Below are 72,089 nucleotides of genomic sequence, written 5' to 3'. Positions count from 1 at the left end.
AAAAATACCATACCCCTTTTTTTGGTGAAAAAATACTACCGTAGTATTAAAAATACTACGTCTGGCAACCCTGAAGTTACTATGAATTTCTTGTTTTTCAGTGTTACCAACAAATATCGAAAGAAGAATTTAATTTTAATTTCAAAGCTTATGTAAAAAAATATTGATAAAAGGTGGACTTATTCACAATGGCTTCTGAAATTATTATACAATATATTCAGAAGCTATTAAAAAAAAGGGCTGTCTGACCTAGAAAAAAGTAACCAAAGAATAAATCCTTTAATAACTAAGAAGATTATTATTTATTTCATCAAAATTTCCGAAAATCAGAAAATATCAAAAAATGGACTTAACCGCATTTGCTTCTGAGCGGCTCAATTAAGAACTGTCATTTCACGGCAAGTTTGCGATGCGTTAAAATTTGTAATTAAAGTTAATTTTTTTATATTCGAATTTGAATATTGAAGAGAAATTTTTATGACGATCACTGAAAATAAACTGTAGCAGGAAGACAAATTTCATGATAAAAATTTTAAACTTTCCAAAACAGAATACATAATCCGATGAATGGTAGACAATATTAAAATAATATTTATATAGTATATAATATTTATATAGAGATAATTACCATACTTTGTTTGCAATTAATAAACTTCAACTCACCAAGGGCCTACGATTAGCTCAACAATAAGAGCAATCATTACATTTCTGACTGCATATTAGGTACAACAAATAAGTTTTTCAAAGTATTCATGTTTATTGCAAACATTCATTGAAAACTTGTTTAGTGAATATCAGATAATTACCGTACTTTTTGTTTGCAATTTTTAAACTTGCACTCACCAAGGGCCTACGATTAGCTCAACAATAAAAGCAATCATTACATTTCAGACTGCATATTAGGTACAACAAATAAGTTTTTCAAAGTATTCATGTTTATTGCAAACATTCATTGAAAACTTGTTTAGTGAATATCAGATAATTACCATACTTTGTTTGCAATTTATAAACTTGCACTCACCAAGGGCCTACGATTAGCTCAACAATAAAAGCAATCATTACATTTCTGACTGCATATTAGGTACAACAAATAAGTTTTTCAAAGGATTCATGTTTATTGCAAACATTCATTGAAAACTTGTTTAGTGAATATCAGATAATTACCGTACTTTTTGTTTGCAATTTATAAACTTGCACTCACCAAGGGCCTACGATGAGCTCAACAATAAAAGCAATCATTACATTTCAGACTGCATATTAGGTACAACAAATAAGTTTTTCAAAGTATTCATGTTTATTGCAAACATTCATTGAAAACTTGTTTAGTGAATATCAGATAATTACCATACTTTGTTTGCAATTTATAAACTTGCACTCACCAAGGGCCTACGATTAGCTCAACAATAAAAGCAATCATTACATTTCAGACTGCATATTAGGTACAACAAATAAGTTTTTCAAAGTATTCATGTTTATTGCAAACATTCATTGAAAACTTGTTTAGTGAATATCAGATAATTACCGTACTTTTTGTTTGCAATTTATAAACTTGCACTCACCAAGGGCCTACGATTAGCTCAACAATAAAAGCAATCATTACATTTCAGACTGCATATTAGGTACAACAAATAAGTTTTTCAAAGGATTCATGTTTATTGCAAACATTCATTGAAAACTTGTTTAGTGAATATCAGATAATTACCGTACTTTTTGTTTGCAATTTATAAACTTGCACTCACCAAGGGCCTACGATTAGCTCAACAATAAAAGCAATCATTACATTTCAGACTGCATATTAGGTACAACAAATAAGTTTTTCAAAGTATTCATGTTTATTGCAAACATTCATTGAAAACTTGTTTAGTGAATATCAGATAATTACCATACTTTGTTTGCAATTTATAAACTTGCACTCACCAAGGGCCTACGATTAGCTCAACAATAAAAGCAATCATTACATTTCTGACTGCATATTAGGTACAACAAATAAGTTTTTCAAAGGATTCATGTTTATTGCAAACATTCATTGAAAACTTGTTTAGTGAATATCAGATAATTACCGTACTTTTTGTTTGCAATTTATAAACTTGCACTCACCAAGGGCCTACGATTAGCTCAACAATAAAAGCAATCATTACATTTCAGACTGCATATTAGGTACAACAAATAAGTTTTTCAAAGTATTCATGTTTATTGCAAACATTCATTGAAAACTTGTTTAGTGAATATCAGATAATTACCATACTTTGTTTGCAATTTATAAACTTGCACTCACCAAGGGCCTACGATTAGCTCAACAATAAAAGCAATCATTACATTTCAGACTGCATATTAGGTACAACAAATAAGTTTTTCAAAGGATTCATGTTTATTGCAAACATTCATTGAAAACTTGTTTAGTGAATATCAGATAATTACCATACTTTGTTTGCAATTTATAAACTTGCACTCACCAAGAGCCTACGATTAGCTCAACAGTAAAAGCAATCATTACATTTCAGACTGCATATTAGGTACAACAAATAAGTTTTTCAAAGGATTCATGTTTATTGCAAACATTCATCGAAAACTTGTTTAGTGAATATCAGATAATTACCATACTTTTTGTTTGCAATTTATAAACTTGCACTCACCAAGGGCCTACGATTAGCTCAACAGTAAAAGCAATCATTACATTTCAGACTGCATATTAGGTACAACAAATAAGTTTTTCAAAGGATTCATGTTTATTGCAAACATTCATCGAAAACTTGTTTAGTGAATATCAGATAATTACCATACTTTTTGTTTGCAATTTATAAACTTGCGCTCACCAAGAGCCTACGATTAGCTCAACAATAAAAGCAATCATTACATTTCAGACTGCATATTAGGTACAACAAATAAGTTTTTCAAAGGATTCATGTTTATTGCAAACATTCATCGAAAACTTGTTTAGTGAATATCAGATAATTACCATACTTTTTGTTTGCAATTTATAAACTTGCACTCACCAAGGGCCTACGATTAGCTCCACAATAAAAGCAATCATTACATTTCAGACTGCATATTAGGTACAACAAATAAGTTTTTCAAAGGATTCATGTTTATTGCAAACATTCATTGAAAACTTGTTTAGTGAATATCAGATAATTACCATACTTTTTGTTTGCAATTTATAAACTTGCGCTCACCAAGAGCCTACGATTAGCTCAACAATAAAAGCAATCATTACATTTCAGACTGCATATTAGGTACAACAAATAAGTTTTTCAAAGGATTCATGTTTATTGCAAACATTCATTGAAAACTTGTTTAGTGAATATCAGATAATTACCATACTTTGTTTGCAATTAATAAACTTCAACTCACCAAGGGCCTACGATTAGCTCAACAATAAGAGCAATCATTACATTTCAGACTGCATATTAGGTACAACAAATAAGTTTTTCAAAGGATTCATGTTTATTGCAAACATTCATTGAAAACTTGTTTAGTAAATATCAGGGTAAGCCAAAGTTAGCCCTACCGAAAAGAAAAAAAACCTCTGTTTTTTAAGATATGCTTTTTCAGACTTTCCTTTACTAGATAAATAGATTTTTCTTCAAAAGCAAAGTAATTGTAAATTATTGTAATTTAAACGGGAGTTTCCAAACAATAGGAGATCAATTAACTTGTTGATTTAGCTTTACTTATTACACAATTAAGCTAAATCAATTCGGGTTCAATTCGGTAAATAAAACGAAATGCTAATAACTTATTTTAAATGGTTGTGTGCCTTTAATTAAAATAAAAAAACTGAGGTCTGTTTACATGAAGAACAAGCTAGAACACCTTTTAAAACATTCAGTTTACATATAATTATTAGTCTAGAAAGCGAAATTTCATAACAATTTCTTCATTTTTTGTCATGATATAAATTTTACATCTGAACAGTTTGATAGATTTGCTTCATTTATTGGAGAAAAATTACAGAAAGACAAAAATTATGTAATTTTAAAATGTCAGTTGATTTTCGTAAGCGAACTGTAAGATATATCAATAAATGAAATATCAATCTCAATGAAAATAATTGATATTAATTTTTTATTATTCCATCAGAATTTTATCAGGTTTCAGAAATTGTTTTCCCAGTTCTATTGTGAAAGGTGGAAATTAAAATTCAAACATATTTTTCCTCATTAAGTAAAAAAAGTTTCAAGTAGGAAGCTTTTAGGCTAAAATACATTATAAATTATTAATTTATTCAATTTTTAAAGTTATGCACTTGCAATAATTATTTATCGTCATTTATTATATGCTCAACTATAACAAAAATATTTGATTTTCACTTTTTCAAATTAAAGATTATAACTAAAAAAGGGATTTTTTTTCTCATAGTTATTTTGTAACACTACATTATTTATTTTTATGAAAAACTCATTGAAAATGGTATGTCACTAAATCATTATGCAATTATGAAATAGCAAATCGATATATATATATATATATTTCTCTTATACGGTGACAAAAAAAGCCTCATTACAACTCCTCGAATGGCAACGCTAGAAAATCGACCCATGATTTCCGCTAAAAATGTCACAAGCCAAATCTAGCTGAGATGGCTCAGCATATAGCGCTTTTAAAAACGGAAACTGAAATAACCAGAGAGAGCATAAGCTAGGCAGAAGTGAGTAGTCTTTGTCGATATATCTCTATTTTAGTATTTTGTCGAAAGCGCTTTTTTTTACGAATTTATATATTACGAATTTATTTTACGATTTTTGATTTATATCACGAATTTATTTGTTTTACTAGAATTTATTTGTTTATGCAGGTTTTTCCATTGCAATTCACTTATTTCAATTTTTAATAGACTTAATTATAGCCAAAATTTTAACCTTTTTAAAGAGATATCAGTTTAAGAAATTCCATCTTAAGATTTTATACTATAGCACATTTCTAATAGGTTTAACGAATTACATGTCATTTATTTGAATTCAAATTTATTTTAATGACTTAGTATTTGCCAAAAAGATGCAATTCTTTTTTTAAAAAAAATTGTTATATGGATTTGAATGATTGTTTTGAATTCTTAGAGTTTTGTGCATTTGCAATGTACCCAAGTTAGTAGCGAGCGAAGCGATCTTGGTTTGCGAAGCAAACTATATAAGATTGCGTAGCAATTTTCGGGGGTTGGCGAGCGTAAGCGAGCAGGCGGCGCGGCCCATTAGTAAGTTATATTTATATATTACGCTTAACATTAGACAGGTTCCAGTCAAAATGTGCTATTAACTTGCAATAAAATTTTCAAAACTTATTTCGAATTAACTTATTTTGATAAACAATCTGTTTCGAAAAAAATTTAAATAAATTTACAGTAAGCGAAAGTTTAATAGAATTTTTTAAAAAAAATTCCAACAGTGACAAAGAGAAGATTTGAATTGAATAATTCGGATCTTTTACTTGAATAATTTTAAATTTTTAGGAAACTATTTGTTTTTCGATAAAAAATAAAAACCTAGCAATTCAAAAATTCTCCCCAAAAATGGCTTCATTGCAAAACAATGAGTGACAAATTCTTTGATAATACTAAACATTTAGGTTTTATGCTCAAAATTCTGCAAATCTGAATTTTGAGCATTTTCGACTAACAAATTGGAATTGCGAAAAATCACGATGTTAAAATCCGAAACAAATCTGTCCTTTTCGGCATATTTTTTTCCGATCAAGTTTAACAGTTAATATTTCTTAAACTAATTATTGAATGTTATTTTTTAATTCCATTGTTCCAGAGGGATTGTATTATTATTTTAGGCAATTAATTTTCATTTTTCCCAAATCAAAAATTGGGCAAAATTCTCAGGCAAGTGTTAATAGGATTAATTGTTCATCCTTAGTCTTCCCCGGTTAATTGTGTAATAAATAAAAATAAATTTTTTCCAAACTTTCTTTAAATTATTTTGATTTTAGTTTTATATAATCAAATACCAATATTTCAAATGCATTTAGAAAAAAATGCTTTAATTGAAGCTGAACATTTAAGATCTTCGACAATTAGTTTTTCTTTTAATGCTGTAGGTCAGTGTTTCCCAAACTTATGACTTGTGTACCCTTTCTTAATTTTTCGTACCGTTGTGTACCTCCAATTAAAAAATGAATGCATTTTTTACAATAAGAAAATTGCACAAAAGAAAAAAAAAATCACAACTGACTGTTGATACCACTAATTATTAACTGTTAACTCTGCAAAAAATAGCCAATAGTAAAATATGTAATCGTTAATTTTCATGGCTAGCTTTATTTTTAAATAAAATTTTTTGAAATTTCCGTTTGCTGCTAGATATTTCGCATGAGAACGCGTACCCCCACTAAACTGTTCCCGTACCCCTTGGGGTACGCGTACCACACTTTGGGAAACACTGCTGTAGGTTATCACACTTTACTACCACATTAGTATGGGTTTTTTTTCAAACAGTCATTTTTACCAATTCTACTTAAAATTACAATTTATTTAACTTCAGCATGATTTAACTTTAAGCAAAGATGATTGTAATTGCTTAAAGTAACTTTACGAATGATTCGTAATACGTTCGCGTATTAATTGGTTACCATTGTAATGCAATACATTAAAAATAAATACAAATAGGAAGTATATAAAAAACAGCCTTTCATCCCTTCAGTGGGTCGATAAATGAGTACCAAGCATGCTTGGGAACTAAACACTGGGGGTTCCGCGTTCGGCTGACCACCTGACCGGAACATCTGCTCCTGCACCCCAGAACCCAAGGTCAAGAAAACTGAGATGGGCACAGTAGGCCTTGGCCCTCTATGGGCTGTTGCGCCGCTGAGTTCAGTATATAAAAAATCTCTGGTATAATAAGGCATTACAAGTATGTTTAAATATAAAACTATTGCCTATAAATTCGTGCAAATCATGTCATTAAAAAACTGCAGTGCTTCTAATAATTTAGTCATATTATTAAATAATATATTAATATAATACCTGTTGTAATAAATATTCTATATTTATGTAATATTTCGTCTAAGTGATCCAATCGTCAAATATTATATATTAAATATTATATATTGTCTCATTTAACTTATTAATACACGAACGTAAACAAGTGAAAACCGGTTTCAGTCACGTAAAAACAATAAACCTATCACCTGATAAAGATTTTAAATAGAATCTTAGAGTGAATCTAAGAATTTGGCCAGAGTCTGTAGTTGAGAAATAAAGTAAAAAAGCCTGATAAATAGGAATTAATAAATTTCTTAATTACATTCTCTTGCAAGATCAGAATTGCATCGTCATAACAAATGATTTTTAATCTTGAAAGATTGTTCAAAAGCACATTCCTGAAAAACTCTGTTTAATATCGACGATTTTTAATTGGAGATAACATGAAAGATTCAATGTTTACATACACATTTGTATAAATGCATTTATAACCAAAATGCACTTAAAATGGAAAATATTATTCAAAATTCAAATTTTTAAAAATTCTGAAATACGCGACGAAAGTGACAGAAACCGGTTTGTACTTGTTTACGTTCGTGTATTAATTGGCTAACATTGCAATGCAATACATTAAAAATAAATATAAATAGTAAGTATATGAAAAATCTCCTGAATGAAAATCCATTATATAAATATACAAGTATTGCATATAAGCTCGTACAAAACATGTCATTATTAAACTGCAGCTCGTATAATTTGACCAGGAATTGCAGTTTTTATATACTGATTCTGAACATCAGAGAAACAAGAAATAGTTATGCGGAAGTAATACAAGAAATAGTTACAGAAATTGGGAAGCACTCTTAACTATAAAAATACAATTTAACTAATTACGTAAAAACACGTATAAATACCCTGACCTGTTTGAAGTTTCAAAACGAACCAGCTCAATCAGTTTCAAACGGCAGGCCCCAAACTATTGACCTTCTAAAATGTCCAAAAATCATTGCACCAAACACTCCCTTCTACGAACTTTTAATAACAAGCAGAGAGAGAAAAATGATGCGGTTTTATAGAACGCCTACTACAAGCGGGAACGCTTCCGATCGCCGGTTTTTTTGTTTACTTCCAAATTCCACAGAAATGCTAAATTAAAGCATCCCCCGGTGGACTGATCATTAAAGACACGGTTCCCAGCAGATCACCGAAGTCAAGCATCACTGGCTACGGTCAGTGTGCCGGTGGGTGACCACTTGGATCAGTCTGCGTAGGAAACGAGGGTGTGCGCTGTGGGTCCTCGTTAAACTGTGCTACCGTAAAGTGCTCGACCTCGAGTGCAGGTCGTTGGGCTACCGAAGCGGGGGTGCCATCCCCTCTGCGGAGGATCAAAATTGTGATGGCATGTCTTCGGATCATCCTCAGGGATGTAGCTCCAGTGCGACGTAAATGAACTACAACAGCAAAATTAGAGCCTTTGCTGTCACGGAGTATCAACCTTCCGCGAATTGATCCGATGCGTAGGTGGTGGGGCTTCCCTGGTTGAGCGGAATCGTCCACTAAACGCTGTGTGAAGCTTGGAGGTGACGGGTTCGAATCCCGTCGTCACCCAGGAAGTATTTTTCGTATTGTCTTTCCCTAAATTGTTCTATTGTGTGTGGAATAGCGTCGATAATGGTTTATAAACCTAAATTGAGCTCACAAGAATACAATTGTATATCATTTTAATAAAGAAATAGAGCGTAGGAGGTAACGAGTTCGAATCTAGTCACAACCTTGGGTATATCGTTCCTATGTGTGTTATTCCAACTGTTATTCTATTTCAGGTGGGGTCTTTGTATCTAGCACTCAGACCCTTGAACATACTCGTGACTGAATAGATAAAATAAATTTATGTGGTGCAAGGTAACAAGGTCATGTGGTTCAAGACCTTCAAACCTTTTGTTATAAATTTTGAAGCTTGAAGTGATGTATAGGATTGATCATAATGTTTTTCAGACTTTCCCTATTTCCAATCTGGTAAGCACTTCAAAGTAGTGAGTACACGAGCCTTGTGTAACCCTGAATGTACTCTTTGTGATGTCCCTCTCTAAATTGTTCTATCTGTCCTTCCACTTACAAGCCTAAATTAAGCAAACAAGCCTTCAATGTATGTAATCTCAATAAAGCAATAAATAAGCAATCACGAATAAAAACTGAGTAAAATGTTTGATACGGTTTTGTCTCGGTGGCAAAGAAATCAGAGCCTCGTAGTGTAAGAGAGTTACTAGTTTTGTTACTCGAGTTTCATTAGAGCTGCACGAATGAATCATTGGCGATGGTCTGTGATTCGTCCAAGAGATCATTGCCTCGCAGTGTAAGGGAGTTACTAGGTTTGTTACTCGTGTTAAAGTTTCATTAGAGCTACACGAATGAATCATGGTCTGTAGTTGGTCTTTAATGATGTTCCGAAAACAATGTTGGCGTATGTTACATTCTGCACTGACACAATTTATAGCAGAGGACAGGTGGTGGTCATCTACCGATCACTTTAGCACTCTACCCTACTGTACAACTGTGCATGGACTTTTTTGGATCTGAAACTGCAATCCTAGATAGCAAAATAAGGCTTATTTTCACTCAACAAAAACCTTTTAATGTAAACCTAAAAAGGTTTATCATGCCGTTTACGTGTAAACCTTCTAACCTTAAAACGAGATCTGTTCTACGCACATTACCCTCATCCAAAACCTTGAAAAACAACCTTCTAAAAAGAAACTTTAAATGGATGTTGGATTGAGAATTTTCAGGCGTGAAAAAATCATTTCATAAAGCTCGTCTTAAGGAGAAAATAATCTTAAATCTAGGTAATTATAAGGTTTCTTTTCGCAAGCGTCTTGTATGCTCAGCTGAGATACACCTTGTCATGAAATTTTAATGGACGATGCAATTTGATCCTATCGCTAGTGGGCTAAAACGTCATTTTAAACCTAAGCGACAATACTTTTTAAAAAAAGCTTTAAAAAAATAATTTTAAATCCTTTTAGAAGGAATGGTTTGAAACTGCAATATTTTTGCTTCATTGAATTGTTGTTGTTAATTTACGTCGCACTAGAGCTGCACAATGGGCTATTGGCGACGGTCTGGGAAACATCCCGGAGGATGATCCGAAGACATGCCATCACAATTTCGATCCTCTGCGGAGGGGATGGCACCCCCGCTTCGGTAGTCCTACGACCTGCGCGCGAAGTCGAGCACTTTACGGTAGCAAAGTTTAGAGAGGACCCATACCGCACACCCTCGGTCCCTACGCAGACTGATCCAAGTGGTCACCCACCCGCACACTGACCGTAGCCAGTGATGCTTGACTTCGGTGATCTGCTGGGAACCGTGTCTTAACGATCAGTCCACTGCGGGGTTTGCTTCATTGAACACAAGGTTGCTGTAAGGTTACATGCTTTCTGGGAATGGGGGGTTCATCGAACTGGAGTGATTTCCGAACCATTAAGACACAATCAGTCATCTAGTTTTCAGCTCGGGGAATCAAACTTCCACTCAAGACTTCATATTTTATTTTACAACCGTCGTTGAACAGCCGACGCAGTTTTATGGGTTTACGACAAGTAATGTTCAACTCCCTAGCCTTGTCATTTTGAACCCAATCCAGAATACAAGGAAACTCCTAGATCGAGTATTGGGAGACATTTGCCTTCATGGAGGACGTTTTGATGGAGCTATTCCGCATTTGCGTTACACAAAGAGTAAGACCACGATAACCACCCACGGTTAACCTGACGGCAAAGGGTCTCTAACCCGAGATCCGTCTACCACTGAGGATATTTCACGTTACCACAGTGGTCGATGCAAGGTGGATATGGAATTCGTATCGATTGGGGTCCGAACCCGGTTCGCTTCATTGCCCGACGCCAACGGTAGCCCGACGACCTGCGCGCGCAGTCGAGCACTTTACGGTAGCACAATTTAACGAGGACCCATACCGCACACCCTCGGTCCCAACGCAGACTGATCCACGTGTTCACCCACCAGCACACTGACCGTAGCCAGTGATGCTTGACTTCGGTGATCTGCTGGGAACTGTTTTCGTCACCTATAAAACCTTATTGAAGACTACACGAAACTCAATAAAAACTACAACTATGACATTTTTCACATTATTAAAATCAAGGCTGATTGTGCTATCTGTCCTCATCTACTTGACGGAGGTTTATAAGCCTATTTTGAGCACACAAGCCTGAAATTGTATGTAATTGTAATAACCAATAACCAAATCAAGGTTAAACAAGTTTCTTTAAGCAAGTATAGTTTTGAAAAGTGCATGGTTCAGCAGTTTTTTTTTCTTCAAGTCCTTAACATGATTTTTAGAAATTTTATCATGCATGTCAAAACCTCGTAGTATTCAGGATTCAGCTTTAAAAGAAAATTAAATTATGAAATTTCTTGAATCACAAGAGCTTTACAAGTACTGATAAACTCCTTTAAAATTAAATTTTAAGTTAAGTATTGGAAATTCTAAAAGTTACACCCTCATGTTTTCTTAATGAAATCGAAACCTAGACACTTTAAGAACATTGATAGATCGAAAACAAAACATTTTAACCTGTAATTCAGGAGTACGAAGCATCTTAAAACATGAACAATGGCGAGTGCAGTGAATGACAAGAGTCGGTATTAGATTAAAACTCTGAAATTTGCTTAAATATAAGACTGGAAAACAAATTGTGGGTACACTGCTATATTATTATAATTTCAGACTAATTACTCTGATAAAAATGTAACAGTAAGGTGAAATTCCTATGTATATTTCTGAAATAAAACTTTAAAAGTTAAACTTAAAACATTTTTTAACATATTTTTCATTACATTGTACTCTCGCCGGTCCAAAAAGTAGATTATAATGTTTGGAATGTTTATGAATACTTAATTTGAACTATATTAAAACTGCCTACACATATTTTAGTTGAAAATTTAATTTTTGACTTTTGCCCAAAGATCATGGTCTTCTGGCCCACAGTAAAATAGTTCAAAAGTTGTTTTAATGACTTGAGTTTAGTATCATTCGATTCAGCAGTGCCTAAACATAAAAACAGTGCATAATTTCCTTTATGTAGCTATATTAAATTCTCAAATACGTACCAGTACAAATTTGTACTTTTTATAAATAAAATATTTATGACTTCTAAACTATTAGTACAATTCCCTTTGTGAGTGACCTCATTTAGCTCAACGTGGAAAAATACATCGGAAACAATACCTAACTTGCCTGTCTAGAAGAAATTCAATATTCTCCTTTAAATCGACTCCATCCAGAAAGGGGAGATGTACAGATGAGTAAGTCTAAATTTACTCATGTACCGTACAGATGTACAGTAAGTCTAAATTTACTATACTAAATAGCGTTTTTTATTGATTGATTGTTAAAATACCTTTATTTTCGCTAGTTTAGATTTTAGTGATAATTTCTTATTTTTCATGACTTTGTCGTTTGACGATAGATTGTCAATTGACAACATGAAAGCTTCAAAAAATGTTAGGTCCCGCAGTGGACTGATCGTTAAGACACAGTTCCCAGCAGATCACCAAAGTCAAGTATCACTGGCTGCGGTCAGTGTGCGGGTGGGTGACCACTTGGATCAGTCTGCGTAGGGACCGAGGGTGTGCGGTGTTGGTCCTCATTAAACTGTGCTACCGTAAAGTGCTCGACTTCGCGCGCAGGTCGTTGGGCAACCGAAGTGGGGGTGCCATCCCCTCTTCAGAGGATCAAAGGAGCATGTCTTCGGATGATCCTCAGGGATGTTTCCCAGACCGTTGCCAATAGCCTATTGTGCAGCTCTAGTGCGACGTAAATTAACAACAACAACAAAAAATGTTGGAAGTATAAAGAGTCGCTAATAGAGAGAAAAATTAATTAATAATTTTTAAAATTTTTAGGACTTTTTTAAAAACATTTCTAGCAAGAAAATTTAATAAGTTTCATAAATTTTTCAACAAGTTATTTAAGCAATATTGAATTGTTATCTTCGCAGTGTAGCAATAAAAATAATCTATTGGAAATGATCAAGGCATTATATTTTATGTCTTCTTTTTTCCCCTCTTTCTTTTTTCTTCTTTACTTTTTTTTTCTTTTTTATTTCTCTTCTTTTTTTCTTTTTCCTTCTTCCCCCCCCCTTCTTTTTCTTTTCTTCTTCTTTTTTTATGAACTGAAGGCAATACAGACGCATTCGTACTCTACACTGTATTACTACTAAGTTCAGTCGCTCAAGTCGTGCAGGCGTCTAAGAGGGCACCATATCGCGGGAGAAAACTTTCGTTGCAAATTCTCCTTCATTACTAATTTAAAAGTAAGTTCACGCAAATCTAGAGTAAGTCATAAAGTTTTAAAAAAAAAGACTTCAAAATATTAAAATGCAAACAGAAGAGAACTTCTCCGTTGCGTAATCCTAAGTTGTTTTCTCATAATTTATTTTCATTTGCATATTTTAAAATTTCCTTTTCAGTATTTGAAACTTTATGACTTACTCTAGGTTTGTCTGAAATCACTCTTTCTATACTTTAAATTAGTAATGAAGTAGAAAGAGAATTCGCTAGAAAAAAATTCTTCCCCAGTATGGCGTGCTCTTAATTCCTGCTGCACCAAGGTGAAGAAGGTCGCAGAATCGAGGCCCGAAGTTTCAATAGAACTTGCAAATATGCAAGGAACCGAGTGATCTGCATAAAAACTTTATTTTGAAACATAAAAAATTATACAGAAGTGTTATATTGTGTTTCTATGTCTTATAATTAAACAATGTTGTACTACTTATAAATATTCGTTGTAATTATACGGTGAATTTCGGCATCCTGCAGTGAACTGATCGTTAAGACAGGTTTCCCAGCAGATCACCGAAGTCAAGCATGACTGGCTGCGGTCAGTGTGCGGGTGGGTGACCACTTGGATCAGACTGCGTAGGGACCGAGAGTGTGCGGTATTGGTCCTCGTTAAACTGTTCTACCGTGAAATGCTCGACTTCGCGTGCAGGTCGTCGGGCTACCGAAGCGGGTGTGCCATCCCCTCTGCAGAGGATCAAAATTGTGATGGCATGTCTTCGGATCATCCTCAGGGATGTTTCCCAGACCGTCGCCAATAGCCCATTGTGCAGCTCTAGTGCGACGTAAATTAACAACAACAACAACAATAAATAAAATTATAACAAAACTTATTTTTCCTCTTTTGGATTTGGACATAAGCCAATCAACTTTGTTTATTCAAAAAAATTAGTAATGTTTGCGATTGCGACTTCTTTTTTTAAAATCATTTAGCACTCCATTTTATTAAAGAGTATAATCGTGTTTTTTAATTTTCTTTCCATATTGTCAGTTGAATATATTATCGAATATCATAATTCTTTTGTTTTTATTTTAAAGAAATTAAATCTTACTTTGTTTTTTCGTTCAGAATTCGGTAATTATTCAATTTAACTTTATTATTTATGTGAAATAATAATGATAAAAAATAATGTTGTTTTAAAAGTGTTTTTTTTTTTTTTTTTTTTTTTTTTTTTTTGTTTAATTTATTTAGCACTTTGTTTTAAGCATACAAATAATTTTTAACGAACTTATTTTTTGAATTTTCTTTCTATATTGTTAGGTAAATATATTGATAAATTTCAATTTTATTTATTTTTTTATTAATTATTTTTAAACTAAGAAACTAATCTTTCGTTATTTGCACAATCATTTTTAGAAAATATAACATTAATATCTTTCTTAAGCAAAACATATACATCAAATTCATAAATTGATTTAAATCAATCTGAGTATGAAGTTTTGATAGAAATCCGACTTTCTGCGCCTTACAAGTAAATGAATTTCAAAAATACTATATCGATCGCTATATCGCGATGCAAAATTGACGATGCATCACGATATAAAATTTCTTGTATCTCCCAGTCCTACCTCTGAGGGTACAGAACTGGAGATGGATCGTTCTTTGCTTTAGGTCTAAATTACGATCTGTGGATGTATGAACGGGTCCGCCCCATAAACAGGTGTGACAGAAGTCCATAGTCTTGGCCATAGATGGCGCTTCTGGAAAACAATAACAATCGCACCCTTCTACCTTAACAAGCATACGAGAGAGAGAGAATTGAATGGTTCCACTTTTGTATAAACTCCTTATTGACGGGGAATTTGTAATCTAAAACATTAGGCCCATTTTTATAATAACTTTTACATTTCGGTACTGTACATGTATAAATATAATATTATTTATACAATGATATAAAGAATAGCATATCCGACGGACATACCGAAGCTGTTGTTCAATAACAAATATTTAAAATTGTCGGTTTTAATCAGTTAAGAGCTACTATTTGTGACGTCGCTAAAAGACCTTGGAGATCTCAACGGCCTTATTTCTCGGAGGCTATGGTTCAGAGCCGGAGTTTTTTCTTTTAAGGTTAAATTTTATTTTATAACCGTGGTTGAACAGCCAACCCAATTTTATGGGTTAACTGACTACTAATATTCAACTCCGCAGCCTTGTAATTTTTAGCCCAATCCAGAAGACCTGGATTGAGTATTGGGAGAAATTTGCCTTCGTGATGGACTTTTTGATGGAGCTATCCCGCATTTGCGTTACATGGAGAGGAAGACCACGAGAACCTCGCATTGATAACCTGACGGCAAAGGGACTCTAACCCATGAATCGTCTACTACTGAGGATATTTCTTGTTAGTATTGTGGTCAGTGCAAGCGGGATTCGGACCCGGTTCGCCTCATTGGAAGACGAACGCTCTATCCCCTTAGCTATCGCGGCTCTTTAAGCTTAAATTCGTGAAATCTCCAAAACATAAACGCGTGTTTTGATAATGTACTATAAAGTAGATGAGCCGTGGTGGTTCAGGGGATAAAGCACCCGCCTTCTAACGAGGTGAACCTGGTTCGAATCCCAGCTGTGACAAGTCGATACAAAATCGGCACCGACTACAGTGCTGACGTAAAATGCTCTCAGTGGTAGGCGGATCATTGGCCACCTTGTTGTCAGGCTAACCGTGGTAACTTTTCTTCTCCATATTGCGCCAATGAGGGTTAGTTGCATCAAAAAATCCTCCACGAAGGTAAATTTCTCCAAATACGTGATACAGGAGTTTCCTTGGGCTCTGGATTGGGATCAAAATTACTTGTAATAGTGTGCCCTACCAGAGGATAATTATAGGCTACACAATGTTGCCCTATAGGTTACTATGTATATATGAGTGTGCTAAATAGCGTTAAAATGAGGAAATTCGAAACCAATATTTTGTATTACAAGATGGCCCTATTTCTCCCCTTAATATTGAAATTGAACCACGTATTATATTACTGGGTACTAGTGTACCCTACATGATTTTAAAGGAGATAATTACATGTTTAATAGGGGGCCCACAATGTGGCCCTATAAGTTATTAATTTATTTTTTTTATTGTTCTTTACTGAAAATAAATCGACACGTATTTTTGCGTTTTTGTCAGGGCTCGAAAAACAACCCGTCCGCCCGTCCTCGGCGGTCAAAAATTCCCCGCGGACAACGAATTTCTCGAATCCGACGTCCGCGCGGACGGCCATTTTCCCGTTAATGTTCGTGATACATTTTCAATTTTTGTTATCTTACTAGAGTCTTACAGGTTACAGGGCAGAAAAATGATAAGCAACATACTGCGCATGTTGGAATTGATGTTTTCTCTGTCTGGGAGTACTGCAGCGGTTGAAAGGGGCTTTTCGCAATGAACTTACAAAAGAACACATTACTTACTGGTCTTAAACAAGAAGCTTTAAACGCAATTATGAACATCTACCTAAATGGAAAACCCCTTTCAGATTTCTGTGCAGAAACCTCTGTAAATGATTGGCTTGATTGTGGAACTGGCAAACGTCATATTTGATTCATTTAAAAAACGCAGTACCATCGGATAAATTGACATTCCAGCTAACTTGACCTTTAAATTATTTCATAAAAGAAAGAAATTATTTTATAAAAGAAATACTAGGTTACTATCAGTAACCTAGTATTTCTTTTATTACTGTATAATGTAATCCTTGCAACAACTAATTAATTGTGCAATTTATATAAATGTTTGTAATAAATAAGAGAAAATTATGTTTTTATTTATTTAGAAGCTACGGGTTAGTTTCAAAAGAGGACGGGTTCATTGTTGGACAAGCCGTCCTCGGGGACGGGTAAAATTTCTGAGTTTTTTCGAGCCCTGGTTTTTGTTTAAATTGCATATTTTTGACTAAACGAATTTTTTAAAATTTCGCTTTTTTGAGCGCACGACTTTGCAAGTTATTTTTTAACGTATTGTCATCCAACAACAAAAATATTTAAATACACTTTCTTGAAGTGATTTTTCTCAAATTTTAAGAAAATCAACATCAAAATATAAAATTTTTTGTTTTTGACATAAAAAAATTCATTTTTTGAAAAAAACTATTTTTTTTTTTTTTTTTTTGCAATTTGGACATCTTTGATTTTTTTTTATATTTCGACAATGTGAAGTATAATCAATAATGATAATAATTCCAAATTTTTGGAATGGTAAGACACTTTATTCGAAAGATATAAACGAAACAGCGCGCACGCCTCGCTCTAGTTTAGTAGGTAGCGGATGAGTTCGAGAATAGTCGAGCCATATTCTACATGCATACGAATCATTTCACCTCATTTTGAGCCACCACGGCTCTAAAATAATGGCGATCCCGTGGTGGGCTCGAATCACCAAACTTTCGGTTAAAATTGCTCTATATTCAATCAACATAATATACTTCTCATGTATTTTTTGACTCTAAGTTTTATTGCACTTAAGTTGAATATTACAGAGCGCCCCACCTTCAGGTGACCCCCGGTAAGATTAACGTTCAAATGAATGAAAAAAAAGTGCGTAGGAAGTTACGCCGTAGGATAGCCTGGTTGGTAGGGCACTGGGCCCATGTTCAAGAGGTTGTGGATTCGATCCCCGCCGGCCGAAGACTCTCTGTGTAGTAAATGGTGACTGGTGCACGTTAAATATGTCGAGTCACAAAGTCCTCCCTGTTCACAAAACAAAGCATACCTTTGGGGGTACTGATCCAAGAATTTCCTTGTCTTTAATATAATATCAGGTCAAGTTTGGAAATTATAGTTAAATATTGAAGGGAGATATGGGGCCATTTATATGTACAGTATATGAGCAAGAATTTCTCCATTTTACTGCTATTGTATGTGATTAAAAATAATAATTTTTAAAAAAATGTTTCACTTAAGTTACAAGATTTAAAAATAAATAAAAAGAAAGCACATTTATTTTTATTAAATATAATTTTTAAATATTGAACATGACCGAAGCTCGAGTCCCGAACCCTCGGGACTAGTAATTACTTGTTTCCTAACACTCAATCCATAGATGTAGACGGGGAAGATGAATCAGTTCACCTGAAGGGCGTCAGGGTAAACTTGAACATTGTAGTCTTTACTCTACATTCGCGCCATCTAATGATCATTTATATAACATTTTGTTCACAAATATTTTTAAAGAATTATCGAAGAGCTTGGTTTTGAACATAACAATATAATGTAAATAATTTTTAAAAATTGAATCTTCAACGATATCATTGTTCAAAATGATATTTATTTATAAGGAACGACGGTGCGAAATAATATTTTTTTTTTATTGAACATTTCATATTTTTACATTTTCCACAATTTCCAAATAAAATTATCAAATGTCATCAAGTATTTTTCGTAATTTTTTTTTTTATTTGTTTGCAGATTTCAAAGAAAATTCTTTTCGTTCAAAAATAAAAAGGTCAAAATTAAGTCAAGGCAAATCAGTTAATTCATAAATTAAGGAATACATAAAACGTTTTTAAATTAAATAATCATCTATATGAAAAATAAAATGAAACAAAAAAATAAATATGTTTACAATAGTTTTAAAAAAATTTCTTTAGAGCTGACATTTTTGTAATTATACCTTATGATTTTATTTAAAAGAAATTAAAGGCTAATAAGAATACTAAGTTTTCTTGCAAGAAATTTACACAACTGGCATATTTGGAATTGCTTTACAATATAAGTTTGGATTGCTTTATTATTTCAGTTTTAATGGTACTTTTATTCAATTGTTAATTCCTTTACTCTAACAATGTATTTTTGATGTATTTTTATTAAAACTAAAGCGTATTTAAGTTTTTTTATTTAAAAAATTAAAGAGAAAACTTTATTTTGACTTAATATCAAGAAAAATAAATTAATGCCCAATTATTATTAATCATAATTAAGTTCCTTTAAAAAGTTGTTAAAAATCGTTTCTCACAATATATCATACCTTACAATAAAAAAAACTTATATTTATTGCCATAGAGTATTAGTGTAACTAACACAATTTCAAACTCTACACATACTATAAATAATAATAATAATGTATGGATACCATTACTCATTCTTAGGAAGGATAATATTTTTCCTCACATCATAAAAACTTTTCATATAATATAAATTTTCTAAACTTTTAGTCACTTGTTACATTTAAGGCCTTTTTTAAAACTTTCAGGACAAATTTTTAAGGTCATACAAATTATGCTGTTATCTCTATCTATTTGTTTAATTGACTTAATCATATGATTTTGAAAAATAGCAAAAGGTTGCATGGTCCTGCATACAAGGTTAAAAATCAAAAATTAATAATATAAAATTTCTACTAAAAACTAACAAAAACTTAATAATTTTGTTAAATATCTTATGATTATTGTATACATATCTAGATTTAAAATCAGGAAGGATAATAATTTCTAACCTTCTATACCAACCTTTTCCATAAAACTCTACTTATAAAACTCATTCAGCTAGGATATAGTATATACTCAGATTACAATTAAACCAGGCAATAGCTCTTGCTTCACTGTCCACCATTTGGCCAAGAAGTAATCCAACTAAATATTTAAACTATATTGGATCTTTGGCAATATCACTGAAACCCTAATATAGTTCACCATTTAGTTCACGTTTGGATATGTCAAAAATCTGAAAATATAGCTTAAATCTACTGGGATTTTATAAAATAATTTTCAAGCAGAAACTAAAAAATAAATAAAAGAGTGTAGTTTTGCATAAAAAAATATACTATGCAAAAATATAATAACATATAGGACTATAAAAAAATATAATACTATGTGAAAATATAATAAAATGTAGGACAAAATCAGTTTTAAAAAAACTAATAGTTTTGAAAAAAAATTACTAAAAATCTTGCAATTTATTCAATCATCAAAGAATTCATTTTAAAAATAAACTATTGTAAGAACGCAAGACGATGGCAAAAAAACATCATAAAGAGCTCAGTATTTTTAATCATACTTTCACATCAAACATTTAACAATAAAGGGTAATAACATAACCTTAACTAACATAAAAAAAAAAAGAACTTGAAAGTTTTACTCAAATGAGTGGGAAAAAGGGAACCATGATGGTTCGCAGAGCTCGTCTTGCGTCATCTCCAATTAAGTCAGAATGAAGATTATTGTTACTGTTTTTGCGGATAGAGGAGTAGCACCATCTGGTGCTACGAATTAACTATCCGTTACACTATGAATATTGTTAAATACATACCAAAGTAAAACATCATACAGGAAAGTAATTTTCACCACATTCTAGAAATTATGGCAAACAATAATAATAACAACAATTAATAATATCAAAGTTCCAGATGCTAATAAAAGCATGCATTGAGAAAGAAAATATTATAAAATTCTTAAAAAGAAATAAATAACAAAACTGTATTTAAACCTATAACTTTCCCAGCTTCAGCCTGATGCAAAAATCAGGCGCAACATAAAATTAATTATCATTATATTTATATATAATAAAATCAATGATGAAAAATTTCAAACATTAATAAAAGCATGCACTGAAAAAGAAAATATTATAAAAGTAATTCTTAAAAGAAAAAGAAAACAGTAGGTATAAATCTCTGTACAAAGTTTCCAGGCTCCAGCCAGATGTAAAAATTATATGCAACATATAATTAATTATTATTATATTTATATATAATAAAATCTTGATGAAAAAATTTCAAACATTAATAAAAGCATGCATTGAAAAAGAAAATATTATAAAAGTAATTCTTAAAAGAAAAGAAAAAACAGTAGGTATAAATCTCTGTACAAAATTTCCAGGCTCCAGCCAGATGTAAAAATGATATGCAACATATAATTAATTATTATTATATTTATATATAATAAAATCTAGATGAAAAATTTCAAACATTAATAAAAGCATGCACTGAAAAAGAAAATATTATAAAAGTAATTCTTAAAAGAAAAGAAAAAACAGTAGGTATAAATCTCTGTACGAAGTTTCCAGGCTCCAGCCAGATGTAAAAATGATATGCAACGTATAATTAATTATTATTATATTTATACATAATAAAATCTTGATGAAAAATTTCAAACTTTAATCAAAGCATGCATTGAAAAAGAAAATATTATAAAAGTTATTCTTAAAAGAAAAGAAAAAGCAGAAGGTATAAATCTGTGTAAAAAGTTTCCAGGAAAATGTTTTGTTTATAAATCACATACACAAGCAATTCCAGACATGAACACGTATATCTTATAAATTATAATTTAACATACAGAGTTTATCCCAATATATAAAGGTTAACATAAAAGTTAATATAACATTATAGAATAATAAAGTATTATAAATATAGAATATCATATTAAATATCTACATGCAAAGGGGAAATAAATTTTTTTTTATATGTTTTCAAACATTGTAAAAAAATAAACTTGAAGAGTAATTAATTTCCCAGTTTATTTTTATTGTATTATATCACAGTTTATTTAAAAAGTAAACAAATAAAAAGCATATACTATAAAAGTAAACTTTATTTTCAAATTTCAGCATTCCTTATGACATTTTTTTTAATTTTATGTAACAATTTCTTTACAGTTCTATCCCAATGAACTGGAAACGAAAAAAAAAATTTATATGAGCCTTAAAATATTTTTGAAAAATAATGATTTTTTTTTCCTTTTCAAAAATTAATGCTTCAAATTAAGAGGCACATATATGTAAAATTAATGAAGAAATCAAAAATCAAAGTAAGTACTTCAAAATTCTACAATAGATGCCCTACACTTTAATATTAAATCAAAACATTTCTGCAGCAACCTATTATGGGTCAAGGGGTGGTGGAGGCCCCTTAATTTTGTGACCAAAAGCATAATGGTGACAATGTGGTGACACACAATTTCTGCCACAAAAAAGTAATAATAAATAAATAAATAACAGGAGAAATAAATAGAGATTAATGCAGTATTCTGGTGTTGTGATTCCTGAGTAAGAATAAAAATGGGAAAGCCTTTGAGGGGCAAAATGCAGTTGCAACAATCAGTTTACAAATGAGCTACAGTATGTGTAAAAAATCACATCATAAACCGAAAATGCTCACCAGGTTTTAAAACAGTATAGAAATCATAGAAGTCACAGTATAGAAATCAACTCAAATTTTGATTATAAATTTGATTGGTTTGAAATTAGCTCTTTAATTCAATAACAATTTTAAATGATCAAAAAATTGGCAATACCTGAATATTTTGAAAGCTTAAGGCCATATGAAAAAAAAAAAAAAAACATTTTCAATTATAAAAAACAGTGGGTGAATGAACTTATAACTAGGGTGTAAGATTATTTATATGGGGGAACAAACATCCATGAAATGAAAATAATTCATAGACATTATTTTCTAGTAAAATAAGGATATGTACTATAAACTTAAATAACTTGACTAAAATTCAATTAAACTTATTTGTTGCCATAAAATAAGTTTTTTAATGGAATATTTAAATCAAAATAAAGTTTAAAGGTCTCACTTTTTAAACTTTAAAAGTCATACGATTTGCAGGTGTAATTCACACAAAGGCAGAATGCAGTTTTTGAATTGATTCAGTATCTAATTATTGCTATTGATTGAGCATCAAACTCAAGTTAAAATCTTACATTATTGCATACATTAAATAACAAAGTTAAACAGTTCTAGAAACTATGTCAGAAAAAAAAAATAGGGGAAAAAAACTTGGATATTTAAGAAACTGCATTTATCTTAACATAATAAAACCCTTGATAGAGTTGATTTCAAAATAAAAATATCTAAATGTTTCTTAACTAACATTTAATAGATATTTAAATAATTCTAAAAATAATGCAGATTAATCCCAAATACTTCTGACAGAACTTTACCTTTAGGTTCTAAATTATTTTAAAATAATTTAGTTTCATTAATTAGTAAAGAAGGTTTGTCAGAAGATATAAGGCTAGTGTAAATATTTTTAACATAATATTTTGTTCTGCATCACATTGTGATTAAATGATGATGTTATACAATAGTAACAAATTTGTAACTGTTCGTTAGAAAATGCAATATGATACAAATAATGCAAAAAAGTAGATAAAATTCATATTTACAGTTAATAAAATTTAAAACAATTTAATTTATTATCATAGAAATCAACTTAAGTTGTGATTAATATTTTCATTCAACTCAAACTAGATTTTAAAAAAATACAATACAATAATGAAAATTTTTAACATAGCTGATCATAAAGACATATATATATATATATATAACATTAAGTAAATACCACAAATAATGACTGTAAAGAATGTTAGACATGATTAAGGTCATAACTCTATTTTAATATAGTCAGTAAATAAAATAATTTAAAAAAAAGAAGAGGTTATTCATTCACACAATATTTTATTGAAATTAAAACTTAGATATAATGACATAATTTTAAAAGTTTCGTGTATTTGCTGACAAATAAGCAAATACAATTTTGTGAGAGGAGTTACTTAAATGCCCCTTTTAGTTTAAAAATAAAAATAGATTTTAACGAAATAAAATATTAATACTTAGTAAATAAAACTAAAAATATAAGTATTACATTTTCTCTATATTTGTAACATTTTTTGAACTACAGAATTTATATTTTTAGGCTACATTATAGAGGCCTTTTAAGAGACTTTTTAAAGCTATTTTTCATTTTTTTAAGGCCAACTGAAATCAAGACATTATACAAAATTCAGTTAGAAGAGTTGCACATTGTTTAAACTTAGATTCAATAATTTTATATGTACTCAATATCTAATTAAGGATCCAGTTCTGATAAGTTAACACAAGGAATTTAAGTAATATGAAAGAAAAAGAGATTTGAGGCTTGAAATTTTATTAAATGAAAAATTTTGTTTTTATAATTATGTAATTTGTATGTAGAAAGTGTCATATATTAATGTTTTTTCACTTATAGACCATATAACAAAGAATTTATTGTAAGAATGTAAAAGCACATGAATTTCTTAATTATATTTTAATGATATGAAAAAATGGATTTTCTCATTCACACCTTTTTAAAGCGTTTCAATTGGTGTCTTTTGCTTTTATTTAATCTCTTTTCTTCATAAAAAAGTTTTCATTTTTTTTCTTTCAATTGCATATTTAAAAGGTATAACATTTCCTTCAGTAAAGTTTCACTTCCGTTTCCAACCTCCAAACTTAAAGTCAGATATTTAAAGTAAATTTCCAACTAAGCACTAAACATGTTAATTATTTTTTGTGAAAACTTTGGTTGTTAAATGATAAGTTTGCTAGAAATGTTTATTGCAGTTTTTAATGAATTTTTCACATTTGTATAAGTCATTAGAAAAGTGCTGTCCTTGTTTATTTTTTGCTATCGTCTGTTACAATCAATATTATCAGATTGAACATTAAAAACCCACTTATTAAATCACATAAAAATGAATGATTGTATGATTTCTTATTCTTCCTGTACAAGTGAAACATTGCAAAGTTTTGACTATAGATTCAAGAATTTTGAACCCAAATCAGCTTAAAAGTAAGAATACTTGTATTGCACATCACTACTGTTCCCATCTTGCTTTTATTTTATAATTTTGACATAAAAATTTTTTTTATTTTATCATTGATAAACCTTTTAATGATATTTCTTAAAGGAAAAAAAAACAACACATTATATGGTTCTAAAACATAACTATGTCAACTCAAAATATTATTTTTCCATGTCTAATAACTTAGATACTTGGCACTACTGTGCCACTAATTCTTTCTCTTAACGATAGGAATAAAACTGTGTTATTAGAGAATTACAAATTTATTATCATAAATTAATGATTTTCACTGAATTTTTCCTAAAAAGAAAATAATTTTAAAGGAAAATAAACTTTGAGAAGCAATATTTTATTTATATATAAATTTTAAAACTTACAATTGTTTATTAATTCATGCATTTACTTCTCTTTTTGCTTGCAAAGAAATTTTCTAAATTATAAAAAGATATTCACTAAGCATTAGGATGATTATGTTGTTTTTCGTCATTCTAAGGATATTTTAATTAGATTTTTTTTTTCAGTTACTTTTTTTTGGTTGGATTGCAATAGACTACAAAAAATTTATAAAAATTATGGTAATAATGTCATTGATATTACGATAAGTTTTAAATTTTTCTTTTCAAAAATTATGTGATAAATACTGTACTCACAAAACTTGTCAATTGAATAAACATTATATTCCATAACATTCTAATAAGATTGAATTGTTTACTTAATAAAATGTTTAAAACCTTTACTTAAAGAGACTAACATTTTCTAGTAACTAAATTCCCAATTTAATCATGAGTAAATTAAATGATGAAATATTATTTTTTTATGGAGCCCTGCCATTTATTTTTGGGTAAATAAGTTTTATTATGTACAATAATGTTTTAATTCATAATTTTATTTTGATGATATATGTAAAAAAAATTTTCAAGAGTAATACTATTGGGTCTTAACTTTTGAAGGATCTGGCTTTATGATATGTCTCAGATTTTGAAAATTATAGACAGTTAGATTAGCTAGTTTAAAATGATAAATCTGGAGGCTCATCAAATTAATGACATAAAACTAGACATTTTTTCAAACTGTTTGTATAGATTTTTTTTTTAAAATTTTCAAAAAAAAAATTTTTAAAAATAAAGAACAAATTTTATTAATTTTCTTTTTTCAATTAACTCAACAAATCATTTTAAACAATTAGTACCTATTATGTACATAAATTTCTCCATTACAACATCATCTGTGAAGCAAAATGCACAAACATATAGACAAACAAATTAGGCTAATTTTTCTGGAAAATCCGAAAAAGTTCATAATTAAGATTTCAAAGTTTACCCTCATCCTGCACTCAGGGGTGGAAGATCAAGTTTGTTATCTTTGACTGCTTATTTAAAATATTGCTTAAATCATGCTGAAATAAATTTTACTTATGTGGTTATTATTTAAAACAATTCCTTTTGCAGACGAAACCAATTGTGCTTTTATATGCTTTGTGAGGTTCTTTTGTGTTATTCATAATTATTATTTCTTATCAATTAGTTTTATTATTTACTAAAACATGTATAGCTACTTGTAATATTCGAAACAATGTAGCTTCGAAAATAATATTTGTAATAAATTATTTTTAATGTTTGATGAATTCTATTGCTAATTATAAAATATATTTTAATTTCAGCTGTTCTTGCTTTCTTTTAAGCTGTAATGTCACATTCTCCAAGACATGACTGCAAAACGAGATCCTGGAAGTAAATGATACAGAAATTCTCTTTATTGATCCTAAGTTTAATTGGAAGGTGTATTATCCAGCCTTTGATTCGACTATGGTTAAAGAAAATATGAAACTGCTAAAGAAAAGTTCTCATGTTTTGCTACTGCAGGATGGGAGGTTGTTGTGACCTTTTATACATTTTTACTGTTGGCCTATTCATCATATTTATACAAATTCAATTACTCATGTTTTATTTAAACATGCCTTTGTTTAAATTTCTTATTTATTTGCAATATTTAAATAGTTGAGCACTGAGGATTCATTTCAAAACTGGTGAGTTCAGTAAACTATTTCCTAGATTTTCATTTAAAATATTTGTATTTGGTTCAAACTAAGAAAATTAAAACTTATCACAATTTATTCCAATCAAAGTTATATTACTTTAGATAGAAATTATTTCTATTTTTATATATGTAAAGATTTATACTGGTGAAAAGCTTCATTTTGAAATATTTGCCAAGCAACTCGCCAAGCTTTGTTGCATTATTATAACATAAAATATAATAATCATTGTATTTTTTTATTTTTAAATTTCTATCTTTATTTCAGTTGATTGTTAAAGCATGTGTTTGATTATTTGAAAAATTTATTTTATTTCTATTATTATTGAAATAATTATTTTATTCTTCCCTAAGAATTCTTTTAATTTTTGAAAAGCTTATTTTAAGACAAGTTAGAAAACATGAATATTTATCTTGTCTATCACAAAGTTACCCCATTTTTTAGTAATTATTGAAAAGTATTAAAAAAAGGGTAGTAATATTATATATAAGAAGTAATTTTTAAAAATACAAATTCCCAAATCCCTTATCTGTTTCTACATTAATCCCTCTTTTTTTGGTATATGATGATTTGCATAATATTTTGTTTATTATTATTCAATGTTAACTATGGATACTTTACTTTTTATTTATACTTTACATTTACCTATTGACACTTTACTTTTTTACAATGGTAGTAAGTATGTAAGTTTACCTTACTAATTTTTCAACATACTTTCATTTTTAATAGTCTTCGTTTATAAATATAATTAATTTTTTTAAAACAAATTTCAGCCCAAACATTAAAGCTACAAAATCAAATATCTGCCATCTTTCATTAGAATAATCTTAGAACTATAATCAAAATATCTGACAAACTTAAAATCAGTTTATAAGGGATGCCTGAAGGCTTAACTGATTTCAAATTAATGGTATTTAATCCCCCTTATTCTAATATGTGTATTCTAATGTTAATGTGTAAAATTTTATCATGATAGTGATTTCTTTCTTTTATTTTAGATATTTTGTCGAATCTTGCAAGGTTTTTTTGGTAAAGGAAAGAGATGTAAAATTGTTATGAATGAAATAAAAAAAGTAAATGAATAATGTTCGAAACATTTCACTTGGTATTAAATGTCTAACTTCTTCAATTGATTCTTGTATTATTTAAAATGCAAAACACATTTATCAAAAAGGTTCCAGGAAATGCCTCTTTTACTAGCCAGCTGCATAGAAAGAAGGGGGTGGGAGGGGACTCAGTTGTGCTCTTTTGAAAACAACCCCCCCCCCTTCCTGCATTCCAGGGGAGGAGCGTCATGGTCTTAGTAGATCTTCTGTTGATTTATGGGTTCAATGCATAGATCTCTAAAAGCTGAGAAGGGGAAAAACCTGTCAAAAGACTTCCTTTTTTCTTTCTTTTTTTTTAAGGAGAGGGGAAGACGAAGAAATGTTTGTTTATTTTGATTGTTAAAAAGTGTCCCGGAAATCGACCCTTCCGGAAAAGGGATGTCCGGATATGGGACGTTACACTGTATATATATATATATATATATATATAGCACAAAAAAAGCACTCCTTTTGCGGATATAATCGTGTGAGCTGATGAAGAGATTATATCTTTTCTTAGTTTTGTTTTCCAAATTTTAAATTTTTTTTTTGAGGTATTAAAAATTATGTTTTTTAAATACTTTTAAAAAATTATTGTTAATAATTTTCTTCTCTTGTCTTTTTCTATATTTTCTCAACTTTTTAGCTTATATATATATATATATATATATATATATATATATATATATATATATATATATATACACACACATGCAGAGCATTAAAGAAATAACAACAAAATCTACATGCCCGTATCAGGTTTGATCGTGTGTCAGTGCCATTTTAATACAGATCAACAACATAAGTAGGGAAAACAGCATGGTGCCAATATACGAAGCTGCAGTCAGAAGCATCCTTCAACCTAAAATAAAATAAACGAAATTTAGTATAAATATTTTTAATTAGCAAAAATAAGTTTTAAAAAGCAGACAAAAAATAACTTGGAAAGCATAAGCTACAAAAAATTACTTATTACTTTATAAAAGCGAGAAGAGTTTTAAAATTTATTAATTTTTGTTAATAAAACTGATGAGCGCAAGATACATGGTAGCTAAGATCTTCAATTAAGTTCTTTATAAAATCTAACAAAATCAAGAAAAAAGTAACTAATTTTAAATATAATTTACTCTTAAAAGATAAGATTTCCAAGTAGTTTAAAAATAAAGAGATACTTTTTCTAAATGCATAAAAAAACCTGGATATACATAGCGTAATTTTGCAGAGATACACCATGGCATTTATGATTTATAAACATTAAACCTTGGTATGCACTGCGTACCCAATGAGGCAGCCTATGCAGTATTTGTTTTTGGAATAATAATACTTGAGCTAGAAAATTCTATTTTGTTCAATTGATTCTCCAAAATTTCATTATTATTCTTAATCTTTTCATGCTTTGCAGCAATCTATTTTTATAATTGATGATCAATAATGATTTAAAGAATTAATGCAGGTGAAAAACAGTTTGCAAGAATGTAACATACGTTCCACCCTTCAATCAAAGAAGCCATTAATGAATTCACCTCCCTCAATCACTCCGCTAATAGTCTCTTACAAAGATCGACAGAAGTATGATCCCCCCTTTTTTTTCTGCAGCAGGCGTGAAGAAAAAATGTGAAATATGCAAGTCATTCTCTAAATCAAATGTGTGAAATGGTAAAATGATCTATCTTAAAGGCCAAGTTTATCCCCACTTTCAGCTGAAGGTCAGCTTTATTATTTTTAATCTCAAAAATATACTATTTACAAATTCAGAATAAAATGATGCAGCATGATGAGCACGTGGATAAAAGAGGAATGCGCAAACTGCTTTTTATTTTACATCTGTTTATTTTAAATAATTTTTATTTATTTATAACTTGGACATAATAAATTAACTACAAAAGAAATAATGCATTCACGATCATTTCATGTTTTATTTTTGAGCAATCATTTGTTTATTTTTATAACTATTTTTTTTTAAAATTTTTAAAAGTTTTCAGCTGTTTATCATTTGATAGGCTAAAATTTTAGAAATTTAAAATTAGTAAAAAGAAATAGGATGCATTAATGATTGTTTTATAGTACAATTTTGAGTCAAACAAGACTTATTTTACTTTATTCAATAATTATTTATATTTTTTGAATTATTGTAATGATTTTTAGCTGGGTTTAATCATTTGATTTAATAATATTTAGGTATACAGAATATACATCACGAACCATAAAATATACAAGGGGTGAATAAATAAATAATGCATTAAATACATGTATATAAAAACATTCCAATCATGTCTAAATGAAATAAAAATTTGAAAATATTGGCCATTTCATCATCTTTAAATGAGCTTAAAATAAATGCATACAAAACAATAAGTATATTCATTTGTAGCATGATACTATGCAAATATTAATGAAATTTAAAATAAGTATCAAATAACTTATTTTACGTTACAATGTGAATTCGGATAGAAAAATATAAATAAAGATGTACCTAACAAGTTTTGGCTCTATAGTTTGACAACTAAAAGTGCAATTTAAATTTGTGTTCCACATATTATTTAAAATTTTTAGGTGAGTTTAATTTCAAGTAAAATGTTAAATTTATTATTCATTTTAGTAATCAATATTTTAATAATGAGAAAAAATTATAATACGTTAACCAATGTACCTTTTATGCTAAAATTAAATTTTTGAAAGTAAAAAATATGGTAGCATACAACTACATTTTTAAAAAATAAAATATAGTGGCACACTATTTTTCACTTTAAAACAAATAGCTTTTAAAAACAGACATTCTATTTTCCAAACCAAAATTTTAAAAAAAGTTAATAAATCTCTATAGAATAATAAAGATATAGAATAGAAAATTGAAAAAATATCAACTGCTATTTATTTTGTCTTAAATATAGATACATATTCTGTTTCAACTTTATTTAGAAATAATCTATTTCATAAATTACATTGCATAGGAACAGTAATCACTAAAATAAACTTATTTTACCATGAGAATTTTCATGAGAATATCATTCTGAATATTAGTGTACACATTCCCATTAGCACAAAATTTACATTTTAAAATATAAAAAGATTTCTTTTGTATTTCACATGTTTTGCCAATATAACTTTTGAATTTATAAAGTAGGAAGACGATTAATCAATATATTAACAATATATAACATTACTTATCAAAAGTAATGTAATTTTATTAGCCAGAAAGAGTATATATGCAATAATAAATCAAAACATACTGATGGTAATGCAACATTTGAACAATATTCAAAATACTTTTAGAGGAATGGGTGTCACAAGACATACTTTTTCTTTTTTCTTTTGTGTGTTAACATTGTGTTACATTTTCAAAAACTATTAATTTCAGAAATGCATGCTCTTTGAAACTTTTGACCCAAATAAAAAACATTTTTATTTTAAAAAAATGCAATTTACTTGACTTGAATGACTCTTAGAGCACCAACTACTAATTTTGTGAAAGATATCAGTGTTTTAATTCAAATAATATGTTAATTAAAGTCATTTGTATATTAAAATCCAGTAACTGAAAAATGCAGTTGTTATGGAATTATTCATCATTTTATGTAATTCAAATAAAATAAAATGGATTATAACATGTTTTACTTTTGACTGAAATGTGAAATAATGCTACTACAGTAGAACTCCAATTATCCGAACTCCAACTATCCGAATCGTCGATTATCCGAATCTCTTTCAGAATTCGTATGGAAATATGGTAAATATAGTAAAAAGATAAGTTTCTCTTTTTTTATATGAATAAAATAAAATTTTAGTAAAGCCAAGGAAAGATTTATGCAGAGAGTTTACAGGATAGGACAAAGATTTGTGGAAAAGCTAAGATCTTTGCTGAAAAGCTGGGTTACTTATCTTTCAAAGCAAGTAACGGCTGGCTAAGGAATTTTAAGTCTAGGCACGGTATTCGTGAACTAGATTTAAGTGGCAAAAAGTTATCTGCAGACTCCAAAGCTTCTGACGAGTTTATTGAAAAATTTAAAGTTATAGCAGCCTCTTACGATTCCGACTTCTTATACAACGCCGATGAGACTGGTCTAATATGGAAAGCTTTACCCAAAACCACTTTAGCCTCTAAAAGAGAGTGCAGTGCCAAAGTCTCCTACTGCTCCAGGGCATAAAGCTAGTAAAGACCGCGTTACTGTGCTTAACTGCCCGAACTCAACTGGGAGCCATGAAATACCCCTTCTGTTAATAGGGAAGTCAAAACGTCCAAGAGCATTTAAAAATGTCAAAAAACTTCCCCTATTTTATAAAAACCAATACAAAGCTTGGATGACTGCAGCACTGTTTAGAGTGATACGATGCAATTTTCATTCCTGAAGTGAAAAAACTCCAAAAATCTGTTGGAAGTCCTGTGCTTTTGATTGTTGATAATGCACCAACTCATCCCACAGAAGAATTGTTGAAATCCTCAAGAATCCTTAAAAACATTTTTCCCCTCATTTCCACTATACATACAGTAATTATTTAAAATAAGCATTTTTTAAAAATAAAATCCAGTTATCCGAATTTTTGATTATCCGAACGGGGTCCGGTCCCAATTGATTCGGATAATTGGAGTTCTACTGTATTTGCACTCCTACAGACATAAGCAACCAGTCTTCGTTCTTTTGCACATTTAAACTCACACTTTATCTATACATAATAATAAAAGCGGCTGTGTGTGTGTGTGTGTGTCTGTAATCACAATATATCGCCCCAGAAGCCTCGCCCAGGCTCGAAACTCGACACATAATTGTGTTTTGACATAATGAAGAAGTATTTTTTTCTTTTTCAAAAATTTGGATTAGTTTTTTAGTTATCAGTCATTTTGTAAGAAAATCTATGCTTTTTCGTCTTCAAAGAGCCATATTCAAAAAACTATTAAAAAATGCATATCTCTTATGCTAATGCGAACCTTACAAATGAAACATTAATTTTCGACAACTTAAACCAATAATATACGAAGGAATTAATAATTTAATTGTAAGGTTCGCATTAGTTTACATTTAACAAAGTGGATAAAACTTTAACTTTTGTACTAAAAATGTGGCAACATATTAGATACGTAAATAGAACGCTACGCTTTGATATATTTATCGCTGTTCATAATTATTATAATAAGTTTTTCTTCTTCTTTCCACTCTCTTTTTTTTTTCTTAAGCGAAGACGATAAGGGAAAATTATACTTGAGGATGCCCCTTGGCGAAATTGGTGACTTATGTTTGGCGCTATTCCTGTTTGCGCGGAACACCGTGGTAACAGAAATAACGGCCGAAACATAATGATATTTCAAAAAACATTGGAAAATTTCAACAAAACATCGGATAAAGCTTGCAATGAACCCAATATAAGCAAAATTAATAAATCCAATAAAAAGGATTTTGAATCGAAGCAAAAATTAATGGAGTAGGTGCAGAAAGAAAAGGAAAAAAACAACAACTCACTTTTTCATTAAGCTTGAATATTCTCAGATTTAGGTGCACAGAATTATCTAATAACAGTTAGATACTGTCTAAATTTATCGTGAATAGAATCTGTGTACCTCCATCGTCACATAAATTCGGCGAAATATGAATCGAAAATGGCGTTTGTGGTACCGAACTGGTGATGACATTTTTTTATAAAGTCCCTTTTTATGACTGCCCACATACGTTCGATCTTATTGACCAGAAGTAAAAGTAACCTTACCAGCCGGTATCTAACGAAGAACTAATGGACCTCTGAAATTACGTATACCGTTGAACATTAATAACGCTAAAATCTAAACCGTTGAGAATCACGATTGGGTTTCAACATCGCCCAGCTTGGCGATCACAACTTGGCGAGAATCAAGGGGCACCCTCAAATATAGTCTACCCGACGTTAATTTTTGTAGCGATATAGAAATAGAAATTGATACCATAAAAAAATTATAGAGAAATAGATGTCGGTAGTATCTCCCTGAATATTATTTCACTCAGTCGTACTCAGCTTATTTATTATCTGACTCCATTTAATTTCTATACTTTACAAGATTACAATAATTCTAGTAGAAAATAACTTGACAGAATGCATTAACTTTCACCATTTTCATTTAATCAACATTCGAATACAAACATCGTTGCCATTTTCTCTTTTAACAAATATACAATAATTACAGCTTAAAGAACATATAAAATAACTTTGTGACGTCAGACATATATTTACAAAAACTATCACTCTATTTTCCACACTCCCACCTTTTGATAAATGCTAATTTATCAAAATAGTTAATGTTAAACTAATTTTAAAACATTCAACTCAATCACACACGCACGCATATAATCAACACACATATAATTCAACATTCATATAAATTAAGATAGAACAGTTTACAAATAATAATGAGAAGTTGAATTAGTTATCATAACGTTTTGGAAGTCTAATTCTTCTTCCGCACCTAGTTTTATCATTCTTGGAATCAGAGTCTGGAGCGACCACAATTCTAGGAGCAACAGTCTGAGTTGTATCAGAGTCTTGATTGACAACAACTTCAGGAGCAACAGACTCTGTTTTGGTAATGTCTACTTTCTCGCACAGTTCATTACTACATGAAATCTCTAAGGGGTATATATTTTTAACAGGTCGTGTCAATTCTCCATTCGCAGTTTTAACTTTAACCACACGAATGAAATTGTCTTGTCCAGGAAAAACTTCAATAATTCGTCCAAGAGGCCAATCCATTCTCTTCTTATTATCGCACTTAATTAACACAATATCACCTATCTTTAACTCTTTGATTAGATACCTTTTCTTAACAGGTGACTGCACTAAAAGACTAAGATATTCATCTCGGAATCGTTTTCGAAATTCTTTACGTAGCCTTTGCTGGTATCTCAACCTTTTTGAAATATTAATGTCATCCAAATGATCCAAATCTGGGACACCAACAGTTGGAATATCCTGAATGAACAGTGATGGAGATAGGGGAACCAAATCTCTTGGATCATCTGAGACATACGTGAGGGGTCTTGCATTAATTACAGCTTCTACATCACACAGAATGGTTAGAATTTCTTCGTAAACAAGACAAGCCTTTCCTAACACCTTTTTTAATAGACTTTTCACCATTTGCACAATTCTCTCCCACCAACCGCCCCACCATGGTGCAGCTGGGGGATTAAATTTCCATTGTATTCTGTAGATTGAAGTGTCACGAATTATCTGATCTCAGTTTAGACTTTTCATAAGATTCGAGGCTCCAAGAAAATTGCTTCCGTTGTCGCTATATATTATTTTAGGCCGACCACGGCGAGCTATGAACCTTCTTAAGCCTAAAAGAAAACAGTTTGTGGACACACTTTTTAGTAGCTCCAGGTGAATAGCACGATACACTGCGCAGGTGAACAGTAGAATCCACAATTTTTCTCCAGTCTTCATGTATAACGGTCCTGCCAGATCTAATCCAATTACCTCAAAGACTAAAGTATCCCTGGTTCTATCTTCTGGTAGTGATGTAGGAATGGATTCAACTCCTTTTGCAGCATGCCTCCTGCACCGGACACATTTCGCTATTACACGTTGCACAGTTTTTCTGCCTCTTAAAATCCAGAATTGTTGCCTAATATTCGTCAATACAACCTGAGTTCCAGCATGTGAGAGTTGTAAATGACGTTCATGGATGAGTTTGTTAACCACATCATTATTAGATGGGAGAATGATTGGGCACAAAAAATTTTCTTCATCTTTACGTCTTATGATCTTGGTCTTGAGTCTAAGAAGTCCTTCATCATCATGAAAGGTACAAAGCGATTTTAGCTGTTTATGGCATTCACTTTGCTTAAAATGGTCTAGTTGAATAAATTTTACAAGTTTCTTTTCTGCAATTTCCAATTCAGTAATTAATAGTTCACCTGTAATTTTCTTATTTCTTTTAAGTGAGTTATTTGAAAAACGGAGAATCCAGGCAATCATTCTAAGTATTTGAGAATACTTCGAAAACCTTTTGTTGTACCATTTTCTCTCTTCCTCAGCAACGAGAAGGGTAGATGATAAATCAAGACCTTTCCTTCTTTCTTTTGAAACTTCCTCTTCATCTATTTGTACTTCTGATTTTGGCCAATCTTCCTCGTCTTGTCTCAACCATAACGGCCCCTCCCACCATTTGGATCTTAAATAGGCTCTAATTGAACAACCCCTTGAAGGTAAATCGGCGGGATTGTGCTCTCCGGAAATATGTTTCCATGAATCTTTATTCGAAAGCGTTCTGATTTCTCTTACTCGGTTATTAACAAAGACTCCCCAGTTCTCATTCCTTATTATCCAACTGAGAGCGGTTGAGGAATCCGTCCAATAGGTAATGGGCACACCAAACAAATCCATTGCCTTCATTACGGAATGGGCTAGTCGTGCTCCAATACAGCATGCAAGTAGCTCAAGTCTGGGAATTGACATCTTGTGTAAAGGAGAGACTCTACTTTTCGCTTGAATAAAATCAACCCTTATAGTTTTGCCTTCAACTCTCCTAAGGTATACAACAGCACTGTATGCAAGTTTGCTTGCATCCACAAAGACATGAAGGCTTATTTGAGACCTGGGCTGGCATATATCGAGACATCGGGGAATTTTAACACTGGATAGTAACTCTAAATCTTTAATCCAGACTTCAAATTTATTTTGGATTTCTTCTGGAAGTTCTGCGTCCCAACCAATCTTGAGATTCCAAGTTTGTTGCACAATAAGCTTGGGAATGACTGTCACAGGGCATAAAAGTCCTAGAGGATCGAATATTTTATTCACAGTTGAAAGAATATTTCTTTTGGTCACATTTTTCTTCGATTCTTCAACTGATGGTATATCACAAAAAAGAGTATCTTCGTTTTTATCCCATTGTAATCCCAAAACAGATATGGGTTTCTCAGAAGTTTTTATTTCGTAGAAATTTGAATGTTCCCAACCTCTGAGGTCAAAACGGCCTCTTTCCAATAAATTTCTCGATTGATGAATGAATGTTATCATTCTTTCTTCAGTTGGCAAAGAGGTAACACAATTGTCAACATAAAAGGATCTTCTTAAGATGTCTGCTGTTTCCTGCATCTCTATTGGGGCGTTTTCTATCAAGTTATTCAATACAACAGCTAATAGGAATGGGCTGCATGTAAGTCCAAATACGACACGCCGATGTCGGAACACCTTCGTTTGTCTTTTTTCAAAGTCCTCCCACCACAAAAAACGGAGAGAATCACAATCTTCCTTCGAAACAGATATCTGGAGAAATGCCTTTTTGATGTCGGAAACTACGCCAATCTTATCCTTGCGGAATCTCATTAATATAGGTGGAATTTCTTCTAGAAGATTGGGGCCTTTCTCCAAACAGTCATTCAGTGACAGGTGCCCTTTTACATGACAAGAAGCATCAAATACAGGCCTTATTTTGGTTGTGGAATTCTCCTTTATAACGGCTCTATGAGGCAAGTAAATAGAGGGACGTTGATGTTCTTCTTCGGGTACTACTTCTATTATCCCTGATTCTTCCCAATCTTTGAAAACTGCATTGTAATCATTATACTTTTCTTCCCGTATGAGCTTCAGAGATGTCGAAATAAGTCTTTTCTCTGCAATGTCCCTGTTGTCAATCAACTCACAATTGGCTTCTTTCCAAGGTAAATGGACCTCATAACGGCCATCTTCGTTTATTGAAAAAGTTTTCCTAAAATGATCGACAGCTGCTGCTTCCATTTCTTTTCTAGATTTGGTTTCAATAGGATCTTTTATACCAATGATATCCATTTCCCAGAGATTGGCTATTGATGCGTTTGTTACAAACAATGAAGTTATCAGGTTGGTTGAGGTATGGTCAAATCTCTCTCCAGGTACTTTACCCATGACTATCCAACCCAAATAAGTTTCACACGCTATTAGGCCGCCTTTAAGTTTATGTATGCGCCCGGTAAAAAGTTGGCCGCAAAAATCAGCTCCTATTAAAATTTCTATATCAGGGCAGTTTTCTCCATAATCTGTTATCCATATCTTGCTTTCTTGCAATTCCTTATTCCAGGAACCCTGTTTAAGTCTAGGAATCTTACTGCAAATTTTTGGATGATCCAAAACTTCTATGTCACATGAAAAATTCCCACTGAGAGCTTCAAGATTTATTTTAAAGAGCTTATGATGCTTTTCCTGAGTATTAAATCCGCCAAACAATGCATGTATGAAACTTTTCTTCTCTATTGGATCCAAGCCAAAAGTTTCAGCAGTACGTTCAAGTATGTATGACCTTTGCGATCCACTATCAATTAGAACTCGAACTTGGCGTGTTTTACCTCTTGATTTCAACTTCACAATTAATGTTTGAAGTAACACGTCCTCTGTACTGCAATGGCTTGTCAAACTGACTTTTGGCGAGGTCAAGTCGGATTTCTTTTCAGTTAGTTTGTTAGCTGGCAATTCTGGACACATTAACACCAAATGCCTTTTGCTACACAAAACACATTTTACCCGAGTTTTGCAGAATTTTGATCTGTGTCCGATTTTCAAACATAGAAAGCAACACTTCTTATTACGTAAAATTTCTTGCTTTTGTTCCCAATTCAGTGCTTGAGCGTGAAAGCATTCCTTACTGTCGTGCACTTTGTCACAAAATACACAAGGATGATTTATTTTCTTCTTTTCAAGTGTTCCCGAGAACAAATCATTAGCAGTAGTAAATTGTGGCGATTTCTCTTTTCGTTGGCGGCGTTCATTTTCAAAACTGGATTGTTCCAAACGATTTCGATCATTTTCAAAACTGGATTGCGCCAAACGAATTCGCTCATCTCCTTCTACTTCGGTTTTGAGAAATGCCAATAAACTTTTTAACTTTGTGCTGTAAACATTATTTGATGAATCATCTGTAATGGCGCCTGGGTTTCTTAGCCATACCCTAAAAACATCCTCCGGAATGCATGATTCTACAAGTGGAAAAAGCATGGCGGCGTATTTGTCGGAGGTTAAGCCAATTGATTCCAGCGCTCTTAGATATGATTCTAACTTATCATACAAACTACTGGTGTTAATTTTATTTTTGGCTCCTTTTGCATTTTGAACAACCAGTTGAAGAAGTTGTCTCACATAAAATTCAATTAACAACTCATCTCGCCCAAATCGAGATTTTAAACTTTCAATCGCCTTTTTATAATTCTCACTAGTGGGCGGAAAACTATCGATTATTTCTCTAGCTCTTGTTCCTTTGCTGATGCATTGAATTAAGTATTGAAATTTATCCTCATTTTCCAATTCATTATCCTCGTGTATTCTTTTAAACTGGCTCCAAAAGGAAAGCCAATCTTTTAACTCTGAACTAAATTTCACTAATTCTATTTTTGGCAATTTCAATTTCCTTTTCGTTGACAACGAACAACCATCTAAACTTATTCTATCTAAACTTGCGTTTTTCGCCAAAAAAAGCTCGAAATTTACTTTCGCAGAAACCATTTTTTCATTATATTCTTCAATAGCATTATATTCATCATCGTATTTTTGCTGCTCGGAAGTATCTATTAACATGTCGCAGATTTCATTGTCCAATATCGTCAAAGACTGATAAATTCTTTCTAAGTTAGCGTAATTTACTTTAATATTTTCCTCCTTAGGATTTTCTTCCGCCAACAATTTAGTTAATGCATTGTAAGTTTTGGTAAAATTGCCTCTAATTGGCGAGCGTTTCTTAATCAAGAGTTCCATAATTTAAAACTTAATGGCACAATACCTTTTGTAGAATCACGTCCGTCGGTCACCACTAATGTCGGTAGTATCTCCCTGAATATTATTTCACTCAGTCGTACTCAGCTTATTTATTATCTGACTCCATTTAATTTCTATACTTTACAAGATTACAATAATTCTAGTAGAAAATAACTTGACAGAATGCATTAACTTTCACCATTTTCATTTAATCAACATTCGAATACAAACATCGTTGCCATTTTCTCTTTTAACAAATATACAATAATTACAGCTTAAAGAACATATAAAATAACTTTGTGACGTCAGACATATATTTACAAAAACTATCACTCTATTTTCCACAATAGATACCATAAAAAATTAATTCGTTTTCGTGTTCTTTTCATGTATTTAAAGCAACTTTTGTATGCTTTTACAATTTCTGAGGCCTTTTTTTAAGAAAAAAAAACAAGTCTCCACCTGATAGTTACATTATAGGGCAGGTTACCATAGCAAAGTTACATCTTCAAACATCCTCAAGAGCTATAACACATCTGCAGCAGAACTGGATATGAAGACAAAATTGCAGGACAGAAACACTTTAATTGTCCACTAATCTTCAGATTTCCTGCTATGTTTTAAAAAACTTTATTTGTGGAAACCTTTAGCGCGGCGGACAGCTGGCCGCCTTTGCGGCTAGTAATCAAATAAAACTTAGCAAAAGTTTTTTAATTCAATCTTATGCAAAGCTCTTAGCAATATTTTTTTCATATTTCCAATGGGCATTGTAATATTTAACACTAAACAAGGCATTGTAATATTTAATACTAAATTATTTTTTAAACTTTTTGAATGAGTTTAAAACAATCAATTTCTCTAAGTTCACAGGGGAAGAGAACTTATTAAGCAAGATGGAACTGGACATTACAAATGTTTTTTTTTTTATCATTATATTAAATAATTCCACTGCATAAAATGCAATCTATCATACATAGGAATAATTTTACAGGGTGACCACTCAAATCAGATTTCAAATTTCCCTGATTTTTCCAGATAAAAATCTTAAAATTTCCAGGTTTCAGTTTCTTTATTCTAATAAAGTGTAGACAAGAAAAGTGTCTATAAATTATAAAATATTTTATTCAAAATGTTATTTTTTTTAACATATTTTGAAAAAAATAATTTATTTTGACAATTTGGCAAAATTTTTTATTTATTTTTTAATGTTTTGGTACAAAATTTTGAATCAAAAATCATGTATTGACCAACAAAAGAGTAAAATTAAATATTAGTATATAGTTAGTTCTTAAAAAAAGCCTTTTTTTAAAATTGAAATATGTTATAAAAGGTTAAAATGAAATAGAAAAAATTAGCATTAATGCAACAATTGTAACAATTTGTCAATAAACATAGCTGTTAGTGATTGTAAAAAAAAAGTGATTGGTTGGTTTGCTAAGGAAAAATAATTCACAGATTTCTTTTAATGGGAATACAAAAGCTTTCAGAAAAAGAGTGCATTATAAAACCTATTATTATTATTAAATTATAACCAACTAATTTTTGGAGAATTTTATAAAGTTAAAAGTACAAAAACATTTTGTCAAAATGGAAAAAAATTACCACGAAATCATTGGAACAAACTTAAGCCATAATAAATCATTTTTAAGTAAGAAAAAAGTCAATATTTAAAAAGGTTAATTATAAAAAAATTGCTAATTAGATAATTAATTTGCAGCCTATTACTGCAGCAGTATATAAAGTATGAATAAAAAAAAAAGAAAAAAAGAAAGAAAGAAAATAAAATAAATAAAAAAATATTTCTAAAAAAAGAAAATTTAACACTAAATATTTATTGGATCAATTCTTTTTGAAAGTATTTTTGATCTTTTATGCTTTTTCACACAATTCAAGAAGTATATTAAAACATTAGCTACATCAGGTCTCTATAAGAGTAATTTGGATACCTTTTATAACAGTGCCTACTAACACAAAACCCGTAGCAACTAATAATAACACCATTAAAAAATAATCACTGGCATCAATAATATTTTGTTTTACGCTCCACCCATGAAAAAGATAAGCATACTTTATTTTACGTTTTTTTTTTCTTCAAATTTATTATACAGGTAAGTGTTAAAATTAAGCATCTTAAATTAGACACAATTGAAACAGTCTAAATTAAAAGAAAAACACTTATACCATAATATTGGTGGTTAAAACACATTATGATTTTCGTAGTTCATTTAAACAAATTTAAGAATCCAAGTATTAAGTAAGTGAACTTGATATAGAACTTAAATAAAAGTTTGTTAAAAAAATTCTTTTTTTTTTACGGTAAATTTAGAAAGTAGTTGTTAATTTAAATTCATACAGCATTATAAGTTGATGTAAAATTTTTTATGCTCTAAGGATAATGGAACTAGGTCCTTATATTTGTTACAAAATTTTCATATTAATTATTTTAAGAAAGATTTATTATAAATTATTACCTAATAATTATTAAGACTGGAAATATAATTGAAATTTGTTCATTTACAAAATTGCCAAAACAAAGTAAAAACAAATGGTTTCAGATAATTTCAAAGTATTTAGATTAAAATTAAGCATTTTTTTGATTGAAATAGTATTGTCATTAACTTTTCTCTCATCTAGTTTAAAAAGTATAAATTTTAATTATACTTTCTGCATTTGTGCTGCATTTGTACTGAATTGTACTGCATTTGTACTGAAAATTTTATTCAGTTCATATTTCTATTCAAAATATTAGGGCCATGTTACCATAAATATTATTTAATTAAAGTGTATTTTATCTTGTTGAAGATACAATTTCATATTACAGAATTCACTGTAACAGATTTATCTGAAAACAAATTTTCTGTTACCAAATACACAAAGCCAAATGTTAAACAGACACAGATTTACAATTACTGATGCTTTATAAAAAATCATTATAAAAAAAAGTTATTGCAATTATAAATTTGAAATAAAATAAATAAAACTAGTATGATCACGAATAACCATCTAGCTTTGAAATGCTTACATAATTTTGTTTGATTTTATGATAAAAAATATCCCTGTCAGTAAAAAAAATTACTAATTTGATTCTTTCTCTACATGCAAAAGTTTCCAAAATACACTAAATTCTTTTTCATCATAAACACTTTATTTTACACATCTCGCCAACATCGTTATTTATAAATCATGAATAATTCACAGAACTTCAAATTTAACACTAAACATTCCATTACCGGTAAAATGACCATTTAAGAATTTTTGCATCGAAAATGTGCTTATCATCTTATAATTTTTTAACATTTGACTTCATGACTTTTTCTAACAATTATATACAGTTAATATTATATTTTTCTTTTGGTATTTTGTTTGTTTCGAATAATACTTGTCATATACCTGTTTCTACCACAGCCAGTCATTTGACCGGGAGAATAATTTATTGCTTTATAAGGTTATCGGATCAGAAATTACGATGTAATGCGCGTTCAATGTATTGCGTTCGGTGAGTTGCACATTTCTACAAAGACTGTTGCATATTAGTTCAATCAGAATAACTGTGAACTCAAATTTCAAGAAAGTACCTAAAATTTTAGATTTTGACATTTTTGTGAAAGAAAAAGTGGCAAAAACTTTTCTTGTGGCTTTATAAGGTTATCGGCTTTATGTGGCTTTATAAGTTAGTGGCTTTATAAGGTTATCGGATCAGAAATTATGATGTAATGCGCGTTCAATGTATTGTGTTCGGTGAGTTGCACATTTCTACAAAGACTGTTGCATATTAGTTCAATCAGAATAACTGTGAACTCAAATTTCAAGAAAGTACCTAAAATTTTAGATTTTGACATTTTTGTGAAAGAAAAAGTGGCAAAAACTTTTCTTGTGGCTTTATAAGGTTATCGGCTTTATGTGGCTTTATAAGTTAGTGGCTTTATAAGGTTATCGGATCAGAAATTATGATGTAATGCGCGTTCAATGTATTGTGTTCGGTGAGTTGCACATTTCTACAAAGACTGTTGCATATTAGTTCAATCAGAATAACTGTGAACTCAAATTTCAAGAAAGTACCTAAAATTTTAGATTTTGACATTTTTGTGAAAGAAAAAGTGGCAAAAACTTTTCTTGTGGCTTTATAAGGTTATCGGCTTTATGTGGCTTTATAAGTTAGTGGCTTTATAAGGTTATCGGATCAGAAATTATGATGTAATGCGCGTTCAATGTATTGTGTTCGGTGAGTTGCACATTTCTACAAAGACTGTTGCATATTAGTTCAATCAGAATAACTGTGAACTCAAATTTCAAGAAAGTACCTAAAATTTTAGATTTTGACATTTTTGTGAAAGAAAAAGTGGCAAAAACTTTTCTTGTGGCTTTATAAGGTTATCGGCTTTATGTGGCTTTATAAGTTAGTGGCTTTATAAGGTTATCGGATCAGAAATTATGATGTAATGCGCGTTCAATGTATTGTGTTCGGTGAGTTGCACATTTCTACAAAGACTGTTGCATATTAGTTCAATCAGAATAACTGTGAACTCAAATTTCAAGAAAGTACCAAAAATTTTAGATTTTGACATTTTTGTGAAAGAAAAAGTGGCAAAAACTGTTTTTGTAAGTAGCTTATATTTTATTTTGATAGCTATATTTCATTTCTAACTAATTGTTAGTTTTTACAAAGAAAAATGTCAAAACAATCAAGACAGCACAAGTTCTTATAAGAAATAATATTAATTATACGAATTATAATTCTTATAATTATAAGAATAATAATAAGAATTATAGAAATAATAATAATTACAAGAAATATGTTTGTGGAAAATGTACAGTGGAAACACTTTGTATATGTAAAAAATGAGTTTAATAATGAATTAAAAAATTTTATTCTTCGTGTTTGTAATACATAAAAATTGCCAATATACAATTTTATTTAATCATAATAAAGTTTTTTTTAGTTTATTTCTTTCCTAACATCCATATTTTATACATTCAATCAAGAAACATACAGTCATTTGACCGGCTATGGTAGAAATAGGTATAGATTAAGTGATAGTACGCTTAGAGTTAATGAACTTATTCTGCAAAATTAAATGATGTAATACCAGTTTTACTCATAAAATTATGGAATATAAAACTTAAATTTACTATTTATATAGGATCATTAAATTTAATAGAATAAAGTTTTTGAACAATTAAAACATTGCTCTAATATCCAATAAGAATATATCTGAGATATCCAGATAAAACATACAATTCATAAATGAAAGAAGTCCCTCAGATATCTCATGGATATCTGTGATAAGTCACATGTATGTGTCAGATGTTTCTGGGATATACAACAGATGTCACAATACCCAAATATCTGTTTGATATCTAACAGGTGTAACTCCTGGATTTCAGAAGAGCATTTCATGGATATTCAGAAGATTTGGAAATATCCAGCCTTTTAGTAAACGTCTCAAAGATTTTTTGGGAATATTTGATGCTGCACAGGCTTATTTCTGTAATACCATAATAATTATCACCCTTACGGCAGAATTTTTTCGAGCTATCTGCGACAAAACTCTCTAGCACTAACATCTTTCTGCAAGACACTTTTAAGAATAACAAACATATATGTTTCAAATTTAAGATAACAAAATCGCTGTGTTTACAAAAAAAAAAATAATAACTTTATATATTTTTTAAATAAAACATGCAATAATTTTTAATTTTAATATTATGGGTGATATTCTCTCATTTCGTAGGGGTGGGGTGGACACAAATTATTTCCTACTTTGCATTTTGTAAATAATCATCACAATAAAAAAATTAATAAAAAGTATGAAATCCAAAGATCGACAAAATCATGCGAATCCGGCTCCACAAATGCGTGTTTTGAATCAGGCTCCTCAAATGCTTCGTTTCAAGATTGCCTTATTGTAATAAATAACAGCGCATAAAAAAATATCAGATTTCAAAAAAATGGAGAAATCAATAGCAATAACTGCAAAAAGTAGGATAGAATTATCACCTTAAAAAGTAAATACTCAAATGCACGATACGAATGTTCCGTATTGTTTCAAATATATGGGGATATTTAATATCCAAGTGAAAATCAATATCAATAACTGCTGAAAATACAATTAAAACCTTATATTGATTTACGATACTATCGACGTAAATTGAGCATGTCAAAAATTGGTTATCTATATGCATAATTCAAATATTATGTGTAAATTTCTAAAAAGAAAATTAAATATATATTTTTTTTACTTTTCAAAAGAAAGATCTTTTTGCAAGAACTCTAACATGCTCAGACGGAGTGTGTCTCTATGATTCTGACACAGGGATTATCACTTAATGTTATTTTATACATAATATTCAATTTTATTGAACTTTTCTACATGTACTACATTTTGTACTTAACTTTTTGAGATATAATTTTTGATCATTTTTCCTTAATTTATAACAACCAGTGTAACTTTTTGCACTATGTCATGAGAAGATCATGTAAAGAACCTACACTCATATTGAACAAAATCTTCAGGAGCATTAATGCAATAATTATTGGCATGCTTTGTTTTTAAGTGATTGACTCAATATTTTGTTTGAGAAAGTTTGTATAAGAACTGAAATAAGAATAACAAAAAGTAAAAATTTAAAATGCTATACAAACTCAAAGGAAAAAATATAAAGGGAGACAGTGGTAATAAACAATAGATACTTTTATCAAAATAAAACTGGACTCATTTCATCCATGTTTGACTTTTTTGATAGATCTTACTAATTATTTACATTTAAGAAAATATATGATTAGAAAAAACACAAACTGAATCTTATTCAAAACGTTTCACTCTTTCAAATCAATTATAGTTCTAAAATGTAACTGTTTTTACAGTTAACAGAAACTCATCTATGCATCGGAGTTATGTAATTTTTTATTTCTTGCAAAAAAAAAAAAAACAATGAAGAAAACATTAATAAAGAAAAAAAATCATAATATATATTTCTTCCACATCATACAAACTTCAATACAACTATCGAAATAAACCTTGTTGGAAATACAAAAATGTATAAAAATAAAAAATTATCTAAAATTTATATTTTTATAAAAAATTACAAAAAGATATTTTAAAACTTTTTACTCTTTTTTGTACTAATGGTGTATCAGTTTTAATTTTCTGATTTATAAAAATATATTTTGAGCTTTAGATTGATATTATCACAATTCTTTAAGTCATTTTCATATAAGTTTGTGAAATTTCTATTTTGTTTTAATTTCATCACTTTATTAAATAGCATTTCGTATTAGCCATTTTGAGATATTATCATAAAAGAAAAAAAAAAGAAAGATCAATAAAGTTTTAACTAAGAAATGTTTTATGGAGAATATAGTAAGGATAAATTAATGAATAAGATAAAAATCATAATAAGTGTAAATTATTGCTCTTATTTACACACAAACAGGAATTTTAACATGTACATTTATTCAAAAGGGCTATGGTGGGTCTGGCCTACTTAGATATTTGATTGTCCATCACAGAAATATTGGACATCATCACTTTCCAAACAGAAAAAAATCTTTGTTTCATGAATTATTTTGTTTAATAAGCTGCAACTTACAGGGTATCTACTACATTTTAAATTTTCAAATTCATGACTTTCCATGACTAATTCCAAAAATATTCCATGACTTAACGAAGTTACTATTTTCTCCGACAAAAGCACAGCAATAAATTTAAAAAAGCATTATAACATTAATTGAAATGATAGGTATAACCAAAATTCATACTCTGCATCTTCATATTTATTTTAAATTTAAAAAACAGAGTAAAGAAAAAGTTGAAGCAATAAAATAGCTGAAAAAAAATACAAAAGCAATTTGTTTCTCCTCTTTTTTACTGCAGAAATATACTTCAAAGATGCTTTTCTTGTGTATCGGAGATTAAAGAAATACTCCTGATATTTCTGTTCTCTTTTCGGAATAAAAAAAATGGCCAATGACTGGCTTGCTTCAGCTAGAATTTTAAATTGATAAAATAAAATAAAAATAATAACAAAAATTCTAAAATTACAGAAGTTTAAAAGATAATTCGCTCTAGAAATGATGTTTTATCTTTCATTTTTATAAAGAACACCATAATTTTTAAAGAACGCAATAAAAACATTTTATATTTTAATAAAATGTGACTGTGAGTGGGGATTTTGTTACAAATTCAGATATTCGGTACATCATGAAATTGTGTGTGTGTGAGGGGGTAAATTCTATTTTAAAAAGAGAGACTTTTGGGCACCCTGAATCCATGATTTTTTAAAAATAAATAGTTAAAATCAAGACATTTCATGACAAATTTTGTTCAATACCAAGATTCAAGACTTTCCTGGTGTGCAGATACCATGAACTTAAACCTGTTTCTCTATTGATCATAAATTGAAAAAGTTTTTGAACTTGTGAACATTTTTTCCCCATTTGCTATTCAAAAAAGCAAGATCAATTAGAAGTCAAAACTAAATTAACACCAAAGATAATTGCCTAACAGTTATTAAATATAATTAACAGTACACAACTGTAAAACCTCAAAAAAAATTTCAAAATCTTTTGAGCTTTGAAACCAAATTATTTAATTTACACTCATAACTATTCTAATTTATCCAATCTGAAACAAGTGTAATTTAATTCAGGGATTTTGTTCAAGACTATATTTAAAAAATTGTATACTAAAATACTACAACTAATTTATGACATAATTAAAATGAACATACTCATTTTTTTTTTGCATCCAATCTTGTCAAGAAATAACATCAGTTGAGTATATGGCCAAGACTTTATTTGTTAAGCTGTTACTGCTCGCCCCTTTTTGACTTGTTCAGCTAGATGCCAAAAATTGATAAAATGAGATATCTACTTAAAGACACGAGAAAAAGAATGACATTTTGTTCACAAATATAGTTTAAAATTACTAAATTTAATTTAAAAGAAATAATTAAGAATAAATCATAGAGCAAAAAAGTTATTTTATAGATTTATTACAGGGTTGCTACTCAAATCTGGGAAGAAAAAAAAAAGCTCCCTGCGTTTTCCCTGTATATATTATACACAATATACTAAGAGGAAACACACAATTACTGCGCAAATTTGTATGCTATATCAGGATAACTAATACTAGCTTTAATTGCTAGAAAAACTTAAATAAGGAACAGTTTAACATACATAAAAAAAATAAAAATACAGCAAATAAAATAGTAAAGTATAACTGAACTATATTTAAATACCCCATAGATTGCACTTAAAGAGGACAACATTTTGTAAAAAAAGAAAATAAGAAATAAATATTCCTTGCATTTTCCCTGTTAATTTAGTTGATTTTTTAATTCCCTTTATTTTCCAGGTTTCCCCTATTCTTCCTGTGGAGTGGCGACCCTGTATTTTATTTTCATTTCCTTAATTTAATTTTAGACGTTAGATACCAACTATTTTATAAGTTTTTAAGCAAATGTCAAAAGACTATGTCAATCAAACAATGTTCAACATTCATATGTTTAGAAATGAAAATTATCACATTTTATCCATAAAACTTTTGATCACTGTAACAATCATTTGCCTCATTTCTCTTCCTAAATATATTTTTTTTATCTGGATTTTTATTCCAATGTATTGTTGAACTATTCAGGGGTGATTGTGATCCCAACTCAAAAATCCTGAAAATTTCTTATTAAAATAATTAATGACGCATTTCAAAAAATTAATGTCTTTATAAAGTTAAATCATTTATATTTTCAAAACATTAAATTCTAAATAAATTATTTACAGCATAATTTAAATGAATAATTGTGTATAAGTTTACTTTTATCTCTAATCACATTTATTATTCTGCCAGGAAAAATATTTACAAATGAAAGACGCCAAGTATAAATTCTAGTTCTAATATTTTTAAATAAAATAGACAAGAATTTTTACACATGATCGATGATTTCTTTAAGCTTCTGGACCTAGGATTTCCAGAAACTTCAGGAGTGTTGTTAGCGAAAAATCCGGTATTTTTCTGGAGCACAATTACCTCTTTAGCAGACTTAGCTGGTTTAAAACAATGCCGTTTAAACAAAATGATTTAAAAGAGTAAAAAAAAAAGTCAGAATATTTTTTTTAAAAGAATCTTTTTAATAAATAAATTTTCCTGTATTTATATTGATTTTTTTATTTGTTTAAATATTGCAAAGTGACAAGATGGTTTTCTAACCTTTTTGGAAATTTTGAGTTAAATTCCGTTATTTTAAATAAACACAAAACTGCAATTTTCAAATGTTTAGGTAGAATTTGAGTTTTCACAAAAATACCAATGTGAAATAAAGTATTGTAAGCAAATTTAAAATAAAAACATGAGGTTTTGTAAAAATGCTTAAAATAAATGAGACTATAACTAATTCAAAAGTAATTCTTGTTCTAACAAAAGTATAAACAAGAATAAGGTGCTTTTCTAAATTTTATTTTTTCAGTTCAATTTCATATTTGTTTTCTGTTACTTAGATAAACAAATTTGAATTTTATGCTTACATTCATTATTTTAAAATTCATTTAAAATATTTTTTAAGTAAATGTTTCATAATTTTGCAATATGTCAATAAGAACATTGTTATATTTAAAGCTCAATTATGTTAAAATAAATGACACAAAAGTAAACAGTTCTTTGTTTTTCTAACGGTCAAAACTAAAATCCACCTTTACTATAATATGTGTGTATATATTTATGTAACACATTTATCAATTTTATTTCTTTTCATCAATCAGTTATGAAATATTTCTCACTTAAAAAAATACATTTTCTTGAATATTTCATTCTCCTTGATATTAAAATTCGTCACAGTATATATACATATTCACACATTACTAAGATAACATTTAGATATAAAATACTATTTAACCTTTCGCTTAAAATAAAAAAAAATTAAAAAAACACCTGGTTTTTGGGTTTTTATGAAGAAAAAAATAGCTTTTTAAACCCTGTATACCAGTCGCGAAAAATTTCAGTAACCTTAACTCCCTATTTAATGATTTTCAAGGACTTTTGAGGTAACTATTTTTTTTCTTCAACAAAAGTAATGCTGAGAAATTGGAATTAGTTTTCAAAAAGAAGTGGTTATCAACAGATCCACTAAAATATTTTTATCTGAGATGGTAGACAAAACTTTAAATAGTTAATTAATTAAGCTATTTAATTAAATAGCTTAACGAGAAAATTAGAATAATTTTCAGCATCATATTACACAGTTTTTCCTAGATGCAGGTGTTTGACCAATCTTAATCAGCCTTGATTTCTCAAACATATGTAACGATTTTCTTTAACAGCAAACTTTCTAAGTCTTAGAGACCCATAGTTCTCAAAATTTAACTGAATCTATGAATGACTATACATCTTTTGTTGTAAAGAAAAATATGAATATTTATTAATTTTAAGATTTTTATTTTATTATGTCTATCATCTTGGTTATTTATTTTTTTAAAAGAAATTTGCTGCGGCATATTTTTTAAATTATTAAGCAACAAAAAATTTTGTATGTATAATGAATACTAATAAAACATATAAACCAAATTACTGTGAGCATAAGTTTATAGTTATAACAGTTGTCTTTAGATAATTTTTGTTATTGCTTAGACATGCTTTTATGAACTGATATAGGTCAAATAAAAATTATACAACCTGGTTGCTTTGAATTAATGTGATCGAGAAAATGTAAAATCAATGCAATTTTAAAATGCAGCATCATGGGAGAAACAAGACAATGTAATATTTCAACTAAATAATATAATTAAAATGATGAAAAGAATGAAATTGATAAATGGGCTACATAATTACAAACATTTAAAATTGTAAAAATATATTTTAGCCTTAATGGTTCTAAAACACACACAAAAAAAAAAATTACTTTTTGGTCATTAGCTTTAAATGTAACAAAGTTCTTATTATTATATTTCAGCATAAACAAAAAAAAATATTTTAAAAATATTTTTTAAAAATTTCTCAAACTTTTTTTTAAATAAAGTATAAAAATAGCAATTTTAAATATTATAATAATAAATATAAGCATACTGCATAAATACAATACAAATTTGTTCACCTAAATAATAAAAAATAATTCTGAAATTAAACTGTTAAAATAAAATTTAGAAAAGTAATTCATTCCTGTTTATACGTTTGACTGCAGCAAAAATGTATCTTTTACAAGTTTGTAAAAATAAAGTTTGAAAAACTTTAATTCTTTCAGTCTTTAATTCACACAATTTAACTAATACAAAAAACTAACATAACAGGGAATAACTAACAATCTATTTTATTTTAAACATTTTAAGAGTTATGATTTTATCTAAAAATTTATTGCTTACATAGGCTTTTTTTCGGGGGGGGGGACAAAATTAATTTTACATAAACAATTAAAAATTGCAGATTTATGTCTATTTCAAGTAGGTGAATTCCAATTATCAATTAAACTCAAAATTGTAACAAATGTGAGAATTTCTATTTCATTTTTCAATATTCAAACTGAAAACATTCACATAAATAGCAGAAAATTTATTTAAAAAGATGTTTATTAAAAATAAAAAAAATTATAAGAAAACCAGGCTTTATCTTTTTCAAAAAAAAATTTTTTTTTTGGTTTCGACCTTGTTTTAAACAGACAAACTATGATTCATGAAAGAAATTAAGGGAAATATACTAATGAACAAAACAAATTGCTATTAAACAACTGAAAACAGAATTTTATTATTTTTTTTAAATGATCTTTTTTTTTAAATGATCTTGAAATGAAAATTTACTGTAGACAGGTAAATAAAATATATATGGGTAATTAAATAAAATATAAACTTAAGGGTAAAAAAAAATTTACACTCAGAGGTAGCTAAATAAGAAATAATAAATCACTATGTGCCGAGGTCATTTAAAATAACTTAATTTTAAAGCAAACATAGGAAGTTAAAATTACATTGAAGATGGCATTTACATAAATTAATGACATAAAAGTGAGAGCGAAAACAAAGTGACAAAGAAGAGTCGATCCACACAAATGATTATACAAATGTAGTTATAAATTAAATTTTTTAAAATACAGAACATCTGAGTCTCAGTTGTTGTTCGTTTACGTCCCACTAGATCTGAACTATGGGCTATTAGCGACAATCTGGGAAACATAGCAGAGGATGATCCGAAGACATGCCATCACCATTTTTCATCCTCTGGAGAGGAGATGACCTCTGCTTCGGTAGCCTGATGACATGCGAAGTCAATCACTTTGCTTAAAACAGTTTAATGAGGACCGATACAGCACACTCTCGGTCCCGTTCACGCTGATCAAAGAGGTTACTCACCCGCACACTAACCCCTCCAGTGATGCTTGACTTCAGTGTTCTATTGGGATCTTGATGATCAGTCAGTTCACTGCGGGACTCTCAGTGCATTTGCAGCTATGCAAAACAATAGCTATGAAGCCCCAACGTTATCACAGCCATTAGGATGAAGTCTATTAAGGCCCATTTAATCCTAAAAATAAAATATATTATTAATAAAATATATAATAAAATAAATATATGTTATGGGAAACTATCAACAGTTTGAAATTTCTAACTTTTCGGATTGATTAAATAGATCGGCATCATAAGAACTAAATACTGCAACGAACTTGATTAAAATTTATAAGGTTTATGCCAATATGGCAACAATCTTCGTAAAAGTTTCTACAAATGTCACCCATATGCATGGGTGCCAAATTTGTCGAAATGTTAGGAATTAGCAAAATAATAATGAAAAAGTTTTTTTTATATTGAATTCCATGTTTTAAAAAAAAATTCTAATTTTATTATTCTAAGCTGAAGGTTTCGGTAGCGAATATTATAGAAATAAATAAGTTCTTCCGCGCGTTGCAGGGTGGCCACAGTCTGGAAAATTTTTAAAAGAGACGCCAATTACTTAATGAGGTTATTGTAAGTTTCGAAGGCTTTAATTTTAGGGAAATTTCAGGAATACAATTTGTCAGCTGTAACATAAATTTACAAATTTTTTTGGATGACAATTGCTACCAGCTTTTAAATTTTTCTGGAAAGTGGCTACACTTGGAAGGTTTCTCCACCCACCCCCCTTTTCCATGAGATGAAGCATTTAAAATTGATATGTTTAAATTTAAAATTTACATGCTTTCTGTGGACTGACAGCGAGATTTGTCTATCAGCTAAAAGAAATATCTTTTGGGCTTTGAGAATGTACTTTATTTAGGAATTTCTAGATAATTAATTTTTAGTATATTTTGTTAATTTCACAGTTTTTCTTATTATCTAGTCTCAACATTTTACTCAGTATGTTGAATTTATTTACAAATGTTATAGTTTTTTTTTCTTTTTTTTACTAAATTTTAATAAACAGTACTCTTAAATCATCATGGAGTAAGTTTTTAAATCTTTTGGATAGCGAGGAACAGGATAGTGAGGAAAAATCATTTTACATAGCTTATATTATAACAATGGTAAAAGCATACTTAATGTTTATAATAATTATTCTTAATGTTGCTGATAAAAATTACTTTACATGATATTTACTATTTTGGACAATGTATTTGTCAACAAAAAAAAAGTTAAGTTCCCTTTTATGTATAAGATGCATTGCAGTGTAATGATATTGATGTGTATGGTTTTAATTTTTTATGTTGATAGAAGTCAATGAAAACTGCATTTATCTAAAAACAGAGAGCTTTAAATGCAATTTTTTTAATAATATTTATTAATGCAAATAAATTCTAGGGAAGTTTCATTATTATATGTGTCCCGATTTCTCTTTTTTATTCTATGCAGCTGTCTCTTATCTCATGGCCTGTGCACCATAACATAAATTATGCAAACATAAAGTTTTATTTTCCCCCTTCAAGTTTATCAACCATATTAAGATCTCGGTACACTAAAAGAATAGTACTCCCATTGGTCTACTAAATTTTTATTGTTTGGTGTGACTTTAAAAACTTATAATACTATAATTTATGCCTGACTAAGTTCTACTAGATAACAGAAAAGTCTGAAACATCGGAAACAGGCTTCCCCGACCCAGGGATGACTATTTCCTCCAATCAGATAGCTTATTATAGTCACTACCTAGGCTTGTTATAAGAGTGAGAAAAGAATAAAAACGCTAAAATACACATATCAACTCGTGAAAAAATAATTTAAAAAAAGTATGCAAAACTCATTTTCAAAACTTACATACTTATTAAAAGTTATAATTTGTGCACATTAACAGTCTAACAAACCATAGATTATCATGATCAAATAGGATAACATAGTAAAGTAAAACAAAATAATGCAGAAATATTAAGAAAAATAGACACTAAAGATTTTTTTTTTTTTTATTCAGGAACTTTTTTCTAAAGTTTAAAAAGTTTGAAATTTTGTCCAGGGACAAGTCAGATGAATCTCTTGCCTGGCTATAAAAGAAATCAGCTATAAACCTGAACTGTTATGAATATATTACACCAAAGACCATAATAATCTTCATTTAGTAACAATCTTTAATAATTAAGAGTTTAAAAAAAAAAAGGATGGTAGATTTTGACTTGAAAATATTTCGTATTTCATGCAAATTTTGCACTTAATACACAATAGAATTATTTACTTAATGGACAGAAAACATTGAGAAAAATATTATAAAAACTTTAAAATGGCAAGCATAAATTATTAAATTGATCGTTAATTTTTGTAAAGATTTAAAATTTTTTTAGCTGAAGCAATGTAACAAAAGCAAAAGAAACATTAAATAAATTGTATGTGAAAACTAAAAACTAATCTATAAAAATAAACAGGCTTTAAATAAAATACTTTCTTCAACAAATAATTTGAATGAAATGCTTATTATTTTACCATACTTAGTCAAAAACTACAATTTTAAACATAGAAATGTTTAATAAATATAAATTATTATATCTTCCTCTTACAAAGTAAATATTATGTTTAAAAAAAAGCCACAAAATACAAGTAAACAGCAAAAAATAAGAAATAATTACACCTGCATAAACAAATATTTTTGATGAAAAATGTAGACCTCCAACTTTTTTTTAACACATAAAAATTAAATAAAATAATTAAATTTCTTGCGCCTAGCTAACTGAAAAATACCTTGCTTTCGTACCCTCTTGTCCACCAATACCACAAGGATAAATAGATACAGAACCTCTGTTCATCATTCAGTGCACTTTATGCTCTGAAAGAGAGTAGAAAAATGTTATAAAATTTTAACTAAACATCCATAGAAAAGTATATAACAATGTTTTCGACTAAAGACATGACAACTTACTTCATTGAAATGAAGTAAATTTTCATGCCTGGGGAAAAAAATCAAAATTGAAGCAAAGAGGACAAGGTTTATTCAGTTTATTCACAGTGGAGAAAACGCTAAAGTCAAAGTTGGCACGCATTAGACAATTGACTGTTTTATCCAGATTTAACCACAGTTTTAACACTCATATCAGAAACCTAAAATTTTAGGTAAGAAAATACTTATTAGCTAATATGAATGTGAAGTAATTATAAATAAATAAACATAGAAAATAACAAGTGATCAGCTACGATGTTCAATTGTTCTGACATTAACCCCCCTTTTAGTTTCGACAATCACTGTCAAAAATCATAAGTTTTGGTGAAGAGGATGATTGATTATCAATAATAAATGTTGAATAATTATGACTAAGAATTTGCAAAATTGCAATTTATCTAATTTACTACTAGAAAAATATATAGAAATTGAAAAAAATTATGATTTTTTTTTCCAGCACAAAGTGCAGTCACTGAAATATACAAAGTATAATAAATAAAGTTATGAAATAAAAAAAAATAGAAGTAAATTTTGTTTCCTCCCCACAGATCTAATAAAATAAGTCAGAGTTAAACAGATGTAACAGTTGCTACAGTCAAATTTTTAATTTTCACTTCAAATCTATTGCAGTTTATTAGTAGTATATTTCATTTGAATTACCTATATGATAACTAAAATTTATTGAAAATAATCTATTTGATTAAATTTGTGTGAATACAATATTTTCATATTAAGTTATGCTGAAGCTACCAAATATTATACACTCATTTTTAAATTATTTTGCATACAAGCAATGGACAGATTTAGTTTTATCTTATGCTTAGCAAAGTGCTTCTTGTTAAAATTCTTAGTTGAACTATTACGGAATTAGTTGCAAATCACAGTTTTTCAAATTTTTACATTTTATGCAGATTCTTAAAATAGAGATACTTAAATAATTTCAAATAGAGACCTGCTTTTACAAAAAAAAAAAAAAAAAACCCAGAAATTTAGAATTACAGGCTTTTAAAGATCTGCAGTTTCATCAAAGCTAGTGAAATCACCGGTGTATTGGGAAATTTATTTTAATAACTGTACTAAATATTGTTATCAACTTGATAAAGCACTTTAATTGATTGATTGAAAAAAATTAATCGATTTATACGAGTAAATGATATAATGATTACATAGCAAAATTATTCTGTAAAATATATATAATTGTGCACTTTACAGTATAAATTTTTTAGATTATTGCTAAATAAAATATGCAAGTTATTTTTTGGCATCGAATTATCATTGAATAAACCAACTTAATAATTGTGGGCAAAAAATTTTCAATTCGACTAAAAAGTTCTTCAGATGTGACGAAATATTCGAAATATAAAATGGTACAAATCATCAATGGGTACAAATTTTGGACTACTCTCCTGACCAAACTATTGGGACCTTTTCCACGATTGTGGGTCAGAAATCCTAATTCTTCAGAATATTTTGGGAATCAGATACCTTAATCCATCTGATTTTGTACCTTAAAATGTCATCTGCACTAATTAATTGCCAGGTTTGAGATCACCCTTTCAAACCATTAGGACTGAGTCAGAGAATGTGAAGATCTGATCATTAGATCAAAAATCATCCTGGGTGGTCTGCTTATTTTTTTCACGCTGCACACATAAGCATGAAAAACAAATGTGAATTACAAAAAAAAATTCACAGGTTAAGATTATACAATTATTAGTGACAACTTTAGTTTTAATTAAGCTAAGAAATCTGTCTAAATTGTACCATCAATATTCAGACGAATAACAACTACCAACTCAACAATTAGAACAATAGTAATTATCTGTAATGTAAACTTAACAGTTATAATATATCGAACATAATAACCTTAAAATATAAATAATACATTAGTCATTAAGAAAGCAAATAAATTATTTTAGATACATTTTTAATATATGATGTATAATATGAATAATAATTATATTAGTAATTAAAATGCAAATATTATGCATGATTGAAATAATTATGTAGATGGATGTTTAATAAAATATCTTTAATGACAAAAAAGAAACATGTCACTGGTTTTTATAAGTTTTTGCCACATTTCGACAAACAGTTTATTATACTTTTCGACAGGTTTTTGACATGTCGTGTCAAAACCAGCTTTTGATGCAAAAACTAAAACCCTGGATAGTAAATGAAATCTCTCCAGGAATTTTTCCATATCACAAAAACCTGTCGTGCAAACTGCAATTACCAATGCATTTAATAGATTTTAAAATCTCAATTTAAAGAAAAAAAGATATACAAGCTTGATTGGAGGTCATGAGATATATATCCTTCAAGTTGGTCCTCGTCTGTAATGTGTCCAGTACCTTGTAAACCACTGCCCGGAAGTTGCAAATATTTGGAGATTATTCAGCTACAGATCATGATAGCGAAATCTTCCCATTGCCCAAGAATATATATGTTTTTTTCCTTCCGAGTAACACTTTTTCCTAGAGAAATATCAAAATTAAAACAACTTTTTTTAAAACATCTTATAATTACAATCTAATTGATAATATAGATTGTAATAAAGATTTTCAAGCTATAATAAATATTTTTCAAATATGTGATAACTAAAATACAATAAGCAAGAAAAATAAATTTAACGGCTTAAAACAGCTGTAATCCTTTAATATTTTACATAAACAATATAAAGACTTTTTTTTTTAAAAATTATGATCTAAAGAATTATTCAAATATAATGAATTTTAATTAATACAACTAAATATCCTACACAACTCCAAATCACAAATTTAATTCACAACGACTAATAGCATAGAAATTTTTATAATCATATAATGTTAAGTGTGAATACTTAAACGAAATTTTAAATATAATATACTACTGATATTACACCTACAATTTAGAAAAATTTAAAAATGAAAATTATTACATTTTATATCTTTTAAGAAAATCAATATAGAAATGGTTAAACTGAGCTCAAGAATAATTAACCTTAAAATTAAATCATGAAATACCTATTGCATTTTAATATATTTCACAATGCAAGCTATATTAAAATTTAATTTAGGCCAAGGGTCAGCAAATTAGTAGATAGAAAGAATAAAAAACAAAAGAAGTAACAAAAATTACAAATTGCAGATTTGCAATATGAAACCAAAGCAACTAACAGAAAGCTTACTTGTTATTCAAATTAAATGGTTAATTCTATGTAGCTAAACTATAAAAAAGTATTCTTTAAATTTGAGTGTTGTAAAATTACCGGAAAATTAAAACATTTTATTATATTTGAAAATGTAAACAGTTTTAAAACTCAATTTAGACCACCGCTGATCATAGTAGTATATAGGAAAGTAAATAAAACACAAGAAACAACAGACATTTCAAATAGTAGATTTGCAAAGTTAAGCTTATGAACTAACTTCATCCAATAACAAAAAGTCAATTTGTTACTGAAATAAAATGGTCAATACTATAATAATTAAGCAGTAAAAAGAGTGCTTTTTAATTTAAAGATTTCATGAATTGCTTCATTATGGCAGCAGTAACTGAGACATAAAATTGTAAATAAAAACACTTTATTTCAAATTCAACAATTCACAATCAAATTCAACAATGCGCGAAGTGTTGCCAGAACTTAAGATTAAAAATTAGCGAATGTGAGCTTCAAAAGTAGCGGATTCGAACATTTTGTAGCCCAATATATATATATATATATATATATATATATATATATATATATATATATATATATATATATATATATATATATATATATTTATATATATATATATATATATATATATATATATATATATATATATATATATATATATATATATATATATATATATATATATATATATATATATATATATATATACCTATATATACCTATATATATATATATATATATATATATATATATATATATATATATATATATATATATATATATATATATATATATATATATATATATATATATATATATATATATATTTTACTAAATTAAAAAAATAAGTCAAATTTCAATGCTGTAGTTGTAGTTCATTTACGATTGGCGAGGGCTGGGAAACATCCGATGATCCAAAGACATGCCATCACAATTTTGAACCCCTGCAGAGGTCATGGCACCCCCCGCTTCAGTAGCCCAACGACCTGCACGCGAAGTCGAGGACTTTACGGTAGAACAGTTTAACGAGGACCCATACTGCACGACCTCGGTCTCTACGCAGACTGACCCACGTGGTCACCCACCCGCGCACTGACCGCAGCCAGTGATGTTTTTTTAATTTTTTTATAACCGTCGTCGAACAGCCGACCCAATTTTTTGGGTTTACGACTACTAATGTTCAACTCCATAGTCTTGTAATTTTGAATCCAATCCAGAAGACAAGGGAACTCCTGAATCAAGTATTGGGAGAAATTTTGCCTTCGTGGAGAACTTTTTGATGGAACTAACTGGCATTTGCGTTACATGGAGAGGAAAACCAAGAGAACTCTCACGGTTAGCCTCACGGCAAGGGGACTCAAACCCATGATCCGTCTACCACTGAGGATATTTCAAGTCAGCTCTGTGGTCGGTGCAAGCAGGATGCGGAATTCGTATCGACCAGCCATCGCCGGGATCTTCAATGTTTGACTTCAATGATCTGCTGGGAACCGTGTCTTAACGATCAGTCCACTGAGGGACTTAAATTTCAATGAGCGGCGTTCATAATTTCTCCAAATTCAATATTTCGTTTTAGCTTAGATTACAGGTCACGCGGTTTTTCCAGATGATAAGCGATTAATAATGGTTAGAGTTAAGCTTTTTTCCCCCATCATACTAGCCGTGCATATTTCCATAATATTTCTTTGCGTTTTCACGAGTCTATGATTTAGAAGCATAGATATGAGGAGATTCTGGACTCTGCGCGGCAAAACAAAACAAGAATTCAAAACTAAAGCTGATGCGTTTTCAGAAATAAAAGAAAATATTTTTAAAAAAGATAAAGAAACTGCAAATTTTACAGAATCTCCCATTTTATAATAGGAAAGGAAAATTTTCCAATGATTCGATAAGTAGCATGAAATTCTCTAAGTAGCGCATTTTTAAGATTTGTAGCTTCTGAAAAATAATGAGTAGCCCAAAAAGTAGCCGGTAGCTCAAATTCGACGGAGAGTTTTAAAAGTAGCCCAATCCGCTACTTGTAGCCCAATCACGCAATACTGGATGCGCGTAGAAATTTGCACCTCAGAACTTGAGAGGGTTACGATGTATTTGCATTGGGGAAAAGATCGCCAATTCAAAGATTGATGATCATAGTATCTTTTTAAAAATTCGAGTTAACGACTTTAATTTTAATCTTTTTGTTTTGAAAACCCATCCTTCAAGATATGATTATGATGCGCCATAATAAGAGTGTTTTTTTCGTGATTTATTCTTCTTTTGAAATAAAGATAAATACTTGAATTTTTTTTTAATTTTTTTTTTTTTTTTTTATGATAGTGGGGGAAAAAAAGTGTTTGTATGCTGGTTTTAATAAATTAAATTTCATTTTACCGTATCGCATAAAAACGAATAAAAAAAAAACTAAAATATGTTAATTTTTCGAGTTGAAAATATTTCTTATATGATTAAAAATAATATTAAAAATTTTATTTATTAATATTCAAGGATTCTATTTTTTCATTTTTCCTTGAGTGAAATACGAAGAGGTCGAGCTAGATTTATTATTATTACTTTAAGTTTGTTATGAATTCGAAATCCGAGGATTTAAAACATCCAGAACACGCAGTTTGTTTCGTAAAGAAGTTTTTATTATGAACTTTCAGAATCCTTTAAAAAAAATGACTATTAGAAGTCTCAAATCGGTATTTCAGCGATAGAGAGAAAAAGAAATTTTTTTTTGGTCAAAATCGAACCATTATAAGAAGGAAGTTGATAAAGAAAATATTAAAACCACTTTGAATACGGTTTAAACTTGGTGTTTTTAATAATTGCTTTATAACTCTCCATATTTCCTCTATCAGTGAACAAAGTTTTGATGTTTTCAGACCGACCCCCTCAGGCGGCGATTGATAGCGTTTTCTTTCCTTTTTCCTCTCTATTAAATTCACAACTCCCACTACGCAGACTTTTATGACTTCTATTTTTTTAAAAGGGTACTAAAAATATACATCGAGGCAGTTTTTACGTAACAACCTATATTTTATAGCATTAAATTCTCGATTTGTTTAGGTTAATGCGTTAAAATAAAAAGATATGCTCGTTTATTTTTCTATTCAGCTAATTGACTATAACAATAACTTGAATTATTTTATTTTATTTTTATATTATAACCGTCGTTGAACAGTCGACCCAATTTTTGGGTTTACGTTTACTAATGTTCAACTACGTAGCGCTGTAATTTTGAACCCAATCCTGAAGACAAGGAAACTCATGGATCAAATATTGGGAGAAATTTGCCTTTGTGAGGACTTTTTGATGGAACCAACCCACATTTGCGTTACATGGAGAGGAAGACACCTCCCACGGTTAGCCTGACGGCTAGGAGATCCGTCTACCACTGAGGATATCTGATATCAGCACTGTGGTCAGTGCAAGCCGGATGCGGAATTCGTATCGACCAGCCATCGCCGGGATGGAACCCCGGTTCACCTCATTGGAAGGTGAACGCTCTTACCTCTGAACCATCGCGGCTCAAGTTAAATTATTTAACAGAAATCACTACTGAAGGGCAGCCTGGTTGATAGGGCCCATGTCCAAGAGGACGCTGGTTCGAACCCAGCCGGCTAAAGACACCCCGGGCAGTAAATGGAGACTGATGCACGTTAAATCTGTCTAGTCACAAAATCCCCCATGTTCCCATAACAAATCAAACCTCTGGGGGTACTGATCTAGGAGTTACCTTGTCTTCTGGATTGGTTCAAAAGTACAAGTCTATGGAGTTGAACATTAGTAGTCGTAAACACAAAACAAAAGTGGGTCGGCTGTTCAACGACGGTTATAACATATAAAAATCACTACCGTAACTTTAAAACTACTCAAACATACACATTGTTCTACTAACTGGTCATGCGTTTCTACTATTTATATCCTAAAGGCAAGGGGTATATACATACCTACTTATCGTAAGTGTGATTAGTTTCTTCAAAAAGTCCTGCACGAAGGCTAGATTTTCGCAATGCTTGTCCCAGAAGTTTCCTTGTTTTCTGGGTTGGGTTCAAATTTTAAGACTACAGAATTGAACATTGATATGCGTTAACTCAGAAATGTGTCACCCGTTCAACGGTGGTTATGAAATAAAATAACATTCAATTAACCAATGTCTTTTCATCTGCTTTCTTTAAAAAAAAAAATTATAGGAAATTCTTATGACACATTATAAGATAAACTTTTCTACAAAATGGTCATAATATCAGGAAAATTGTGAGACACTCAACTCGATTCTTACAAGTTATACCTAATATTTATTTTTTGTTCAAAGCGATAAAAAAGCTTTTTTCTTAATAATTTTTTTACATTAGTTTAAGTAATTCAACATTATATGATATTTGGTATTTATATTCAAAATAAAAATACTATTTATATGCGGAAATACACCTTGGAAGCATAATATTTTAAAACAATACACTTATCATTGGAAAACCAATTACATTTAATTATCGAAAAAGAAAAACAATTATCATGTTATTTTTTGACTAGCTGATTGCTATCTATCACATGTTATTCGTTAAGAGAAAAAAACAAAACATGCATGTTAGTTAGCATTGTGTGCAAGCATTTTTAGTTAGGAAATGAGTTATTTTAATCATTTCCATAAAACTTTATGTGTTAAAAAAGGCATTCACGCTACAATACATAAACAATATAACAATTTCAGAAACAAAAAGGCGTATTATAGATCGTATTTCACATTTTATTTTTAAAATTTAACTGCATGTTTCTAATGACATTTGTAAGCATAATAACAATATTATTTACATGTGTACTAATTTTGATGAAAAATATATAAACAGTACAAAAACCAGTTATACAAATTATTTAATCTACTGATTTTAAAAGTTTTGATTTTAATCGAAATGTGTGTTTTGCAGAACTCCCTCCCTGCCCTTTGTAACAAACTGTTGCAGTTTTAAGAACTCCTACCCTACCCTCCAGGCGGGATGTCATTATTTTATGTGCTATTATTAATTTAATACGTATCTTACACTAAAAATTCCCATTTAGTGAATTAGCAAGTTTGAACGGAAACTATGAAAAAGATAATGACTTAAATATGGGAATCATGCAAGAAAAGGAAAAAAAATTAGAATTCCTCTCTTAAAAGGAGACCTTACAAAGAAAAGATTGAAAAACACAAATGGATGACAAGGGAAGAGTAGAGTGCCGGAAGTAACTTTGAGCGATTTTTAAATAATTAATATGTTGGCAAGTAATCAGAAGAATTTGCAGCCGTAATTTAAATCTTTAACTTAGTTTCTCATTTTATTCATTTTTTTTCTATCCTCCTCAGTTTTTATTTCTTTATACTTTTCACACTTTTTAAGAAATATAACTCAACTAAACTCAAACACAAACCCGTATTTCCCTTGCATTAAATGAAACTTTTTTTCGGAGGATTTCGATTCGTTATCATCAAAACATGGAGGGTTGTTGCCCGTAGTCTATAAAATACGGGTTTCAAATATTAAGGCTGGTGAGCGATTGAAAGTTCGGTACCCTAATTGTTAATGTCACTTTGTGCGTATTTCGCTATTACTTAAAAACTTTTAAAGCAAATCGTAAAATTTATGCACACGATAATAAAATTCCTTTATCCGATGATAATTCAACATAAAAAATAGTTTTTAATAATTATTTAAACTAATTCAATAATATCCTCCTTAGTTTTGCGTGTGAATTGTGTTTAATCGATGAAAGGCCCTCGAGTGCAAAGGGTTAAATTTATTCGCTTTTTCTTTTTCTTTTTTAAAGCGTTACTTTTAAAAATAACCGTCATTCAGGTGATTTGCAACGTCCGCCCTTAAACCGCTTCGCTGATTATCCCGAGTTAACTCGGGTACATATATATTGCAAATATTTATTATCCCGAGAAAACTCGGGCATAGCAGAATTTGTCGGTACGCTTTGTTTTCCTAAAGCAAAAAAGAAAAAAAAAATCTGCTGTGATCAGAAGTTTGTTAGGGAGTTATGCTGTTAGATTGTGGGACTGCAAACATGTTTTGTGCAATTGTTTATACTATGGTTGATGACATTACATAGAAGAAAGAGGGTAAAACAAATGGGACATCACTTCACTGGCTGTTGTAAAGTATCAATTTGTGTTGTCACTTTTAAAAACTATTATACAAAGACTACTATTTAATTTTCTTCACTTTTCCGAGATAACTCGGGATAGTAAACTAATAGTGAATTAAATATTTTTTCACAAATAAAAAAAAATTTAATTTAAAACTTGTTTATTATGTTTTGTTTCAGTTCCTTGTATTTATTAATGAAATAAAAAAAATATGTCGATTTTATGCATTTGTTTCAACAAATATTGGGTAAGGGAAGTGGTTAATATATATATTTTTAGAATCCTTGTCAGAAATGAGGACAAAAAAAGTTGTTAAATTAATGTTTAACACCGTCAAAAATAGAACGATAATTATTGAAGAAGCTGGGACTAAAATCTTCTTAGCGTGTATAACATAGCTTCCCAACTTATTTTGGGTCACCGTCCTCTTCACAAGTGAAAAACCTTTCAGCTCACGCGTATAGAAAAATATTTGAATATGAAGTTATAAAAATTTTAGTCCCATATTAAGTCGTTTAACATTTTTGTTATGATGCTCTTCTGAAACCTTTCTATCAAATAATGGAAAATATATTTTATAGCTAATGCATTTAAACTATAAATGTTTTTTTGCTGTTGCTAATTTTAGTAATAATAACTCATATACAGGTAGGTACTTTATTGACGTCGCATTAGAGCTACACATTGGGCTATTGGCGACGGTCTGGGAAACATCCCTGAGGATGATCCGAAGACATACCATCGCAATTTTGATCCTCTGCAAAGGGGATGGCTCTCCTGCTTTGGTAGGCCGACGACCTGCGCACGAAGTCGAGTACTATATGGTAGATAGCTTAACGCGGACCAATACGGCGCATCCTCGGTCCCTACGCAGGCTGATCAAAGTGGTTACCCACTCGCACATTGAAAGCAGCCAGTGATGCTCAACATCGGATTTCTATCATAAGTAAATAATTTAAGTGTTTTTGCGTAAAAATAAATTCAGCGGAATCATTTTGAAATTTAAATTAAATACTTAATTAAATAATTTTGTTATATTTTATTGAAAAATTTTTTCGACAAATTTTATCAGAGCTGCTGTAGATAGAGCGTTCACCTCTCAATGAGATGCCCTAGTTTGGAAATCCAGAGGTGCTGGTTGATTCGAATTCCTGGTCCCGACTCGCACCGAACACAGTGCACTCGTAGGATATCCTCAGTGGTAGATGGATCAAGGGTTAGTATACCTCAGTCTTCGGGCTAACGGTGAGATGTTGTCGTGGTTTTCCTCTCACTATAACTCAAATGCGAATTAGTTTTATCGAAAAGACCTCCGCGAAAACTAGTTTATCCCAATGCTTGATCTATGAGTTCTCTTGTCTTTTGAGCTGGGTTCAAAATTACAAGGCTAGTTGAACATAGATAGTCGCAAACTCAGAACTGCGTCTACTGCTCAATGCCGACAATATAATAAAAATGTTATTTGGTAGATCTGCAATCCAACGCCTGATTTTTTTTTTATTAGTACTACTCTGAGCGAAATATTTTTAAAAATCGAATCACATATACTTTATGAGTTAACAAAAAATGTGAGGAAAAGTATATTTGAGAACATCCCTTTGAATTATCACACAAAGAGAGAAAAAAAACACATAAATTATACAAATAAACTATCTTACCAATACCATCAAGAATTATTTATAAAAGTGTTAAAAACAAACAAATATTTGCATAATTCATAGTTTTCTAGTATCAAATTTCTAAATTTGAAAAATAGTATATTTAATTAAGATAAAGGATACATCAATCTTCTTCCGAAAATCCATAACATCTCTTAATCAACCACAATCTTGTTAGGTCCCTGCAGAAGGGCTGCACCGCCTAATGCGATAATCCCCCCATCCCTGTCGGGAAACTATGACACAGAAAAAAAAAGGAATTGAAAGGCCATTATAAAAAGAAAGAATACAATTTTTTCAACAATCTGACGGGTTTGGATGTTTTTCTTCTTACCTTCCAATATCCATTTAAAGAACTTCCTTCCGGTTAATAAGCAAAATCTATTTTAAATCATTATGTGCCCCCCAAATAGTGTATAAAAATTCCCTTTGGTACGATTGTTTGGTACATAAAACTCTAATTTCCGGCAGAGTTTGAAAATTATAAGATAATATTCAAGGGAGTTGCGGAGAGAGTCATGAGCATAGCTCCAGAGTCGAAATTTATCCGTTTTTTAGCTAATATTTTCTTTTTCCCAAAAAAAGAATAGTTATTTTTATATATAGAAAACTTTATTCATGCTGAAATGACGAAAAATAAGTTTTAAAAAAATAAAATAAAATAAATAAAAAAAAATTAAAAATTAATCCGTGACCAGCACCGAACCCCTGACCACCGGGTCAAAAATCTTCTTTACCCATGGCGCTAACAATCTCACCACGACTCACACGTTGCTTCCACGAATATGAAGCTTAAAGAACTTCCTTCCGGCTAATTAACAAAATCAATTTTGGCCCTTTATGTGCCCCCTAATTAGTGTATAAAAATCCCCTTTGGAACGATTGTTTGGTATATAAAACTCTATTTTCTGGCAGAGTTTGAAAATTATAAGTTAATATTAAAGGGAGTTACGGAGTGAGTGGTGTGCGTAGCTCCGGAGACGAAATTTATCCCTTTTTCAGCTACTAATCCCACTTCCCCAAAGAAAAATAATTATTTTTTATCTATATAACACTTTATTCACGTTGAAATATCGAAAAATAAATTCCAAAAAATAAAATAAGGAAAATAGAAAAAAAAATTTAAAATTAATCCGTGACCTGGACCGAACTCCTGACCACCGCGTCTACAAACTTGTTCACCCATAGCGGTAACAACAACACCACGACTCAAACGATGCTTCCACGAATATACAGCTTAAAAAATTTTCCTTCCGGTTAATTGACAAACTCTATTGAGGCCCTTTATGTGACCCCTAATTAGTGTATAAAAATCCCCTTTAGTACGATTGTTTGGTATATAAAACTCTATTTTCTGGCAGAGTTTGAAAATTATAAGTTAATATGAAAGGGAGTTACGGAGAGAGTGGTGTGCGTTGCTCCGGAGACGAAATTTATCCCCTTTTCAGCTATTAATCCCACTTTCCCAAAGAAAAATAATTATTTTTATCTGTATATCACTTTATTCACGTTGAAATATCGAAAAATAAATTTTAAAAAATAAAATAAGGTAAATAGAAAAAAAATTAAAAATTAATCCTTGACCTGCACCGAACCCCTGACCACCGCGTCTACAAACTTCTTTACCCATAGCGGTAACAACCACACCACGACTCACACGATGCTTCCACGAATATATAGCTTAAAAAAACTTCCTTCCGGTTAATTGACAAAATCAATTTTGGCCCTTTAAGTGCCCCCTAATTAGTGTATAAGAATCCCCTTTGGTACGATTGTTTGGTATATAAAAATCTATTTTCTGGCAGAGTTTGAAAATTATAAGTTAATATTAAAGGGAGTTACGAAGTGAGTGGTTTGCGTTGCTCCGGAGACGAAATTTATCCTTTTTCCAGCTATTAATCCCACTTTCCCAAAGAAAAATAATTATTTTTATCTATATAACACTTTATTCACGTTGAAATGTCGAAAAATAAATTTTAAAAAATAAAATAAGGTAAATAGAAAAAAAAATAAAAATTAATCCTTGACCTGTACCGAACCCCTGACCACCGCGTTTACAAACTTCTTTACCCATAGCGGTAACAGCCACACCACGACTCACACGATACTTCAATGAATATATAGCTTAATAAATTTTCCTTCCGGTTAATTGACAAACTCTATTTTGGCCCTTTATGTGCCCCCTAATTAGTGTATAAAAATCCCCTTTGGTACGATTGTTTGGTATATAAAAATCTATTTTCTGGCAGAGTTTGAAAATTATAAGTTAATATTAAAGGGAGTTACGAAGTGAGTGGTTTGCGTTGCTCCGGAGACGAAATTTATCCTTTTTCCAGCTATTAATCCCACTTTCCCAAAGAAAAATAATTATTTTTATCTATATAACACTTTATTCACGTTGAAATGTCGAAAAATAAATTTTAAAAAATAAAATAAGGTAAATAGAAAAAAAAATAAAAATTAATCCTTGACCTGTACCGAACCCCTGACCACCGCGTTTACAAACTTCTTTACCCATAGCGGTAACAGTCACACCACGACTCACACGATACTTCAATGAATATATAGCTTAATAAATTTTCCTTCCGGTTAATTGACAAACTCTATTTTGGCCCTTTATGTGCCCCCTAATTAGTGTATAAAAATCCCCTTTGGTATGATTGTTTGGTATATAAAAATCTATTTTCTGGCAGAGTTTGAAAATTATAAGTTAATATTAAAGGGAGTTACGAAGTGAGTGGTGTGCGTAGCTCCGGAGACGAAATTTATCCTTTTTCCAGCTATTAATCCCACTTTCCCAAAGAAAAATAATTATTTTTATCAATATAACACTTTATTCACGTTGAAATATCGAAAAATAAATTTTAAAAAATAAAATAAGGTAAATAGAAAAAAAAATTAAAAATTAACCCTTGACCGATCCCCTGACCACCGTGTCTACAAACTCCTTTACCCATAGCGGTAACAACCACACCACGACTCACACGATGCTTCCACGAATATACAGCTTAAAAAAATTTCCTTCCGGTTAATTGACAAACTCTATTTTGGCCCTTTATGTGCCCCCTAATTAGTGTATAAAAATCCCCTTTAGTACGATTGCTTGGTATATAAAAATCTATTTTCTGGCAGAGTTTGAAAATTATAAGTTAATATTAAAGGGAGTTACGAAGTGAGTGGTGTGCGTTGCTCCGGAGACGAAATTTATCCTTTTTCCAGCTATTAATCCCACTTTCCCAAAGAATAATAATTATTTTTATCTATATAACACTTTATTCACGTTGAAATATCGAAAAATAAATTTTAAAAAATAAAATAAGGTAAATAGAAAAAAAATTAAAAATTAATCCTTGACCTGTACCGAACCCCTGACCACCGCGTTTACAAACTTCTTTACCCATAGCGGTAACAACCACACCACGACTCACACGATACTTCAATGAATATATAGCTTAAAAAATTTTCCTTCCGGTTAATTGACAAACTCTATTTTGGCCCTTTATGCGCCCCCTAATTAGTGTATAAAAATCCCCATTGGTATGATTGTTTGGTATATAAAAATCTATTTTCTGGCAGAGTTTGAAAATTAATAGTTAATATTAAAGGGACTTACGAAGTGAGTGGTGTGCGTTGCTCCGGAGACGAAATTTATCCTTTTTCCAGCTATTAATCCCTCTTTCCCAAAGAAAAATAATTATTTTTATCTATATAACACTTTATTCACGTTGAAATATCGAAAAATAAATTTTAAAAAATAAAATAAGGTAAATAGAAAAAAAATTAAAAATTAATCCTTGACCTGTACTGAACCCCTGACCACCGCGTTTACAAACTTCTTTACCCATAGCGGTAACAACCACACCACGACTCACACGCTACTTCAATGAATATATAGCTTAATAAATTTTTCTTCCGGTTAATTGACAAACTCTATTTTGGCCCTTTATGTGCCCCCTAATTAGTGTATAAAAATCCCCTTTGGTATGATTGTTTGGTATATAAAAATCTATTTTCTGGCAGAGTTTGAAAATTATAAGTTATTATTAAAGGGAGTTACGAAGTGAGTGGTGTGCGTAGTTCCGGAGACGAAATTTATCCTTTTTCCAGCTATTAATCCCACTTTCCCAAAGAAAAATAATTATTTTTATCTCTATAACACTTTATTCACGTAGAAATTTCGAAAAATAAATTTCAAAAAATAAAATAAGGAAAATAGAAAAAAAATTAAAAATTAGTCCTTCACCTGGACCGAACCCCTGACCACCGTGTCTACAAACAACTTTACCCATAGCGGTAACAACCACACCACGACTCACACGATGCTTCCACGAATATACAGCTTAAAAAAATTTCCTTCCGGTTAATTGACAAACTCTATTTTGGCCCTTTATGTGCCCCCTAATTAGTGTATAAAAATCCCCTTTGGTATGATTGTTTGGTATATAAAAATCTATTTTCTGGCAGAGTTTGAAAATTATAAGTTAATATTAAAGGGAGTTACGAAGTGAGTGATGTGCGTAGCTCCGGAGACGAAATTTATCCCTTTTTCAGCTAATAATCCCACTTTCCCAAAGAAAAATAATTATTTTTATCTATATAACACTTTATTCACGTTGAAATATCGAAAAATAAATTTCAAAAAATAAAATAAGGTAAATAGAAAAAAAATTAAAAATTAATCCTTGACCTGGACCGAACCCCTGACCACCGCGTTTACAAACTTCTTTACCCATAGCGGTAACAACCACACCACGACTCACACAATGCTTCCACGAATATACAGCTTTAAAAAATTTCCTTCCGTTTAATTGACAAACTCTATTTTGGCCCTTTATGTGCCCCCTAATTAGTGTATAAAAATCCCCTTTAAAACGATTGTTTGGTATATAAAACTCTATTTTCTAGCAGAGTTTGAAAATTATAAGTTAATATTAAAGGGAGTTACGAAGTGAGTGATGTGCGTAGCTCCGGAGACGAAATTTATCCCTTTTTCAGCTACTAATCCCACTTTCCCAAAGAAAAATAATTATTTTTATCTTTATAACACTTTATTCACGTTGAAATATCGAAAAATAAATTTCAAAAAATAAAATAAGGAAATTAGAAAAAAAAATAAAAAATTAATCCGTGACCTGGACCGAACCCCTGACCACCGCGTTTACAAACTTCTTTACCCTTAGCGGTAACAACCACACTCGACTAACACGATACTTCCACGAATAT

The 72,089-nt window shown here is 29.9% G+C and overlaps 1 long non-coding RNA gene across 3 annotated transcripts; it reads right to left on the bottom strand.

Moving 5' to 3' along the window:
• Positions 1-28,639: 28,639 nt before the first annotated feature.
• LOC147812631 (uncharacterized) lies at positions 28,640-59,422 on the bottom strand. Of its 3 annotated transcripts, XR_015433331.1 has the most exons (5): positions 59,100-59,422; positions 58,218-58,407; positions 55,735-55,819; positions 52,951-53,122; positions 48,384-48,461 (listed from the first exon to the last, which is right to left on the bottom strand). It is a non-coding gene; the product is annotated as an uncharacterized LOC147812631 (long non-coding RNA). The 3 variants fall into 3 exon arrangements; XR_015433332.1 differs by lacking the exons at positions 48,384-48,461; positions 59,100-59,422 and adding an exon at positions 28,640-28,797 and having other exon boundaries at positions 58,218-58,631; XR_015433330.1 differs by lacking the exon at positions 59,100-59,422 and having other exon boundaries at positions 58,218-58,631.
• Positions 59,423-72,089: the final 12,667 nt, after the last annotated feature.

The sequence above is a fragment of the Parasteatoda tepidariorum genome, chromosome 4 (genome assembly GCF_982258835.1).
Source record: "Parasteatoda tepidariorum strain Cologne lab strain chromosome 4, Ptep-v5.0, whole genome shotgun sequence".
Classification (NCBI taxonomy): domain Eukaryota; kingdom Metazoa; phylum Arthropoda; class Arachnida; order Araneae; family Theridiidae; genus Parasteatoda; species Parasteatoda tepidariorum.
Note: the sequence above shows the minus strand (reverse complement) of the source record. Positions and strands in the feature narration are given on the sequence as shown.